This window comes from Vipera berus (assembly GCF_964194415.1).
Source record: "Vipera berus genome assembly, chromosome: 1".
Taxonomy (NCBI): domain Eukaryota; kingdom Metazoa; phylum Chordata; class Lepidosauria; order Squamata; family Viperidae; genus Vipera; species Vipera berus.
Genome location: NC_138202.1, coordinates 276878752 through 276950840, shown reverse-complemented (window position 1 = coordinate 276950840; position 72089 = coordinate 276878752). Strand labels below are relative to the sequence as shown.

Genomic DNA, 72089 nt, shown 5'->3' with positions numbered 1-72089 from the left:
CATTATTTGAAGGGATTAAAGATCAAGATTGTAAAAAATAAAAGGAAGGAGTATAAAGTTAATTTATTTGATCAAAGGTAAAGGTGATATGTCAGGGACGCGGTGGCTCAGTGGGTTAGGACGCTGAGCTTGTCGATCAGAAGGTCGGCAGTTTGGCGGGTCAAATCCCGAGTGCCGCGTAACAGAGTGAGCGCCTGTTACTCGTCCCAGCTTCTGCCAACCTAGCAGTTCGAAAGCACGTAAAAAATGCAAGTAGAAAAATAGGGACCACTACGGTGGGAAGGTAACAGCGTTCCGTGCGCCTTTGGAGTTTAGTCATGCTGGCCACATGACCACGGAAGACGTCCTCGGACAAGCGCTGGCTCTTCGGCTTTGAAACGGAGATGAGCACCGGCCCCTAGAGTCGGAAACGACTAGCACGCACGTGCGGGGGAACCTTTACCTTTACCTTTAAAGGTGATATGTTGTTATATCTGGTAACCCTTGAGATATATTTACATTACAGGATTGAAATAAGGATTCACTTATACAGTAGATAAGATATGGGATATATCATTTGTTGTATTTTAAGGGAAGGAAAAGTTATTAAAATAGTTTATACTTATAATGAAGGGAAAGTCATTCCTTTCTTTTCTTTTTCTTTGCTAGAAACACAATATAAACTAGTTACAATTCCCTAATTTATTAATTTTCATAATACGTACATTAAAAAATAAGCTATTTGATTGTCATCCAAGAATAATTTTATTAATTGTACAGAAAAAATTAAAGGATCTACTTTGTTAATTTTCTGAGCAGTTGAACAAAAAAGCCACCTGCATGCTTTACTTCGATGACAATAAGTTTAAAAAATAAAAAACCAAAAAAGAGGAAAAAAATGCCTTTAGTGTGTTTGATCTATGATTTATTTAATTAGCCTGATATATTTAAGTGTACTGTCCTTCAAGAGTTCTGCAATTTAAAAAGAACAGATTAAGGATCATAAAGTATAATATTTAGCTAAAACTTCCAAATATACTATAATGTTGTCAAAGCACCATGGAAGACAAAATGAGTCATGCCCCTGAAATAAATCATTAGACAAATGCTTCTTTCAAGGCAGAAGATATAAATAACATTGCCCTGCTAAGCCTGGAGTTTTAATTCTCTCACACACCCAGATTTCTGTTAAAAAAAAACCATGCTGGCTGGGGAATTCTGGGAGTTGAAGTCCACAAGTTTAAAGTTGTCAAAATTAGAAATAATTTTGTTCTAGAGTGATTATTCAAAAATCCTAACACCCCCACTCCCATTTTTGAAATATAAGATCTTAAAAGTCAAGTTATCACATGACTAAAAGTGTTGGTGAAGGTACACCTCCTCTTCAAACTTCAGACATTTTAAAATCTTGAAAAAAATAAAAACCTTTCTCAGCTTTGTTGTAACTTCAAAATAGTAAGTACAACCTCCAGCCACCTCCAGTGTACTCTGATGAGCTTTTTGATGTATTTCTGTTAAAATTACATCAAATTTGCCCCCACAAGAGATCCACTCATCCTTAAAAAGAGTGTAAAATGTAAAATCTTGAAGATGGAATAAAATTGGTTGGATTTAACAGTGATCTTGAAATTACTGGCTAGAAGCTAGAAATATCTAAATACATAGAGCAGTCAAAGATTTCCAGTATAAGGCAGAGCACAGATGTGTTCAGAACAAGGGTAGGCAAAGGATGATGGTGCAGCCGAGCTTATTAAAATTGTAAAAGATTTCTCCATGGCTGTAGTGCATTTAAATGTATTGTTCCTGTGCATTTAGATTAAGGAATCCTAAATGAATCCTCACTTTGTATCAAATGAGCTCTGGTCTTCTACTGACACTGACAAAAATCTGCCCAATCTTGGGGAGGGGGGGAGGGGGGAGGAAAAGAAAGCAAACATTTTTAAGCCTGCAATGTACTATAATTTTTCACCAGCTGGTTTGTTGGCTAGCTATTTATTCCATGCTTATACCAGCTGAATGGACATCTGTTTCACATGCCCACTGTTGCTTTAGAAAAGAAAATTGGGACTTGACAATTCTGGGTCTTAAGGCCTCTTCTCTGTTAAAGGAACATTACAGTGTTGAGCTTGATTGATACTCCCAGTTACTTTAGGTTTGTTGAGGTCGTGTCCTTACTTTAAGGATTCTTTCTAACAAATTTCCATGGAAGCATTTTTTACAACAGTTATGGTCAACATTGTGTGCATAAATATGCATCCAACTGGATGGTAAATTCTTTCTCTTAAAATATGATTAATGCTGAGGATGGTTTTAGAAAGTCGTATGTAAGATGCTGGGTGCTTCTTTTAAGGATCTTATATCAGTGGGTGATCTATCTCTTGTTCTGTCCTACACCATTGGGTTATTCAGGGAATGACATTGGGAAGAACAAATATATGTTGCTCTAAGCCCTTCAAAGCAGGCATTTTAAACTCACGACGTCATGTGACATTGCGCAAGGTATTGTGACTTTTTCCACATTGCCGGCAATGGGGTGGGCACGGTTTTGGCGTGATGTATCCAGTACATGGGCCAGCAGTTTGACATGCCTGCCCTAAAGGATGAGTATCAGATTAAACAAAACAAAACAGTAAATTCAGCATAAATGGTGCTTTGATCCCTTAATTTTTATACATACGTTTCACATATGTCTCTGTGTTAATTAATTATTAAGGCTTACAGAAGGAAGGAAGGAAGGAAGGAAGGAAGGAAGGAAGGAAGGAAGGAAGGAAGGAAGGAAGGAAGGAAGGAAGGAAGGAAGGAAGGAAGGAAGGAAGGAAGGAAGGAAGGAAGGAAGATTGATCTAGAGTAGAGAACAGAGGAGGAAAATGAATAGAATAGAATAGAATAGAATAGAATAGAATAGAATAGAATAGAATAGAATAGAATAGAATAGAATAGAATGGAATAGAATGGAATGGAATGGAATGGAATGGAATGGAATGGAATGGAATGGAATGGAATGGAATGGAACGGAACGGAACGGAACAGAATAGAATAGAATAGAATTCTTTATTGGCCAAGTCGGTTGAACACACAAGGAATTTGTCTCCAGTGCATAGCTCTCAATGTACATACAAGTAATAGTGAAAATCATGATCATAAACAACATAAAAATACATACATCATAAATCATAAAATACAACACTTCATAAATCATAAGATGCAACGCTTATAGTCATAGGATACTAGCTAAGCAACAACATAAATCATACTAGGATACTAAATAAAACAATATAAATTGTAAGATACAAGCAACAAAGTTATAGTCATAAGAAGATAAAGGTAGATAATAGGAAAGATGAGGAGAATAATAGTAATACAGTTTTACTAAGTAGTTTGACGGTGTTGTAGAAATTAGTTGTTTAGCAGAGTGACAGCCAGGGGAAAAACTGTCCTTGTGTCTAGTTGTTTTGGCATGCAACTAGACACAATGATAGTTTTTTCCCCCATGCCATCACTCTGCTAAACAGCTAATTCCTACAACACCATCAAACTACTTACTAAAGTTGTATTACTATTATTCTCCTCATCTTTCCTATTACCTATCCTTATCCTTTTAAATGTAAAAATTGCAGAATCACTAGGGTAAACAAAAGGGCTGGAACTGTTAGCTCCTTTGAAGTTGATTATATATTTAAAATAAACAAAGTCTTCCTGTGAATTTGTGGTCAGCCATCTGGAAGCAAAAAAGACAGCATGATACACTTTTATTCATATATCATTTTGTTCTTAACTGTCAACATCTTTCATGCCAGTGCAATGCTTTCTGCCTGACTTCTGTATGAATTATTTTAATATACCAATTTTTTCAATAGAATAGAATAGAATAGAATAGAATAGAATAGAATAGAATAGAATAGAATAGAATAGAATAGAATAGAATAGAATAGAATAGAATAGAATAGAATAGAATAGAATAGAATAGAATAGAATAAACAGAGTTGAAAGGTATCTTGGAGGTCATCTAGTCCAACCCCCTGCTGAGGCAGGAAACCCTATACCATTTCAGACAAATGGCTGTACAGTCTTTTCTTAAAAACTTCCAGTGTTAGAGCATTCACAGCTTCTGGAGGCAGGTTGTTCCCCTGATTAATTGTTCTAACTGTCAGGAAGTTTCTCCTTAGTTCTAGGTTGCTTCTCTCTTTGGTTAGCTTCTATCCATTGCTTCTTGTCCTGCCCTCAGGTGCTTTGGAGAATAGCTTGACTCCCTCTTCTTTGTGGCAACCCCTGAGATACTGGACCACTGCTATCATGTCACCCCTAGTCCTTATCTTCATTAAACGAGATATACCCAAATCCAGCAATGGTTATTTATATGTGTGGAAATGATGAGAGTTTGGAGTTGCCCTGAGTACATTGACCAGATAGGAAATATGAGTAAAGAAGAAGTGAAGGAAAGTGGTGGTTTGAGTTCATGAAGTGAGCTATAGCTCATGAAAACGTATACCTTTTCATAACATTTGTTAGTGGGAGAAGGTACAAAAGTACTGTAAGTAGGAGATATGTTGCTGTCCAAGGTAGCTGCAATGGAAGCAACTCTTCTTATTTCCCGAGTTTATTCGTGGGGAAGGAGGACATATTGGGATGAAAGAGCCTTCCAAGCCAGGAATGCTTGACAAGATAGAAGTATGGAGGAACAGCCCTCCTCAGAGGGACATGATAATGATGACAATATAGGACAGATAAAGACACTGCTGTTCTTTTTAGCATTTGTGCTGTTTAGCTTCAGAATGTTTTGTACTGAGGTTGCTTACTTCTTACTTCTCGCAAAGCAAGGCTATTGTGCATGTTAGTCTCATTATTAAAATTTTCAGGTATTTCATTTACATTTAGTTAGCAGTGCATATATCTAGGAAAAAGATTTCGTTCCAGTTGTGGTGAAACTATAGATAGTTTGGAGAATATGTATAGAAGACAACTCATTAAGACACTGATTATATCAAACTAAAAAAACATGTCTTGTTTTCTGTGGGTCATTTGCAGAAACAAAATCCACTGAAAAAGCTCAAAGATGAATAATCGACATCTGCATCTATCAGTTGTCATTTGGTCAATATTCCAAGACTAAGCAACCATTTTCCTCCAAGGACTATACACAGCCTTAGGCAATGTTTCTAGAGTCACACACTAACAATGAGTGCTGTCTGTCCAAAACACACATACAGTATACACTGACATGCACAATTTTTCCAGCTGCTCCCTCACTCTTAAGAGATACCACACAAATAAAAATGCATCCTTCTCTTCCTGCTTTCACTTGGCACTAGTGCTGCCATAATGCAATCATTCATTCTGGCTTACGGGGCATGTCTGAACTTATCAGTTTTGGTGTAGCATTAAATGTGAACCAGCCAGACTTTGTAATCTTTGAATGGAATTTGGAGGAGGTGCTTTCAAATACACAAGAATATGAACGTAACACCTGTTTGTGTCTCATTAAAGCAGCTACTTTGACTTCCAGGGTAACAGCTGCACGAGGCACTTATTTTCAATTGAATCTAAGTCTTTGCATCACAGATGTCAAACTCGTTCACGTCACATGACGTATCATGATGTATCACGATGGGTTTTTTGCCTTTGCGGAGCCGGGGTGGGAGTGACCTGCATGTGATGCATCCGGACGGTGGGCTGCCAGTTTAACAACCCTGCTTTACACAGTCCTACAAACAGTCCACTAAGACTTTCCAACAATCAAGTTATGATACAGAAGACTATGTAAACCCAGTTCCATGCTTAAACATAACTTTTTCCATAGTCAAACAAGCACACTTTTTTTTCATGCAAGATCTGGTAAACACTGGATGGCAAAAATAAAAAATAAAATAAAAAGTAAATTCTGGAAACTCTCTTTGTTGCCATCCATCTGGATTTTAGCAGTCCAGATCTGGTTGCCCTAATTTAAGAGAGACTTTGATTGTTTCAAACTGGAATACTCAGAAAAGCTCTTCTCTCTTTTTGTTGGAATTTCTAAAGAGAGGCCTGGATTATACAAAGTTATCATAAAAATATCATTCAATATCTTTTCAACTGCCATAAAACAATGTGAAATCCCCTTCAATTATTTTTTCTATCACATTTGCATTCCACACATCTTCTAGTATGTAAAACATGGTATCTGCAATATTGTCCTGTTGTATATTTATAAGTCCCAAATGAACTAGACTGGAAAAGGACACATGGATAACTATAATACATTTATGTATATTGTTGTACATGACTGTGTCTGAATGAGATGTCTTACTTTCTAAGGAATCACATATCACATTTCAGTTTGTCAATATGTTTATTAAGAAGTATAAGGATTTCTGTTTAGATCTTCTATTAATTTGGGAACTGTTGTTGTGGGAACATGTTTACTATAGTTTCATGGAATCAAAATCTGCACATATCGGTTCTAATGGCTGCTCATGAGATTAGTATTTCTAGACAAATAAGATTGTTCCTCTACTGATGTAATTAATTCTGATGTGTCTGGACAATATTTCATTTTGGTGCTATTTTAGTTCTTATATTTAATTGAAAATGTGTTTTATGTTTACAGAGCACTGGAGACAAGGACAAGCTTTGTAGATGTTAAAGCACTTTGAGCCACAAGATGGCAATATTGATTACATGTTCTTTTTATCTCTTCTTTTTTTCACTGTAATCACTATTTCCCCTATTTTCTTGGTTTTCAAAAAGGAAAAAAAATCAATTTCTAAGAATCATTTTCTGACTAGTAGGGTCACTATGCAATTATGCAATTTTAGAAAAATGGTCAGGAGCATGCTGTAGAATCTTTCCCCTAATAGAGTTTTTCAAGCAAAGCCAGAACCCGAATTAAGAGCGAAGCATTCAGGAGCAAGTCATATTTTCAAATGATTTATATAGGATTACAGCTGTTCATTTTAAGGACACTCTAGTGGAGGAGAAAGTTATGTTAGACAGAGTTAATGTTTTAGGGTAGGGAGCAAGTATGTACAAGTGAAAAAAATATTTATTTCAGAATAAAGATTATAGTGTTGGTTTAATGAAATTAATTTAAAATGGAGCTGAAGTACAATAATTGTGTTTGGTCTTTTTTGTATAGTCTCTGGAATACCTGCTTTTGGATGTGTGTGCTTGGAAGTAGTAACTTGATACAAAGCAATGTCTGTAGAGATTTGTATTAAAGATATTCCGATGTTGTCCCTGATAAGGATATCCCAATTTTGTTTTAAATAAGTCATACAGCTCCATACAAGACTTTCCTCTAACCTATAAGCCTAATTATTGAAGATGAAGCACAGTTTCTTGCCCTTTTGAGTTGGGAAATATTTAAAAGTTATAGCATCAATATTAACATTGGCTTAGCCTAATTTACAAATGATCCTTCAACTCCTTCCAAAACAGGACCACTTAGAAAATATTGACCTTCTTTTCTCTTCACTGTGTACTCACTTAGTGTGGCTTTTGGCAACCTCCAAAACCTGAAGTATATTCCTGCATCGTTAGAAAGCTGCCCATCACTTTAGACAAAAATTCAATGGCATTTCTAATAGCTTAGAGAAATGGTTACTAATACAGTAGTACATGGTTACAAGAGGTGGCAAGAGCATGTATATTTAATGACTCAAAATGTTATATGAATGAAATATACTTAGAAATACTTAGATTTATAATATTAAAAGAATACTAGACAACCCTGTGACTTATTGGGTCATCCTTTTAATGAAAAGAAGTGCATGATGTGACTGGAATAAGCATTAAATTTTCCTGAATGGTATTGATATTACACTGCTTTGAAAATTAAAGAAGAAAAATCAGTCACATGATTCTGATTTTTCTACTACCTGCTGGCTTCCTGCCAAATTTGCTTGTAGGAAGCTGGCAAGGAACCATTGGAAATCATGATCACATGACTGTGGGGGGTGCTTCAATGGCTACAACTTTGTGAATAAAGCTAGTCTGAACATCCTGCAAAATTCAATTCCACAGGAGCAATGGGTCCTATATATTTGTTAAGTTAAAGGATTTTAGGTGCCTTGATCCAAAAATTGTTGCAATATAATGTACCATTTGGGCTAACATGAGGTACAAACAGACAAGCAGATAAACACAATGAGAATTTTAGCAGTATATAGGCTACTTACCTGTGAATTTAAAACATTTCTATAGTTGCATTATATGAAGTGCACACTAAAGAGAGAGATAACATTTTTCTACTAAAGAGATTTTCATACTGCCATTTGTTTAGCTGGGTGATTCAAGGGGTGCCCTGGGGCTGGTAAAAAATAATGGCAATGCTGCAGTCCTGATCAGGAGATTGAAATCCCTCTCTTTATATTTGTGTATGCCATTAAGACACATATAAAAGGGGCAGGGTTTCAGTGGCATAGTTGTTACTGCTATCTTACTCTGATCCCCCATCCTGCCTTGTTTCCTGGGGAATGCTGCTATGTGCTCTAGGGCCAGCATCAACTGGAGATCCTGTCAATGGGTGGAAACAGCCAGAAGTTTTAGAAATGCTGCCTGTAGGTTGCCAGGGAGCAACTTTTGTCTGGAGTTGGAGGTGAGTGGGAAGAGAGGGCAAATTAAGGCTCCTTTTCATTATAAGAAAAAGGGCTTTTATAATATACTGGAATGCAGAGTTTTATATTCCAATATTGTGGATGCCGTTCTAGTTCAAAGCAAGAAGTAAAAACAAAATTCTCCTTCATACCAAATTTGACTCCTGGTGTACTTAAGGAGGGATTCGAATTCACGATCTCCTGATTTCCAGTCTGGTGCCTTTAACAACTACACAAAACTGGTTGCATTACATATAAGTACAGTATGCAAACATCTATTCCCAGACAATAGCATTTTCTTCAAGCGAATTACCATTTTCTCAATTAATATAGAAATCCCTTAGTTTATAAGTAATTGTTTCAAGAAGAGGTAGAGCAGGGGTGTCAAACTCAATTTCATTGAGGGCTGCATCAGCATTGCAGTTGCCCTCAGGGGGCCGGGTGGGCGTGGCCAGGGTGGGCATGGCCTGCTGGGTGGGCGTGGCTAGAGTGTGTATGGCCTACTGGGTGGGCGTGGCCAGCTCTACATCATTCGCATCAATGGTGCCTATGGGGGCCTGGGCAGGAGTGGGACAGATCTGAGGGTCTCTGGCAGGAGGAGGGTCTCTGGGCCAGGGCCAAGGCAGTGGGGGCCATTCCCTCACTGTTTCCAGGATGGCTTCGCGGGCCACATGAAACCACTTCGCGGGCCAGATCCGGCCCCCGGGCCTTGTGTTTGACATGTCTGAGGTAGAGGATGGAATACATAAATGAAGGTATCAATGCACATTTTGTGTACAGTGCTAGGCATAAAACAAGTTTCATAGTGATAGGTTTGATCTATTCTAGGTGTTATTTTCTAAAATTGCTAGAATTCCTGAAATCAACTGTATTTCATTCGATGGCCATGTTGACTTCTTCAGCATCCAGGAAGTTTTAAGATGAAAATTAAGATGAAATTCTCCAAGTCTTTAAAATGTCAATGCTGGAGGGAAAATAGTATGAGTTTCTAGCATGAAAATCTCTTCATTTCAGCTCTGCTCCCTGTTTTCTCTTCTTATTTCAGAAACAAACTTCTTCTTCTTCTTCCTTTGGCATATTGTTTAAATCCCACTGTATTCTGGACTGCTTGTTCTTAGGTTAAAACTTACTGTCATATTCGTTATTCTTTTTATCAGACTTATTCCTATTCATTGGTGTGTTTTTTTTCTATGACACAAATTCCTACTCATATGGTCTTGGATTTAAACTTACTGCATTCTACACCACATTCATTATTTAGTCATCTCCTACTCCACGTCATTTGTTCAAGATTTTCACAACAAATGTGGTAAAGTTACTGTAAAACTAATTAATAAAAATATTGGTTGATAAGCTAGTGCCCTGTATCTTAAAGAAGTTTGTAGGGTTGCTTTTACCAGTTTGCCATGTCCAGCATGGCTTGGAGAAAAGCAGTCATGATGGCAGAAATGATGGGGCAGCAGGCTGTGCTAGACAACATCTTCACTTTTGACCTTTCCAACATTCTGAAAGAATCCAACCCATCGAATTCTTTAATTCTTGCGAAACAGAGGGGGAATCACCTGGTGTCCTACATTCCATCTCTATTCTGCCATTCCTATGTACAAAAAAAAGTTTAAAGATGGACTGACCAAAGATCACCTCCATTAGGAGGTGCAAATTACTCAAAATTACTCATAGTAATTTTCCGACAGAAGTTGTGAAAATGGGATTGGGACTCTGTTTGTCTTCCCTATCGTTAACAAAGTAACTTCCCCAAATAGGACAAATGAAATATGGTGGGGAAAACCAGCAAAAAAAACCCCAAAGTTTGAGTTCAAAAGAGGGATAGTTCTAATCAGGATTGCAAAGGAAAAAAAATCTCCATGAATTGTGGTGCGGCAATTTCTTGGATTGTGGCCCTTCTTTCCCTCGTGGTCACATGCCCCAAAGTAGAGAAAAAGTACACACAAACATACTGATAGACAAATCACTTTGTTACACAGAAGAAAATACATATACCTCTCTGTTGTAGATGATAGGATTGAAAAGAATTCCCTATCCTCTTTTCTCTAGGAACAACTATACATTTGTATATAGAACATAAAAAATACATCATGCCAAATTTATAATGCTCTTTGGCAGCCAACGTGTTTTCTTGTTTTGTAAATAGTTGTACAAACTCCAACAGGAAGACGAATAAATATTACGAAATTGTCTATTGTCTCTCTACTTGTGCCTTTCAAATGAATGAATTTTAATTTGCCCCCTAAGAGTCAGGCTAGCCAAATAATAACAATGAAAAATGCATGATAACAGAAATTTCAGAGTGGTAATTTCATAGACAAGCCTATTTTCTGCATCAGAAGCAAATTAATTGAAATGACTTTTTCTTTCCTTAGGTAAGTCCTTTTAGGTATTGTAACCAATAGTTCTGAAGTGTGCTAGCAAAGAAAGGATTAGTGATGGATTGGTTTCTGTTCAGGATACGATTTTGGAGGGGGGGTTTCGGGGGGGGGGTTTACAAGGAGATTTGCAGAAAAGTTGGGCATTCTTTTTTTGTGTGAGCCATCAGTTATCGGAGCTCAGCATTTATGGAACCCGTATAGTAAATGGGAACAGCCTCAGGAGGAGTGCAGTTCCCTCAGTAATGTCTAAATTCAAGGAAGTGTCATGACCCAAGAAATGACAATTGACTAGGGGCAAGATAAAAATCTGAGAACTTTATTACACAGTTTAGCTGTATAGGTGAAATTTACAAGTATTCCTAGAAAAAAAATAAAAGAGAAGAAATCATTTAAAATGGTCCTTATTGAGAAATGAGATATATTTGAAACATTAAAATGTACATGGATATAGGTGATGTTAATTACCTTGTTAACATCACCTATGGAGAAAGCTAGGGAGTTCCAGAAAAACATCTAATTCTGCTTCATTGACTATGCTAAAGCTTTGATTGTGTGGATCACAACAAACTGTGGCAAGTTCTTAAAGAGATGGGAGTAACAGACCATCTTATTTGTCTCTTCAGAAACCTATATGCGGGTCAAGAAGCAACAGTGAGAACTGGACACAGAACCACTGATTGGTTCAAAATTGGGAAAGGAGTCTGGCAAGGCTGTATACTGTCAACCTGCCTATTTAACTTATATGCAGAGCACATCATGAGAAAGGCAGGGCTACATGAATCAAAAGTTGGAATTAAGATTGCCGGGAGAAATATCAACAACCTACAATATGCTGATGATAGCACTCTAATGGCAGAAAGTGAAGAGGAACTAAAGAGCCTCTTGTTGCTGGTGAAGAAGGAGAGTGCAAAAGTTGGGTTGAAACTTAACATTAAGAAAACCAAGATCATGGCATCCGGTCCTCTCAATTCCTGGCAAATAGGTGGGGAAGAAATGGAGGTAGTGACAGATTTAATTTTCCTGGGCTCCAAGATCACTGCAGATGGGGACTGTAGCCAAGAAATTAAAAGACGCTTGCTCCTGGGGAGGAAAGCTATGACAAATCTAGACAGCACACTAAAAAGCAGAGACATCACCCTGCCAACAAAAGTGCATATAGTCAAGGCCATGATTTTTCCAGTTGCAGTGTATGGCTATGAAAGCTGGACCATAAGAAAGGCTGAGCGCCAAAGAATTGAGGGCTTTGAACTATGGTACTGGAGAAGATTCCTGTGAGTCCCTTGGACTACAAGGTGATAGTAGCCTTGAGCCTTGGTGGAGCAGTGGGCTAATGCCTCCTTAAGTAACACCAGCTGCCTGCAATTAGTGCAGGTTCGCATCCCACCAGGCTCAAGGTTGACTCAGCCTTCCATCCTTCCGAGGTAGGTAAAATGAGGACCCAGATTGTTGGGGGCAATTAAGCTGACTTTGTAATAATGCCGCTTGGGGTGTGTGTGAAAGCCCTAATAAGCAGGCATATACATAGAATGAAGGCTACTGCTAAGCTTGTAAGCTGCCCTGAGTCTTCGGAGAAGGGCGGTATATAAATGGAATTAAAATTAAATAAATAAATAAATAACACCAGTCAGTCCTAGAGGAGATCAACCCTGACTGCTCTTTAGAAGGCCAGATCCTGAAGTTGAAACTCAAATACTTTGGCCACTTAATGAGAAGGAAGGACTCACTGGAGAAGAGCCTAATGCTGGGAAAGATTGAGGGCAAGAGAAGAAGGGGACGACAGAGAATGAGGTGGTTGGATGGAGTCACTGAAGTAGGTGTGAGCTTAAATGGACTCCAGAAGATGGTAGAGGACAGGAAGGCCTGGAGGAACATTGTCCATGGGGTTGTGATGGGTTGGACACGACTTCGCAGCTAACAACAATTACCTTGTTATTGTTTGTGGCCTTTGTCCTCATAATACTTTGACAAAATTCCTGATTTCTCATTATGATTTGCTACTAGCAACAGAGAAATCTAAGTTGAGGAAATAGATATTTGGCTTGAATGAATTTAAATCCTTGGATGAATTCCATCTTAGGCTGTTGAAGGAATATGCTGTTAGTGGCCAAAATTTCATGACTGATCTTTGAGAAATCCTGGTGAAGTGCCAGATTATTAAAAGAAAATAAATACTGTGCATATCTTCAATGGTGGAAAGTAAAAAAGGAACAGTCATAGTGACACTGAAATCTAGAGCAGATCATAAAATTATGGATCATTAAAAAGAAAATAATAGGGTAATTATAAGAAGTAGATATAGATTTGTCAAGAAACTTTACCCATTTAATTTTATCAGATAATGTCTTAACTAATTGGCCTTAGTTATGTGCCCCTCTTTCCATTTTTGGTATTTGTCCTTTTTGTCTTTCAGTTTGTCAGAGAGATCTTTGTGCAGCCATGCTGGTTTCTTCTTGAATTTCTGTTTTTCTTTTTCAGTGGTAATGTGCTGGTCTGGGCTTTTATGATCGCATTTCTCAGAGTTTTTCCCATGCTTCTTGGGTTGTTTTCCCCTTTAAGATTTTCATCCATGGGATCTTTGCTAGGTTCTCTCTGAGTTTGTTAAAGTCAGCTCTTTTGAAGTTTAAGACTCTGGTTTGATTGTTTTCTATTGTTAGTGTTTGCATTATGTTAAATTCCAGTATGTTGTGGTCACTTTCAACCAAGGTTCCGGCAATTTCAATTCCCTCTATCACTTCTTCCCTGTATAGCTTTATGTCTAGTTCCCAGCTCCACCTTTTGGGTGACAAAGTTGTCAGCTAGGCTGGTTAGGAATCTGTTGGATCTCCCACTCACTGCAGAGTTTGTCTCCCAGTTGATATCTGGATAATTGAAGCCTCCCATTACTACTGTGGTATGCTTCCAACATATGTTTGTTAACTGGTTGGCAAAAAGTTCATCTATTTCTTCTGATTGGTTGGGTGGCCTGTAATATACACCTATGGCAATGTCATTTTTTTTTCTGTTTTATATTGACCCATATACATTCTGGAGAGATTTTATCTTTGATCATGTGCCTTTCTGTAGATATGTAATGTTCTCTTACATAGAGTGCAACTCCCCCTCCTCTTTTTGTAGACCTGCTTCTTTTGAACAATTTGTAACCATCCATCAATCCATTCCATTCATGGGTTTCGTCCCACCAGGTTTCTGTAATACCAACTATGTCATGTCCTCCTTCGTGTACTATTGCTTCTAGTCCGCCCTGTTTGTTCCCCAAGCTTTGAGCATTTGTATATAAGCATTTAAGACCTTTATGCTTGTCCATGGGTATGTTTCCTGCATCTCCTGATTGTTATTTGAGTTTTTTTCTTTTTTCTCATCACTGCCTACCTCATTGTTGGATTTGTTTTCTTGGGATTTGTGATTGGTTTTGGGTTCTAGAGATTCTAGAGATTGGTCACCCTTCCCCCTAGATTTTAGTTTAAAGCCCTCCTGATGATTTGGACCAGTCTTTTTCCAAGTACACTTTTCCCTGTTTTCATGAGGTGCAGCCCATCCCTTGCCAAGAGTCTTTCGCGAAGGAAATGCAGTCCATGATCCAGGAAACCAAAGTTTTCTTGGTGACACCAACTCTTTAGCTAATGGTTTATTTCTAAAATTCTTTTTCCCCTCAATGGAAACATACCTCCCTGGATTATATGTCTGATCTGCAGATGGATGGTTCTCCTATAGGTAATCTGCTATTACCAACACTCACCTTCCTTTGGGGGGGCTGTAGTTTCAGGTGCTTTTCTGTTTGTCTCAGGTGTGTTTGTTGATGTGACTTTTTAAGGAATATTTGAAGTTGTGTCTTTGCTAGGTGTCTGCATGTTTTCTTTGAGGGTGAAGTTGTGGGTCTGTGTGTTTCCATCTAAGGGGAGAAATCGATTGCTGAGTTATAATGGGGCTGCTTCTGGTTGGACTGGATTGGGCAGAAGGGGTTTGTTAGTTGTATGCTGCTTCTTTCTTTGAGTATTGTGTTTCTTTCTGTGTGTGACATACCTCCATTTTACTTCTGTTATGGGTTTCCAAATTATTGGACAATTAAAACAAAACAAATATTCCATTCCACAGGAAAACTCTTTAAGAAGGAATTCGTTGTTCATAATACTTAGAAACAAGGCATAAGTTCACAAATTGCAATAGGTTATCATGTGATTACTTTGTTTTCGGTTTAATGTACTGGCTGACATCCAGCACTATGGTTACTGAGCCAAGATTTATGGCTGATCACTGCTAAGAGCCTTTTATAGTGGTTGACAAGTCTCCACAGGAGCCAAGAAGACTAGCAAGGGATTTATAGGTGAACAGAATAGACTATAATTTTGAATTAGATGATAAGAAAAGTAGAGAAAATGAACTGACTTTAAGCTCCTTAGATGTTTCGTTCTTTCCTATTAGAGCAATAAACTACATCAATTAAGCATTTAACCTGGCCCTTCATATCCATGTGTAATCTATACATCTGAAATTCTGAAATACATCAGATTTTAATTGGAGAGTAGTAGAAGGGCCTTAGTTTCCAAGAGGAGCTTCCTCTTGTAAGGTCCATGTTTTCTTAGCTTTCTTCTATGTGGCTCAGAAAAAAACAAGCTGCAAATTTTACAAGTAAACGGTAATTGTATGTTTTGTCCAGGAAAGCCATAAGTGAACCTTCTTCTTGTCAATAATTCTTTGCACGTGAAATCTAAACTCTGCTCAGCAAAATTAATGGTTATCAGTGTATATAACATTTATTAAACCTCTGTTTGTGACATCTGGCAATCTGTGTTGCTATCAAACATATTGAAATAATTGACATTTAGTATTTCAACTTCTTTTGACTGTGAACCATGACATTCATGTCAATAATGAGCATTTGGCAATTGCTGTAAATGTCTCCAAATTTAACATCATGACCTTTTCTCAGGTAAATGTTTTGGGATAAAATGTAAATAGTCATTCACTAGATGTCAAATACTTTGCAATGTGAAATTTACTGTCTTGTTAATTTTGGAGAGATTGGCAATTTGGTTTAGAAGATCTCTATTGGTATTATTTTAAATTCTTTAAATAAAATTGTAGAGGGAAAGTATGTGTATCACATTTTTCAGCCCTACATTCCTTATCTGTAGTAGTCCTCTTTTTGATTGATAGGAGTTCATGACAGTTCCTTTAAAGCTGCAATTAAATAGTGCATCATGCTTAAATTGAAACTGAATGCACTTTTCATTGCTGTAATGCTGAACAGGGATATTTTATAATCTGGGTCAAATATCTGTATATACATAAGAAAAAGAATATTCTAATGTTTACTTTCATACTGAAATTGGAAAGATTTCTAATTTGGATTTGGGCATCCAGTAAATTTGAATAAATAATAAAAAAGATGGAGAACAGAGCATCTGAGGGTAAGCTACACCCATTTTGAACATTTCTGCTATGTCAATATGTTTCAAAAAGGCAAGGCTTGCATCCTGAGCCTTCGGCTGCCATTTTGCCAGTGACCCTCTACTATGGAACTGATTTCAATGCTGCCTTGATTTCTAACAGAAGATGGCATTGAAATCTAATAATAAGCAGTGTGCTGAATATGAATAGAGCCAAAGGGATATGCTCCATATGATTTAAAGTTCCTGCATCAAAATAACAGCTACCTGCTTCTGTCATAACTATTTTTGACAGTGACAGACATGTGGGGTTTGTTTGCAGCATTGTCCACTCTCATCTTATATTTGAGAACTCCTTCCCATGATGTGTTTTGAATAACTGCTAACTCTTTCTCTAGGTCTTTTCTGTGTGTTGAATGTTGTATGTAAATAATGTTTTATTTATTCCCCCTCCAATTTTTAAAAGCCTTTAAAGTAAATGTTATAATTATTATATTTTATATGCCTCATATCTGAACAGATAAAAGGGTTAAGGTTTTTTTTAAATACTGTATGTGCACTGTTTTCAGATCTTTTGGATAGAGAAAGTTACATAAATATGAATAAGAGTATTCACCATTAATCAATTGCAAAAGAGAGCTGTATTAGGAACAGCTTATCTGTCTATCCCAGGTTTTTGGGAAGAACTTAAAGATGCCAAATCCAGTCTAAACATCTGGCTGACTGTGCAACCAACCATAATAATGATACACCTTCAGCATTGACAAAATCACCATTAGTCAATTGCAAAAGGCATCTCTACTTGGAACAGCTTACATCCTGCGATAATACTTTCAAAACAATAAAAAATAACATCTGCCTAATACCAGGTCAATAAATAAATGTGCCAAATCTAATCTAAACATGTGGCTGATTGTGGACCAACCATAATAATAACCTTCCAAAAGAATAGTATCTTTTCATAGGAGAGGGACAACATGATCTACAGTAGTGATGCTAAGGGCTATGTTGAATGGCTGTAACCATATCAGACAGGTCTTAACTGAAGAGTCAATAACATTCAATATGGTGAGAATACATAATTCAGATTTCATGCCAGATTGGCTGTCACTCAGATTAATGAGAGTTGTGTTGGATGCTATGGCTCCTCTCTCTTACCAAAAAAATGTACTACAGGGCTCAGTTCTCTATGTTAAGCAATGGGACATGGAACTGACTGCAATCTTGAATTTGTCAGACCCAAATACCCTAATTGTGTAAAAAAAAAACCAAAAAACTGCCTTACCCTACTTGGAACTATTCTTAGATATTTACCTTAATCATTCTTAGACCCTCGGTTAGGATTCAAATTATTATGTTAACACCAGTCTTAGACTGTTAATTTAACTGTACATTACCCAACATAATAATAATAGCAAAATTAAGATATGAATCAAGGATGAAAGTTCTAACTTTTTTTCCTTGACATTCTAATATTTTGCATACAATAAATTTAATCTTTTTTTAATGTTTTGCATATACATATAAGAAAGTATAACAGAATACTCCAAAATTAGTTATGGCTACTGCTCAGTATTACTGATCACAATGCAAAGAAATGTGCTGCAAAGAGTTTCATATATAAAAAGAAAAATACAGAGACATGAATACATCTAGAACTTGCTGCGGATATTTTTCCAAAGTTACTCATATGAGGCAGATGTGCATCCAGGGACATAATGGCCCAAAATTACAGATTACTTGAAGCAATCAGTGAACAGGCTGGAAGTTCTAACCATTTAGCAGATTTGCAAACGGACCACTAAGTTTTAAGCTACTTCATTACAGCCAATAATGGCTGTGAAATCAATAACTATGTCTAAAAGATATCAAAATATTATGTGGGCCTAATTGTCTTAGATTGGTATTAGATGCTTTTTTGTATGATTTTAACCACAGTTTTGACCTTCCCTATTGATTAAGTGGCAATTTTGTCTGGCCAGCAATTCAGTGATTTAATCGCAGCTGAAAAAAGTGATCAAGAGAGTATGAAATAAAGGGCAGACCTCATGTGTTTTACAACCCAAATTACTTGCTTGCTATAGTTTTGATTAAATAATAGAAAATAAAAATTAAATTAAGTAGCAACCAAATTAAAGGTGAGGAACTTTAACAATTTCATTTCCCCCCCCCCAATTCATTTAGTTTCAAGTTAAATTTGAATATCTCAGCATTTTGTGCGATCCTTTCTTTCATAAAAGCTGTGACTGTAATTCAAACTATTTTTTATATTTTATTAGTCTTTGTGGGTTGGAAGCCTAAACTTAAAATTTAAAAACATTTAAGTTATCCTTTGGGGAGTTTTGTAAATTGTTTTATCACTGTATTAGTATTTGTGTAGTGTCCATGCATATAGAAAACATGTTTGCCTTCACAGATTGTTGTATATATATTAATGCACAACCTGCTTTTATTTCATGACTATGTCCATCAATTATAAATAGGATCTCTACTGTTGAATAAATAAGTAGTTCACATCATTAATACATAGAGGCCTTACAGTAACAAGGGTGGAATTTGGCAATGATGAAGAACTATTGGGGACAACCTGTATAAAACAGTTTGTTTCTTCTCAGAGATCTCAGTCCACCCTGAGTCTTCGGAGAAGGGCAGGATATAAATGGAATTAAAATAAAAAATAAAAAAATAAAATAAATGTATCAACCTGCAATGTTTGGAAATTATCTGTCAATTCCTGGAAGTGGTATAACTATATATGTAAACAGAGTGTACAAACAATCTAAAGTCCAGATTGTGGCTGGGGCACTATAAAACAGAGAAAATTCCATATCATACATTTCTAGTGTTACACAACCAGCCCTTCATCTCCCAGTCTGACAATTCCCCTAGGCCAGAGGTGGGAACTATGGGCCCTTAATGACTTGTGGACTTCAACTCCTAGAATTCCTGAGCCAGCATGGTTTGTACTTCCAGTTCCAGTCTTATACAGTACAGTGTCTCCGTGAATCAAGGAGGTATTTGCCTGATCTACTTCTGAATTTTATTTATTTATTTGCTTATTTATTATATATTTTTTGTTTCCCATCTCACTTCGAAGTGACTCTAAGAAGCTTACAACATTAAAAGCAATAAAAAGATAAAAGATAAATATTTCTAAAAACAGTAAACATTACTTTGGGCTTAAAAATATTTCAGTCCCCTTTGCCTGGATAATGGTTCGATCAAGATCATCTACCTTGCTCTTTACACAGTCTTTCTATGGAGCCATTTACTTGGTCAGTAATAGAGTTGGCTCCTTTATACAATAGAGACAACAATTTGCCAGCACCTTTAGGAGCGAGATTGAGCCTACGCATGTGCATATAAAACCCTATGTGTCATAACAGTTCAACCACAAGGTTTGCCTTTGGCCAACAAAAAAAAAAGAGCATCACATATCAACAGGAGAAAAGTTTTCTGACTGATTTTTTTTCAAGGTGTTTCACAACAGGCTAAAATAAAATTTAAAAATGGGTTTTTACTGTAAACTAAACACTAAAAAGCCTTGGTGGAGCAGTGGGCTAATGCCTCCTTAAGTAACACCAGCTGCCTGCAATTAGTGCAGGTTCGCATCCCACCAGGCTCAAGGTTGACTCAGCCTTCCATCCTTCCGAGGTAGGTAAAATGAGGACCCAGATTGTTGGGGGCAATTAAGCTGACTTTGTAATAATGCCGCTTTGGTGTGTGTGTGTGTGTGAAAGCCCTAATAAGCAGGCATATACATAGAATGAAGGCTATTGCTAAGCACATTGGCTTGTGCTTAGATTGTAAGCCGCCCTGAGTCTTCGGAGAAGGGCGGGATATAAATGGGAATTTAAAAAAAAAACAGAGTTGGGCTGATCATGAGAAAAAAGCCAAAATCCATCCTTAGGCATCAGTTTTATTAGGCTAATGGAAAAGGATCCTGATAATGTGTAGATTTTCAGATCTAGCTCATAAAATCAAAACTGCTGTATCCTTAGCAAAATTGTTTTTCCTTTGTTTCAATTCTGTTTCCCGCTACAGTCACTTGTTGGGAGCATATAAAGAGAACATATAAAGTTAAACAAAGAAACAAACAAATAAAACTAATTCCTGATAAATGAGAAACTACTAGGGATTGGATTCTCTTTTCCACTTCCATAGGTAAAATCAGGGCTTTTTTTCTCATAGAACGCTCAGAACGGAGTTCCGGCACCTTTTTTGGATGGAACCTTGTAGGGTAGGCAAGGCGGGTTGTATGACACGTGTGGGTTCCGGCACCTTTTTCTTTTACAAAAAAAGGACTGGATAAAATATTAGTTTTCTTTTCTTCCTTTTCCTCTTCCTTTTCCTTTCTCCCTTTCTCTCTCTCTCTTTTTCTTGCTTTCTTTTTCTTTCTTTCTGAAATCAACAGTATTAATTAGCATTCAGTCTCTCAGTACTTTTAAAAATCTGAGGCACATCGGTATGATGACAAGAAAGAGCGATGAGAGCTTGGAAGCAGAGACTCCCCTCATAAATTTAAGAAATTGCAAATTGGTTATGATGAAATTCATTTCTAATGCAAGCTCATTATGCAATATGAAAGATTAATATAATTAATGTACTGTATTTGTTTTTTAAAAGATCAGCGTTGCTGTTTCATTGCACCTAAGCAGCCATGAGCAAAGTTCATAAAAATTAACAGAAACATGTATACATGTTAGTGGCTACAATGTACCTTAACCAAAAGTGTTCATTTACAAGTGATAATAAGGTACAATTGTGTTCTACTTAGTAGCAGAATCACCATACTCTGAATTTGACAATACAAGTGCAAATTTTCAAAATAAATCTAAAATATCCTAATCTTTATAATACAAATATTTGCATTAAATTATGCAGTGCTGGATATAATCATATTCCAATAGCATGAGCTGAAAGGTGTTCTCTGAGTTCCAGCTTTGGGGTAGTCTGTTCCTGTATTTGCCATCCATTTTCTCACAGTTGCAATCTCTATTCATTTGCACTGGAAAGTGGATAATTCTTTCTGTAAAGGACTGTTGGGTGTCAGAATTCTGTTTCAAGGCCCCATCCACCTCTTCCACATACTATACCATGTTTCTCAACCTTGGTAACTTTAAGATTCGCAGACTTCATCTCCCAGAATTCTCCAGCCTGCATGCTGAATGAAGGAATTCTGGGAGTTGAAGTCCACAAATCTTAAAGTTGCCAAGGTTGAGAAATATTACACTCCCTCCAAATTGATTTGAATCAAATCTAATGTTCATTACTCTTGCCAACTTCAGAATGTCAAGAACATGCTTATAACCTCATGAGTCAATCAGTGCTTTCTCTTTCGTTGACCAACAAGTACTTGTAGGAAGACCAACCACCAATATTTCATCCTATGTATGTTGTGCAGCAGCCAGAAACATTCCTTCGCCTCCATTCCGCACAAACAGCAAATGAACTAAAATGTCTCCATATTTTCCATACAGGCCTATATATAAAGGCCTATATATAAACACTCTTTATATAAACACTCTATATATAAACACTCTTTTCCAACAACCCAAGAGACGGCTCTACACATGGACATCACCAGATGGTCAACACAGAAATCAGATTGACTATATGCTCTGCAGCCAAAGATGGAGAAGCTCTATACAGTCAGTAAAAACAAGACCAGGAGCTGACTGTGGCTCAGACCATGAGCTTCTCCTTGCAAAGTTTAGGCTTAAACTGAAGAAAGTAGGGAAAAGCACTAGGCCAGTCAGGTATGAATTAAATCATATCCCTGTTGAATATACAGTAGAGGTGACAAATAGATTTAAGGAATTAGATCTGATAGACAGAGTGCCTGAAGAACTATGGACAGAGGTTCGCGACATTGTACAAGAGGTAGCAACCAAAACCATCTCAAAGAAAAAGAAATGCAAGAAAGCAAAATGGCTGTCTGAGGAAGCTTTGCAAATAGCTGAGGAAAGGAGGGAAGCGAAAGGCAAGGGAGAAAAAGAAAGATACGCCCAATTGAATGCAGAATTCCAGAGAATAGCTAGAAGAGATAAGAATGCCTTCTTAAATGAACAGTGCAAAGAAATAGAAGAAAACAATAGAATAGGGAGGACCAGAGATCTTTTCAAGAAAATTGGAGAAATGAAGGGAACGTTTAATGCAAAAATGGGCATGATAAAGGACCAAAATGGCAGGGACCTAACAGAGGCAGAAGAGATTAAGAAGAGGTGGCAAAATTACACAGAAGAACTATACAAGAATGAGCTTAACGTCCCTGATAATCACAATGAGGTGGTCACTGACCTCGAGCCAGACATCCTAGAATGTGAAGTGAAGTGGGCCTTAGAAAAACTGAGCAACAACAAAGCTAGTGGAAGTGACAGTATTCCAGCTGAGCTATTCAAAATCTTAAAAGACAATGCAGTAAAAGTGCTACACTCAATTTGCCAGCAAATTTGGAAAACTCAACAGTGGCCACAGGATTGGAAAAGATCAGTTTACATTCCAATTCCAAAGAAAGGCAGTGCCAAAGAATGTTCAAACTATCGCACCATTGCACTCATTTCTCATGCTAGTAAAGTCATGCTTAAAATCCTACAAGCTAGACTTCAGCAGTATGTGGATCGAGAACTACCAGAAGTACAGGCAGGATTTCGAAGAGGCAGAGGAACTAGAGATCAAATTGCCAACATACGCTGGATCATGGAGAAAGCTAGGGAGTTCCAGAAAAACATCTACTTCTGCTTCATTGACTATGCTAAAGCCTTTGATTGTGTGGATCACAACAAACTGTGGCAAGTTCTTAAAGAGATGGGAGTACCAGACCATCTTATTTGTCTCTTGAGAAACCTATATGCGGGTCAAGAAGCAACAGTGAGAACTGGACACAGAACCACTGATTGGTTCAAAATTGGGAAAGGAGTCCGGCAAGGCTGTATACTGTCGCCCTGCCTATTTAACTTATATGCAGAGCACATCATGAGAAAGGCAGGGCTAGATGAATCAAAAGTTGGAATTAAGATTGCCGGAAGAAATATCAACAACCTAAGATACGCAGATGATACCACTCTAATGGCAGAAAGTGAAGAAGAACTAAAGAGCCTCTTGTTGCAGGTGAAGAAGGAGAGTGCAAAACTTGGGTTGAAACTTAACATTAAGAAAACCAAGATCATGGCATCTGGCCCTCTCAATTCCTGGCAAATAGATGGGGAAGAAATGGAGGTAGTGACAGATTTTATTTTCCTGGGCTCCAAGATCACTGCAGACGGGGACTGTAGCCAAGAAATTAAAAGACGCTTGCTCCTGGGGAGCAAAGCCATGGCAAATCTAGACAGCACACTAAAAAGCAGAGACATCACCCTGTCAACAAAAGTGCGTATAGTCAAGGCTATGGTCTTCCCAGTTGCAATGTATGGCAGTGAAAGTTGGACCATAAGAAAGGCTGAGCGCCAAAGAATTGAGGCCTTTGAACTGTGGTGCTGGAGAAGACTCCTGCGAGTCCCTTGGACTGCAAGGCGATCAAACCGGTCAGTCCTAGAGGAGATCAATCCTGACTGCTCTTTAGAAGGCCAGATTCTGAAGCTAAAACTCAAGTACTTTGGCCACCTAATGAGAAGGAAGGACTCACTGGAGAAGAGCCTAATGCTGGGAAAGATCGAGGGCAATAGAAGAAGGGGACGACAGAGAATGCGGTGGCTGGATGGAGTCACTGAAGCAGTAGGCGCGAGCTTAAATGGACTCCAGAAGATGGTAGAGGACAGGAAGGCCTGGAGGAATGTTGTCCATAGGGTCGCGATGGGTCGGACACGACTTCGCAGCTAACAACAACAACATATATATATATATATATATATATATATATATATATATATATATATATATATATATATATATATATATATATATATATATATATATATATATATATTGGTTATTTACCCAAATTTAAAAAAAAATCAGAATCTGGAATAGCTCTCTGGTTACCAAGTCATTATTCCTCTTCTATTAAAATTCTCATTAAGAGCATAAGATCAGGCCATCAGTTTTGCCAAACAGGAGGGGGATGAGGCAAGACAGAGTGAACCATCCTCAAGTTCTTCAGGACTTCTTTGTTGTTACTGCAACTGCAAAAAGAGATGAATTTTAATATGTTTTAGTTGTAATTTTTATTGTATCATACTAAGCTAGAAACAAATGTCTGCTGACTTTGAGGAATCACAGAGGAGCTCCTTTTGAATTGTCCAGCCTTCTCATGTGCTTTGCAAGCTGAGTAGGTCCCTATCATTAAATTAGTGTCTGGACAGGAGATTGAACAAGTATACAAATCTCCAGGTTATACAATAGTTCCTTTCCACTACACTGCCATGCATTCCACAGCTATTTTGATTATTCTTTTCATATGGCTATGTAAACATTTAAATTAGTATACGATTGTATTTAACAGAAATTTGTATCTCTCTTTGCAGTTACTTTGATAGTGCATTTGATATTTCTGTGCAATAACAAGTGATTGTCCCAGCTAGGTTTTTTTTCTTTGTCTGTGTGTGTGTGTATACAGCAGATATTTGTTTATTCTTAGCTAATTGAAGACAATACCTTTTTCTAAACATTGAAAGGGGAAGGGTGGAATTTCACTGCTGCTCAGTGCTTCTGATTTCCTTTCACTCTTATCTTGCTTCATGCAGCTTCCATGTCTTTTTAATCACTGTATAGTCCTGCTGTTTAAGTTGACACAATGATAGGACAAAACGGAAAGAAATGAAAAAATGTAGAGATTAGAGATGACAGTGACCACTCGGAAAAAGCTATTGTCTCCAAACTGGTAGGATGAGCTTTAGTGGGGCATTGACAAGTATTACAGAGCTCTGATTTGTTTCAATCCCAGGAGTGAAAGTGAACACTTCATCCAGATTAGCTAAATAGAATTGTACATGTAGATGTTATGACAGTTAATTCTCAGATTGATAAACACTAATATTTATCAAAACAGTAAGCAGATGTCCACCTGTTGTCCACCTTTAAAAAAATAGTAGGATTCATTCCCATTTTTCAGGCCCCATCAGCATTAAAGCATGAGAACAAGATGAAGGCAATGAGATATGGGCATAGTAGAAAAGATTAAGTTGCCAGAGTTTAACTGCTGTTCAGACTTAACCTATCCATAGCTTATGAAGGCTAAAACAATTTTTTTCACCCTTAACCTATCAATATCTACATACAGTCACAAGCTGAGTTAGATTCTTTCATCCAGGTAGAAAAGAAAAAAAAGAAAAGAAAAGCAAAAGATAACACAATTAAATCCTTAATTCTCCATCTACATCTTACTGCTGAAGAATCAAAGCCATTGGACTTGGTCCTGCATCATAAACTAATTGGCTGATCTAACCAAAGACCGTATCCTAAAAATGTATGGTAATATTTTAAAAGTAAAATGTAAGCCACTAATCAGAGGTATTCCCCCAATCTCCAGACAGATCTTTCACAATACCCATCTTAAACAAAAGGTACCAAATAATATCATGCACTGAAAGGGACCAACACAGTAGTATTAGTTTCCCCACAACGGCAACAAATAAAGATAAGCCTATAATAGTTGTTTGCTTACTTTCAATAAAAGTAGAATTTTGAGGAGAAAGGAGTTTTACTCCTAAACTGCAAATCTGTACGTTAATGTGGGTTTAAATTCAACTGAATTCAGTGACACATTTCTCAGAAGATATGTGTAAGATCACATCACACTACTATTTAGAAATCTTCTGATTTTTAAGTCAGAGGTAAATTTCATTGCATTAAATAAATGGAGCATCCAAGTGCACATAGATTTACAGTTTTCATTAATAAAGAGACTTGAAATCTAATATCCTTTATTTTTGACCATGATCCAAAAATCAAAGCTTTCTATAAACTAAACTGAGAATGCTTGGTAATTCTCCATCATGCTCTCTTTCTGCAATATCTAGCATCACAAAAGTGAAACTTACCTTATATATATAGTGTCTACATCTGTTGCCCACTGACCTTAACTGAAAAGATATTAAAGCTACAGAGAGGCTTTTATCTTGATTCATCTGAAGTGTAATGCATTGCAATTGTATTTTGTCCCTTAAGAAAAGATGAAGGAAATGAAGGATACTCTAATCATTTCATCTAATTGCAAATTGTAATTGCAAATTATAATTGCGAACTCTAAATCAAAATCTTATGTTGTGTGGGTTTGTGTGTGAGAGTCTGTGAGTGTATGCTAGCAATGGAATACACACACTTCACAAAACAACATACAGAACAAATTAATGTGATAACAGTATAAAAGAGTACCTTTAGAGGTAAATGGGAAAAGTGAATATACTGTACATCCCAAACTGGACAGTTTGCATTCCACACTGCTTGTGAGTAATCTCAGAGAAAGAGAATAAGAGAGTTGCTGATTTTGCAAGACACACTGCTGACCTGCTAATAAAGATAGGGTACTTGTTTATGTTCTGTGTTTTCAATGATGATCATAATCAGACAAACAGCCTGGCTTATTTTTTTTCCTGCCGGTCCTAGTGCTGGTCATTCAGGTGTTCCACTCTTTCCACCTGCTTGCTTCTTTCCTCTTCCTCATTCTCTGCCAAGCAACGTTGTGCTAGAAGTTGCAGGCCCTATGAGGGGAAGAAAGAGGGCAGAAAAACAGGCAATTCCATTTTGAAGGTGCTTTGGTTTCCTTCTGATTGCAGCTCTGGCTTTGCCTATTAAAGACAAGCTTTGCTGTCATCCACGTTCACGTTGTGGCTGGGTTTGCTGTTCAGACTTAGTTCTTCCTTACTTGCCTTATGGAGCTTACTTGTTTATACATGCAATTACTCATCCAGTGTATCATCCTGCTGCTAACACCCTGCTCTCCAAATGCGTTGGACTGCTATCCTCTCATCCTAGTGGAAGAAAAGAGGTATAGCACAAAACCTCTAGAAGGGAGCAACTAAGGGACGTTTGCTCTAAGACATGTCAAACTCGCGACGTCATGTCACGTCGTGCAACGTATCATGACAGTTTTGCCATTACCGGCAATGGGGTGGGTGAGGCTTCTGCATGATGCATCCGGCCCGTGGGCCGGCAGTTTGACACCCCAACACATTTCAGACTGGGTGTCCATACATTAGGAGCCATCACGGCACAAGAAGATAAGAAGCTCAAATCTTCTCACTATGTTGAAATACATCTGGCACTCAGTAGCTCCAAACAGATTAAGGAAGATAGATATAGGGAATTTGGGCAAGCCCTCTGCCTGAAATCAAGGATCAGAATAGCTATTAATGTTCCACTCCTTTTTTCTAAAAGGTCACACAATAGTTCTCTGAAAAGGTATTTTCCCTATTACCAACAGGAGGTCGCTGCAAAAAGAAAACTACAACTGGCGCAAGGAGAGTACATTGTAAATGCAGACAGGTAGGGAATGAATCACACAAGTTGTTTTGCAAAGAGGTGACATTTTTGTAACCTGACAAGATTGCTTCATGCTACAAAGTTCAAAATAAAGTGCATTGTCTTACATGATTTCAAAGCAATGAACAAACAGTTTGATATACATTAAAGCTGGAAGCACCTATGTATGAGGTTATCAGAGGGAAATAATGGTTCCATTTTGTGTTCAGCGCATGTGCATAAAAGCTCCATAAAAATGCATTTAAGAATGAATGAAGAATGTCTTAAGAAACCTCAAGCCTGCCTAAGCAATAATTCTCATTGTTATGGCTTAATTCATTAGCGAGCTCTGGGATTTTAATCTACTGCTTTTATTTTGTTCACTGCTGTAATAAATATTTCCCTGTTTGGAATATACCTTTGAACTCCTTCTTAATATAGGGTTGTGGATTCATTATACCTTATTGATAACTTTGACAGGGCACTTAAACTTATATACCACTTCATAGTGCTTTACAGCCCTCTCCAAGCGGTTTACAGAGTCAGCATATTGCCCCCAACAATCTGCAGACAATCACTTGTTTGAGATGATATAGGTCCTCATGCTTGAGCAGGGGGCTGGACTAGAAGACCTCCAAGGTCCCTTCCAGCTCTATTCTATTCTATTCTATTCTATTCTATTCTATTCTATTCTATTCTATTCTATTCTATTCTATTCTATTCTATTCTATTCTATTCTATTCTATTCTATTCCAGTAAAAGTATCTCACATAATGAAAATATGTTCATATTATATATGTGATAGTGAGAAATAATTCAGTTTACTATCTCTGTAAATCCATTGTGGGTAGATCACTTACAATATGCAAATGATGCTTCTACATTGTAAAACACCCAGAGAGTGCTGTAAAGCACTATGGGGTGGTATATAAGCCTAAATGTTATTGCTACTTCAAGTTGTTGGGATTCCAGTAATAATATATTGACTTGTAAATAGTACGGTATTTTGCATAGAATAATGTGAGCATATGGTAAAACTGAGCTTTTCTTGTACAAATAGCATGTTGGTCAAAATATGCCAAGCTGATCATCACTGTCATTATTATCAGGGTATTCTCATGCGGCATGGGTGAATAATGCTGGTCAACTCATTCTCTATCTACCGGTAACTGAAAAGTGTTACACAGAAATCTCCATGGACCAAAGCCATGCCTTTTATCAGATAATAACTATGGCTTATGGAAGATAAGCTATAGTGTCTTGGAATGTCAGAGGGGTAAACTGGAAAATAACCAGTGTTACACAGTGTAGCATCTGCGGATTAAAATATTCTCAGAACAAATATATGGGAAATTAGGGCAATAAGTGAAGTATAATACAGTCAATGGTATTGAAGGCCGCTGAGAAATCAAGGAGAGCAAAGATGGATGTACAACCCTCATCCTGCTCCCTCCAGGGGTCATCCACAAGTGTAACCATTATGTTTCAGTCCCATACTCTGACCCTGTGGGAGACCAAATTCTGGCCGTTCCCACAGACCCGAAATCTGAAAATAAGAGATCCAGATAAGTCAATTCACCCAAGGCTCTCTGAAGGTACAAGGTAACCATCTTTTCAACCACTGAAAAGGTAGGGTTGGACACAAGACAAAAGTTGTCCAAAGTGGCACAGTCTTGGGATGGATACTTAAAGAGAGACAGACTACCTCCTCCTTAAGATATAGCAGAAATGCCTCCTCTCTCAAGTATACATTCATCACCACTCAGGCCCAAACATTATCCATATTAGTTGACAGGTTTACAACAAGTTGCAAAGATATTGTGAGAAGTGGAATAAAGATATAAAGATTTCATAGCACTCCAGTGTTGGCTTCTTTATTGGAACTGGTATTTGAAATGGAGTTCAATAATGATGTGTCTCTGAACACAGCAACCTCCAATAACTAACACTTTAATCTAGATTTGGAGCCCTAAAACATGCCTAAAAAAATATTTGCAATCTTGCAGATGTAAGCTGTCTCCAATCTATTGACCGTGATGTATAACAGCAATAAAATTGGCTCACAAGAATTTTGTCTAAACTTCTGCACTTCCTGTTCAGCTCTTCACATCACCCTAATCAGTTATATTCAGAGAGAATATATGGGAAATTAGGGCAATAACTGAAGGAGGAAAAAAGCTCTAAATATCCCACTGCAAATATAATGCAACTATTTGAAAATATGTCATCAACCTGTTTGAATTGGAGCCAGAAATCAGATCATCTTAATCCAATAATCTATGCCTTTAATAAACTAGGCCAAATTGATTTTCTAAAATTAAGTGTTAGACTAGGGAAGTTAACATATTAATACTACATAATTCCCAGAACTTAGTAAAATCAACACAAATTGAGGGTTATCATAGTGTAGGAACTGAACAATTTATATAAAGGCATTTTGCTTTGTAGCTAAAGAAAAATACATACTATTATAATTTGCTGCTATCTCATGCAATTTCATGATCTATTTAACTGAATTGCTTTGCATTCTTATGAGGAAAATACTGATAATTCAGGAGGACACACTGAGCCTAATATCCACTACTATATTAGAAACCTATAATTTTCATCTGAAAAATGAGCATACAGGCTAGATAGAATAGTACACAATAATATATATTTATTGAGATTATCTTAAATGCCAGCATAAAAAGAAAGCCATTTAAGAGAGTTTTGACCATGATAGTGCTAAGCAAATCTAATATTTCTGCCTTGCCTGTTTATTATGTATACATTTATGCCGATGTATATGTTTCAAAATATAGTTCACTTCTGAAGATATGCAATTTTTAGTTCCTTGGTGACCTCAACATTAGCAAATCTAATTTTTCTCAATGGTTGCTCATGTGTTACTTAATGAACAAAGACGAATATGCCGTAATAGGTACATAGTTAATTTATTAATTAGCTAGTCCCTATTCAGGTACAACAACTGTGTTATAAGCACAAGTTGATTTCTCTACCTTCTCTTTTCCCCTCTTTTGGAGGACATTGAAAGTTCCTATATGAAGTCTTCTGTAAATTGCATTTTCCTTTTATCTGAGTATGAGAATTGGTGATTTGTCCAACTATTATCTACTTACAAATCAGGATATAGAAACAATAGCAATAGTACTTAGATTTATATACCGCTTCATTGTGCTTTACAGCCCTTACAGAGTCGCCTATTGCCCCAGCTGATCTAGGTTCTCATTTTACTGACCTCAGAAGGATGGAAGGCTGAGTCAACCTTGAGCCCATCAGGATTGAACTCCTAGCTGCAGGCAGAGTTAACCTGTAATACTGCATTCTAACCAATGCACCACTACAGCTCTTGGTCAACAAGACCAACTGCTAACCTTTTGAATATAAGTTGCAGTGCTGCTTAAACTAATATTATTTCCCTGAAACATATTGTATCATTACTTACTCATATAGTATGCACACATTTATCTAGTCCAACCCCACTTCTTGCAAGTATTAATTTTAAGAGGCTAGAACACAAACCAGTGGGCAATAATGCCACATGAGAATATAGAAAGAAAATTACTAAGATCCATTTGCCAATCACAGCTGAATCATAGCTGAATCTTAGTTTCTTCACATGAAAATGGTTTCTTGGAGATGAATCACAAACCTTCTTGATCTATTCATTGCAGAGACAAGAATCATACTGTTCCATCTTTGAGAAACTTGAAAATAAGACAATATTTCTTTAAAAAACAATATTTCATATCCTTTTCACAAGCTACAACACACAAGCATCTCAATTTATGGAAGCAAAATGCATCTCTTTTATTGAAACAGTTAAGTCTTTTGAAAGGTATGCACAGCTAGTTCAAAAGCTGTTGCAGGCTTTTAAGCTGTGGATGCATACATGGCTTTTAAAGCAGCTGCATGACAGAGTTACTTTAACAAGTTAGTGAGTTGTTTATTATGGGTTATCATCAGGTTAAATTGCATATGCAATTTTGTTTATTACCTAGGAGCTTAAAAAGCTAGCTTAAAATGCCTTGGTTAATCTAGCTCTATACTATTAACCAGATGGGTAAAATCCTTCTAAACTTTCATGTAGGAGTCTTTCAGAGACTAATCAGATCTTCAGCATGCAACATATATGTTGAATGACTAAAATATATCTATTACCAAATATCCTATTTGCTTATCTTAGGAAACATAGACACAAGCAATGCAAGCATAGTATATAAATATAATGGTGGGGCCGAGAAGTATTTGACAGTGTTGAGCCTAGTGAATCACCCTAACAGATGACACAATCTAAAATAATATCCTCCCCATCAAAGGAATTCAGCACAGTTATTGATAAATATCTGCTCCCTGGACTTCTGCCTGAAAAAACTGGTAAATAAGATACTTCCAAATAAGCAGAAATGATGATGAGATGAATGATGGACTGGTGGCAGGCTTATTCCAAGAGAGTCCTTCTAGACAAGGAGAGGATGAGAGGTTATCACTTGTGCTCCATATGGCTGCTCCTCACAAGTAGAACACAATCAACTTGTGAGTTTGAGTGCCAGGACATGAGCAAAGTTATCAAGCTCTCAATCCTGGTGGAGACTTTAAGGACACTAAATTTGTCTATCTTCACTTCTAATCACTTTTGGATTTAAAATTATTTTAAAGTTAAAATAGGTCTTACAAACAAGTCTGAAAATCTGTCTGGTGAGTAAAATGTCATCCAAAATAGAAGAAAAAAAACCTTATAGTTTAAAGAATTTAAGAAGATAAAATAAATGGCAAAAAGCTAAATGAGAATTTAACCCAAGAACATTTTAAATGGATTAAGGGACCAGATGAATTTGGAATATAACTTTTGTAAGAGCTTTGAAAAGTGGAGTAAAGAAACAATTTTCATGGAATTGTTTAGTCTACAAGAAAAGAGATTATTGGTGGAAAGTTAAAAAAAGTAACTTGAGATTTTGTGAATACAGAAATGGGACATTAGAGGGGACTAAAGTTTCTGGCATAAATTTGCAGAATGAGATAAAAATGTGACATTGGAGACATTTCAAAGGTTCTTTGAAGACCTGGAGGAAAACACTATAACTTAATTGACAGCAACAATTTCTATACCTGCCAATATATTTCTTGAACATTTTAAAGAAGAACTATATGTAAAAGATGTTGACGAAAAAATCCCAAACAATATAGAAATATTGGAAAATGGAGAAATTGTGAATTATAAAATAGAGATTATTGTTACAGTGGAAATACAAATTACAAATCAAGAGTTGGAAAATTATCTAGACAAGGACATATTGGATTTACAAAAAAAAAAAAAATTCTAAAGCCTTAAAGAAATCTCTGAATTGGGAGAACAAAAGTTTGAATGTAAATTTAACCCCATAACAGCAACTTGATAAATTAGAGATTAAGACTGGTAGAAGCCAAAGGAATGAATATTAAGTTGATCTATTTGTTCAGGTTTAAAATAAGTATTTTTTTAGAATTCTGGAAATCCTCTTTGGACTTCTGCTGATACCTGGATAGGTATGACAATTTTTGGATTTCTGATTGGAAAAATTGAATGGTGGAAGGAGGGAGGTTATGGGAAGAAGCGAGTTAAGTACTGTATGTAGCCACGTAGGAGGTGGTTTTTATTCTTTTTATTCTTTTCTTCATTTTTGACTTTAGTTTGCATTATCTTTGAATCAGTTCAATAAAAAAAATTCTTCAAAAATGTTTTTTTTAATTAGAAAGAGATAAACAGCTGCTTCTACTTCATGGACATAACCAGTGTTATGAACTGGTGCTTATCAAATGCCTTACAATACCTATAAGAGCAGATGGTCTCTGAGAAGACAGTATGGTAAAATAGGAAATAAGTGCTATTTGTGCTATTTATTTCTCCATGTCCGATTTAAGTGCAGAAGCCAACTGTGTTTTAAAAAGGGTGACAACTGCTAAGTGATGGACTCACAAAACATGCATCCTTCCGTGGGTTGTTTTCTCATTCTTTGACAAGTGGTCCAGGGACCTTGGTCTAGAACAGGGATCTCCAGCCTTGGCAACTTTACGACTTATGGACTTCAACTCCCAGAATTCCTCAGCCAGCATGGCAAGGAATTCTGGGAGTTGAAGTCCACAAGTCGTAAAGTTTCCAAGGTTGGAGACCCCAGGTCTAGAAGGTGCACCTGGCATCTTAGCCATAAAGTTTAGTGCTCTCCTCTTTACTGAGCAGTATTTGTCATTCTATCAGTCCATCTGAAATTTTAAAAATGAATTATTCATTATGGAGTACAATCAGCTCACTCTACTTCCTTATGTGCTCTTCGCTAGGGAATATTAAGACTCCTCTCTGCATGTTTTTATGGCTCCTTTCAATCTTGTAGGAACAGAAGTATTCATTTTTGAGGAGAATAAGAAACATTTGGTATCTACCTGCTACATCTGATACTTTTTTCTTGAAGCACTAAAAGCCTTCAGCTAGCCTAAAGCTTATATGGCTTTGGGGAGGGGGGAGGGGAATAATTGAAACAACAACCAATTCTCTCTCTTCCCCCCCCCCAATCTTTTCAGAGAACTCAGCCTGTAACCTGGCTAGGCATCTTGTAATTTAGTCCACTGAAAATCACTGGGACTTTAACAGAATCCTATTTGCTGTTGCAGCTTTTCACATTGCAGATGGAAGATTTCATGTTTTAGTGCTTCCCTGGGGGAAGGAGCTTGTGCACACAGAAAGCAAGAACATCCAGGGGAAGATTTGAAACTGCCTGAGCTCTGAAGCTTTCATTATCTGTCATTCTATTACTGAAGGTTTTCTGTGGACACTTCCTCATAGCAAACTAACCCACGGAATTGCCTTGCTAATCATTTTTAGAGGACATATCCTTGTGATTTCTTTCTCATTCATTCCCAGTCCACCGTGGAAGGTAGCAGAAATTCATCTTTTGCTGTTCCAGTTTTAGAATAGCGTTGTTTTCTTTTTTTTCTCAACACAAGCCTTTTCATGTGATGGATTGCAAAGGCACAGTAATAATGCTGGTTATGACATGGTCAAGGATCAGGATCTTGCACTTGCATTTTCTGCATCATATGAGAAAAGCACATCTTCCTTCCCCTGTCCTTACCACTTTTTATAGAGGGGCGATCAAGAACATCCTGTCATATTGCATTACTGTCTGGTTTGGAAGCATCACTGCTTCAGACAGGAAGGTGGTGCAGAGAGTGGGGAGGATGGCAGAAAAGATTATTGCTAGTTCACTCCCTTCTATCCAGGACATAGCATACTATAAATGATGGTTGAGCAGAGTCTGCAGGATTGTCTGGGACACTACACATCCTCTTCACAACCTGTTTTCCTTGTTACCTTTTAGGAGGAGGTTTTGTGGTATCTTGGGTGTAGGTATATATGTATGTATGTATACAGCATGTGTATATGTGTGTCATGTATATGTATGGGTAGTCATATACTTTTGCTTGAGAGCAGGTAACAGAATTTCATTTTTAAGGTGTGCCAGTGTGCTCACAGCAAAAAAATGACAATAAAGTTTATTTTATGATTGTATGATCTCTTATGATCTTATCTTCCCAATTCTTGTTGCCCATTGGAGGCTGCTATGGACAAACCCCCTTTCTCTGGGCACTGTTCTCCATGTCTTTTTGGCTTGAGCATCAGGCAAGACTGGAAACCTGGCTTGTCCCATTTTGCCTATTTTAAAGCAATTTTTCATGCTCTGTTAGCTACTTTGGGGTGCTAATGGCTATAGCCTCTCACTGCAGTACTGCCAAAGCCCTCACAGTATTTATTAATTCTGGATACAGAACCCTATGATGAGAAAGATAGAATTTCTGTCCATTTTACATTTTAGCCTGAGTAACTAATCAGATGGACCTGGGCTGAAGGGTGTTGCTGGCCATCCGCTCTCCTTATCAACATTGCCACTCGCTTGCAACATTTATAGATCACTCCTGTTGTGGGCTCCTTGGTGCTCTCTAAACTTGACTGTTTTCTTGCAGACATTTCATTACCAAACCTGGTAACATTATAAGTGCTAGAAGGGTGTGGAGTTTGGTCTCATTTTATAAACTAGTGCAGCGGTCCCCAACTTTTCTGGACCTAGATCCTATGCATGTGCAAATGAAGCTTCACTCGCTCACCCGTTGCTTGCACAGCCCAGTTCCTAACAGGCCAAGGACTGGTACCAGTCCATGGCCTGGAGGTTGGGGACCCCTGTACTATTGGCTTGCCAGTGTTGGTAGAGTGGATTTGGTGGTTACAGATCACTTCCTCACACATCACTCCATGTCTGACTGACAAATCACATGCATGATGAGGCTGAAACAAGAGGAGCCTTTTCTGATGCTCGCCTCCATCATACCTCATGCAGATTATGCTGGGGACTTTGGTTTAGCACACTGCCAGAAGTGCATTAGACATATGTTTAAAATAATAGATCCAGCACTTTTTGAGAAGAGTGCTAGAATTAAATTCAGAAATAGAGTTAATGGCAGGCCAGTGGAACAGGAAGCATCAACCACAGCAATCTGCTACTCAAGCAGCTTGAAAGGTGGACTGTCCCTCGTCTAGGTTATGCTTCGGGATTCAAAAGAATCAGAAGGTGCAATAAAACAATATCATCCCAAAATGACTTCAGATAAAGAACAGTCCCACCTAATATGAGCTAATATGCCCATCATGCATACAAAAGCATACAAAAGCAATATTCATAGGTGGGTAATAATAGCTTAAAAGGGACACGGTGGCTCAATGGGTTAGGACACTGAGCTTGTCGATCAGAAGGTCGGCAGTTTGGCGGGTCAAATCCTGAGTGCCGCGTAACAGAGTGAGCACATGTTACTCATCCCAGCTTCTGCCAACCTAGCAGTTTGAAAGCACGTAAAAATGCAAGTAGAAAAATAGGGACCACTACGGTGGGAAGGTAACAGCGTCCCATGTGCCACATGACCACGGAGACGTCCTCGGACAAACACTGGCTCTTTGGCTTTGAAACGGAGATGAGCACTGGCCCCTAGAGTTGGAAATGACTAGCACACATGTGCGGGGGAACCTTTACCTTTACCTAATAATAGCTTTATTACAAGTCAATCAAATGACATGAAAGAGTGCACAGAACTTTGAGGTTTTCGGGTAAGAAAAAGAGGTTAGGAAAAACAGGGACTTTATAGGCTAGAATAGGAAGCTAAAAAAGAAGAAAACAAAGGCAAATCACTTCTGTATTCAGTCAAGAAAACTACATGGACAGATATTGAGGGAAATGCTCAGCAGTAAATTTGACTTCTATGGATGAAAAGCAATGGGGAAAAAAAATTCATTGTTGGCCCAGATGCAATGAGAATAAAGTGGCAACGGAGCTCAAAGGAATATCTGCCTCAGGACTCTCAAAGTCCTTAAAAGCCTGTAATGTTGCATACAGATGACAATATTTTCTGTTTAGACTGTATGTTTATTAGATTTGAGCTGTCGCTTCTACAAATAAAACACTGATGAACTGGCACGATTCCTACATCTGGCACCCCTTGTTTCATCCATATTTCAAAATCTATTCTAAATCACTTTATGTTTGAGAGCGTACTTTACTTTTTGTTAAATAATATGTTAGAGAAGCGCTATTAATTCCTGTGGAAATACTGGATTCTTTCAGAAAGCTAGCATCTGGATCTGAATCAGATGAACTTCAAAGAGACGCTACATGAACAATTCTTCTTTGAAGTATACTTAGAAGCACTCTCATGGCTAGGAATCCAAAGCAGCCTCTGACTTTGCTGTTCTTGGAAAAATCCCAGTCAGATGCCTTTGAAAAAACAGAGAAGAGAGAGAGAGAGAGGAGAGAGAGAGAAAGAGAGACTTTCATTTTAGAAAACGGGTGTCTGGATCAGCTGTACTTCAAAAGAGAAATGTCTTGTGCAGGCTTTTTTTCTTTGGCTTTGAAGTATAGCTAATTCAGATGTTGACATTAGAAAGGGAAGGAGGGGAGGAGAAAAGAAGGTCACCCAATCATAGTCAACCTTATTTCGCTTTCTCATTTTCTATCTTATGGTTTTTCAAAAGTTGGGGGGGGGGAGTAGTAGTAGTTATATTGAAGTAGTTATGGATATTTGTTACAATTAAATAATAACTATTACTATATAATGATACATTCATGTTTTATCATTAATGAATGGTCATCATTTCATATGGTAACATCTAATACAGGGGTCTTCAAACTTGGCCCTTTTATGACTTGTGGACTTTAACTGGGAGTTGAAGTCCACAGGTCATAAAAGGGCCAGGTTTGAAGACCCCTGAGCTAAGCAGAATAGACTTGTTTAATACTTGAATGGGAGACCAAAAGGGCTGTGGACTAGCCTGGAAAGTTGAGGGGGTTGGAATGGAGAAAGGGAATGTCAAACCACTTCCCTATTGCTGCTAAGAAAACTACATGGTAGTTATGAAGTTACCAGGAGCCAGGCTCAGTCTGAATGTTTTATTTCATTATAATACATATACGTATATATATTAATGTTTGAAGTGGGTTTGCTGGGCTTCAGAACTGCTGATCTCTGCTATTATACAGTGATCCAATTCAAGGCAATTTCTTTACTAGGAAAATGGAGTCGCTTAGTTTCTACACCACATATCTCAACATCAAAGCAGGCCAGCTTGACTGAGCCATCTGCTGTAATGCAAGGGGAAAGAGCTTCTGAGCACATGCAGCCATGTATAGAAACCCCCCCCCAAGCAAGGGGGCTGCTTTGATCAGTGCATCGCTTTGATCAAAGCCTTGCTGAAGCAAAGTTCCCCCCTTCAAAACTCCACACAGCTCTCTCTGCACTCCCTTTGCTTGCAGCTGGAAGAAGAACTCCAGGGCATCTCTAAAGTTGTTATTTGCAGTTGTGTAGATGACTGGGGGAAAGGGGAAGCTTCATTGATTAGAATACATGTGATATATTGCCTGTTCATTTCACAAATCACAAAGTCACTTCCCCTTGGAGATTGACATCTGTAGAAAGCTCTTCATTTATTCCTAGGTTGCAGCTCCAGTGCTGAATATGCTGTGCAGGGAAGATCCAGAGGACTAAGTTGGCATTACAAGGAAAGACCAAATCTCTCTCTGCTAGCACAGAACAAAGAAAATCAAGATGGGGATTTGGATTTTGAATGAAAGTTTGTCAGTTCTGCTTGTTGTAAGTATTTCATAATCAAGCTACTGGTTCTGATAAATCGCTGGTGTTTGGAGGGGAGTTCTTGAATTTTTGCTACATTTTTCAGGTTCAGCATGGTTTTCTCTAGTGTAAAAGTTATGGTGGTAAATAAAGTGCAGTCCTGATATCTGTTATTCACCTCCTGGATTTGTAAAATGGAAAAGGGAGGCCATGGAGAAGATGAAGCTGGATTTTCTGTTTTGTTTTTTCACATAGCCATTTGTGAATTTCTCAAAGCACTAAGGGAGACATTTCTAAACCAATGAACGTAAATAAATATTTGAAATCAACTAGCGAAAACTTCTCTGTTCTAGTTATTGTGGTTGGGGATGAACGTCTACTTGTTCATTGTCACATTCTTCTGGTATGAATACGAGGATGCCTACCTCTACACACGTGTTATGTTGGGTGTGAGTAAAATTCTTCTGAAATACCTTCTGCATCTTTTACTTATCTCTCCATCTGTTTTGTTATGCCAACCCAATCCGCTCATTTGCCCAACTTTCCACCACATCTTTGCTTCTGTATACACCTATCTCTTTACTTAGACCAGTATTTCTCAAACCTGGTAACTTTGTTTGTCCAACTCCCAGCATGCTGGCTGAGGACTTTTGGGAGTTGAAATCCACACATACCTTAAAGTTGTCAAGAAATTTATTTTAAAATTATTTCCCTTTATGCACCTGTCACCCTTTAAAAATATGTAGTTTCTAATGGGTCATGCAATGCATGTTTTAAGGTATGGGGCGGGGAATAAAAAACACAGTCTATCCATTATCTACAAACTCTTCATTCCCCACCTCAATACTTCTTAAATGAACCTACTATTTTGTCTTCTTCCCTTGCTGCAGAGGCCACTTATCCTGCCTTAGTAACAGCAGAGATAGATTTTCTCCGTGGTGATCTGTCCCTAACGTGATACTTTTAGGTCTTCCAACAGTACTAGTAAATCTGAGCACCTAAAGCTTTCCACTTTGCTGCTGGCTTGTTCTCTTCCTTTCCTTTTTTTATACCTTAGACTTAAAAGGCTTAGAGCCTTCTCCAGAGAGCTAGGCCTTCACACAATGTTGCTAAAGTAGGATTATTTGTTTGACCATCATAAGCATAATTTATTACCTTATTTGATATCTCTGAACTTAGTTGCCGTGCAGTAGGCCTTAAGGTCAGAAACATGACTACAAGATATTTTGCTGATACCGAATAGTTGGCCAACCTTTAAAAAAAAAAGGTTGCTGTGCTATTTAAGACTGAATGTCTTTGTCTCTGTCTTTCACTTAGATCAGTGTTTTCCAACCTTAGGAACTTGAAGATGCGTGGACTTCAACTCCCAGAATTCCCCAGCCAGCATAGCTGGCTGGGGAATTCTGGGAGTTGAAGTCCACACATCTTCAAGTTCCTAAGGTTGGGAAACGCTGACTTAGATTATACCAATCATTTTACCCAAGGTCAGCTTAGGAATTATACCTTCAGAAATAAAGAAAAATAATAATAATGATTTGATTGCTTTAGCGTGTGAAATTCTTAGTTTCACCTAAGTAACAGTTTTGTTCTCCTGATACCTAGTCTGCACTTGCATGGGCAAGAGCTTCTGCTACTTGCCTCAACTTCAACTGCTTGCTGATCCTCCTGCCAGTCAGCAGGAACCTCATCTCCTTCCTACGGGGAAGTTTTGTAAGTAATGTTTAGTGATGGCGGTAGTCCATCCGTTGTCTTTTTAACTCTTACTGCCATGGTTCAACATTTTAGTATAATTTCAGATTGTGTACTAGAAATGCCCTTTCTTGTTCAAGAAGAAGATAATCTGTAAGATTTAATTGTAAATGGATTACGTTGGTAAGCAGATGCTGGTAAGTAAATATCTCTGGAGCAGGAGTGCAAAAGGTGGCTTTGGGCCAGTCCTCTCTCTGATCCCAACCAATCTCAGAGAGGGGTTACTGTGGGCACAACATCTGAAGACCTTCTAAGTGATCCACCTTTAGCCTCTTAGAGAAAAGGGGGGAATAAATGCAATAAATAAAAGTTTATTGAAACACACATTATAACGGAGTTGATGCATAATATTGGCTTAGTCGAGAGGTGTTCCCACCAGAGAGAAGATGTTTCAGCTGTCTCTTTTTTACCATGACAACTTCCTATGTTCACTAAAAAGTGCTTTGAATCATGAAGTACAGTAAAGTTCCAAGAACTGGCAAAAATTAGAACTGGCAAAAATTAGGTCTCCCTTCTTTCATGGGCAGTTTCCTTTGGATCTCAGTTTGTTCCATGGAATGAGGAAATTCCTGCATTGTTGGAAAGACAATTCTGGATAGACTTTGATTAACATAGTACATAATAAACTTAGTCAATGTTACTTGCTTGTTGATGGAATAAAACAAGGAGAAAAAGATGTATGAATGCATCTGTTAGATACTGTATACTATCACTTCTCCTTATGGAAAAGAGCCAATTCACCAGACAAGAGTCACAAAGAAATTATCTCATTGTGATTTATATCTTGTCTGAGTTTATTGTTTCATTGTGCCTTATAACATTCATAAATGTGATGCCTGAAATAGGGTGATCTTGCCTAAATGAATAATGACCATGTGGACTTGTTTGCACCATATCTTCAACCTAGTTAATTCTTGTGGTTCACAACAAAAGGCTGCGATGCTAGTATGTAAGGCAATTGTATAGCAGAGAATTCACAGCAACCTTTCATTATTATCATTCACATAATTCTTTGGAAAAAGCTGTGATCTCTTATTTCGAACTGGTTAAACAATGTAATGCAGAAACTGCATATTTGCCAGTATAAAGTAGGTGCTAATTATGAAACGGACGAATTTTGGAAAAAAAAATCTGCAGATAGGAAATCGTTTAAGACATTTAGAAATAAAATGGACTGTTAAAAAAGATAGCCTTTTGTAACACAACGGTACAATAAATATATTTTTCTGCCTTCTGATGCAGAAAAATATGTCTCTGTGCTTTTTAAAAAAAAGTTTTAAAGAAAAACAGCTGTAGCCTATATCAATTAAATACATGGAAAAATCTTTTTTCCATAATAGAAAGATTTATACTTTTTCCAATAAAATTTTAACCAACAAAACTGTTGCTTTTTCAGTATGCAAACAAGTTATATTTTGGTGCTGCAACTAAAGGATTAACTTAATATTTAACCTCTTGAGTTGTAGGCTACATTCATATGATACATATAAAATTTAGTAAGCTATGTATTATCATCATTTACCAAGGATGTGTGAGCCTTGTTAAGCTATGGACTTTCCTCTCTCTTTATTCTGTCTTTTTGAAGTGGTTGTATATTTTTGTTTCCATTTTTATCAGCTGAAGATTACAAAAAAAAAATGGATAAACTGATTTATCCACATTTACAGTTCCCGACCAAGTCAGCTTCATACTATGGATTATGCACCTTGCTTAAATAATTGTGTGGACAGAAACTCTATTTTAGATTGAAAAACCTCTAATCTCATTTTTGTCTCATGAATTATGGGAAGGAGGAGAGGAATGAACACCACAGTTACTAAATTCAAGCTCAGAGTCATGTAAATGAAATAAACATGATTTAAAATACATCTTTGTTTTCATCAAGTGTTGCAGAACAATATTGAGGAGACAACTGGATAAAAATATCACATTTCACAAGATGATTGCCTATGGAGTAGCTGTAAATGCAAGTAAGTTTGAAAACATGTTGCCTGCAATATTACTTGTTTCTATCCGGGATCATACAAATTCAGCATATTAGCCACATGCTTGAGTAATTCCATGTACCTCCCAATGCTCAATTATTATGGATCAGTGGAAGTTAACTGTGGGGAAAAAACTTAGATTTTAGAAATATAATCCTATACTTATTTTCAGTTGGACTTAGTGGTGGTCTTAATTTTTTTCCCCAAGTTCTGTACTAGAGCATCATTGAGATTCTCACAGAAATATTTTTATAACCTATTAAGCTGATGTAGCTGGTTTGATTCTAAATTTTGTCAGCCTGTGATCTAGCCATAAAGGTACCATTACTAAAATCTAAAGTAAACAACAAAAAGTTAAATTCTGATCATATAGTATATCTTTATGATGGAAATTTTATCTTCATATAAGGTTTTCTTTTTTCTTCACTGAGAGTATGACAACATTAGCTCCCTTCCTACAAATTGGGGCCCTGGTCAATTGCCATCCCTGGAGTTAGCATAAAGGATATCCTACTGCAATGACTTTTGTTGTGATTTCTTAAGCGTCTCCTAGCTTTAGTGGAGTTGGATTTAATTCAGTTGCTTTGAAAATGGGAACCTATACAATCCTTATTACCACCATTCTTTTACATTTCTATTTCTAGCTTTAACTGAAATAGGAATATTTGTTCCTTTTGTATAGTGCACATGTAGATTTTATTTGCTTTATTTTCCAGCAGAAATACAATACAACAAAGATACCATACCACAGAGACAATGCAACATTAGGCCGTTGATCCACTTTGTCTAACATTCTGGTATTATATCATGGCCAACCAGGTATATTCAGGAAATTCACAAATATAGATGGGAGGACATTAGTCTTCAATGATTGTTCTCTAGCAGCTGGTGTTTAAGATATATTTTAGCAACTATCTCGGTTAGCAACCATTTGCAAATATGATGGTAATAAATGGTAACTAAAAAAAATCATTTTCCAACCAATGCGTGCATTTACAACCAAATTTCATATCCCCGTGTACAATGCATGCCTGAGTGAGAGTAACACTGGTGTAATTGTACGAGAGAAATGTATCTGAAAGCGACAGCAGCAAATAGTCTTTGCTGTATCTCTCTCTGTGTCTCTCTCATGTTTACTTCATGAGCATCTTGCGTAATGACCTGGTTGATAGAACTAAATGGTGAGTCAGTGTATTATCTTTGTCTTAAAAAGGAGTAAATTGTATCAATGGCTAAAAGCCATTGATAAGCCAATCCTCCTTGGTTTTGTCCAGAACTTTTTAAAGCCATCTAAATTGGTGGTTATCTGCATCCGATGACACCACCATCTCGAACAAATCATGCAATATAAAAAATTTCAAATCTTTTGTTTGATCAGTTCTGGATCAGTTCTGCATTCACTTTCAGTTGATAATGCCTAATTCTAACATTATAGGAATCTTAGGAGAAAAATATTCTTTCTATTTCCCACCTTCTCTGCCTGATATGCTTTAATTTGTCTCCACTTTGCCTACCTTTACTATCTTTGTTCACAGATCATACGGAACATTTAAACAATAAGATGAATGGTTCAGTCATTTTACCAAACAGGTGCTGATGTTTCTTGAATCTAATATGGCATAATTCCTATCACAATCAATGAGCTGATTTTTTGTTCTTTGTTTTGCTGAAAACCTCAAAAGAGTATGGAATTCAGAATATGTCACAAAGCAATACAATGAGATGCTTCTTTATCATGGACAGCAATTTATCAATTTGCTTTCATCATATGAATACATTCCTGAAAAATGTGCACACATTTCTTTTTCTTAATTAAGAACTCATTCCAGGAATAGAAATCCATTAATTTGACTTATTTTAGTTTTCTCTTGTAACAAAGTAAAAGTCCACCAAACTGCGTTGACTGCGCTTTGCAATTTAAGTTTAAGAGGTTAGGCATGAAAGTTATTCATAAAGCGGGAATACATTTCAGTACGTATCACTTTTTTTTAATAAGGACTGATATGGAATAACCCATTTTTTATTTAAAAATCTTACCTGAGGTGTATCCCAGAGGAATGAAAGAAAGAGCCCATGATAGTTATAGGGTCTACACGCTTATTTACCCATAATTTTACATTAAGTCTTTTAGAACCCAAATAACCAGGGTTGACATGCTCTGGGACCCATCAGTAAAAGAATGTCATGGCACCCAGGAGACATGCTGGCTCTTTGCACAACTATCCCTCCTGATGCCACATGGCCATGATCCTAGCGTCCCTTAGGAGGGTCTTAAAAACCTGGCTCTATCTCCATGTTCATCCTTTCCATTTCAATCACCAGTAAAGCAGCACAAGTTGTAGCGTTTTGATCAGTCTAAAACACCATGGACAGCGAAAGGATGCCAAGTGGGAGAGGGGTGACAGCAGAGAGTGACATAAGGGTGAAACTAGAATGTGAAGCTCTAGAACGTTTCTGGGGAACAAGATTTGAATCTTCTACATCTGAGCTCCTCCTATTTACAACAATGTACAAGTATTCCTCAATGTACGACCATTGTTTTGCTTAATGACCATCACAAAAAAGATTGTAAAATCAGGTCAGAACTTGGGTGACCCATTTTATAACTGTCATGACTTACAACCTTGATGGTTAGGTTCCATAACAGTCATAAGTTGAGGTTTACCTGTAAATTGACAAGTGAGTGATAAAATGGGGAATAGTAAAGTGGTTAATTAGAAAGTGACAAGCCAGTCTAACTACTATCCAAGACCTTCATGTTGTAATTCCTATTTTTTCTCTCTCAAATGCTAATTCTATGACAGTTGTATGTGTTTTACCGAGGATAAACACAAAGTAATACCAAATAACAAAACTTAATTCTTGCTTCATTCTTTCTTTGCTTACTGATCAGATAGCTAATGACTTGTAATTGCAGCTTATATAAAATCTTTCCATTATAATAAAATATAAAGTAACTAGAAACAAAATAATAATAACAGTATTGGTGAATATTTTCCATGCTGGCAAATAATATGTTAAAGCTGTAAAGCAGCAAAGCCAAAGAAATAGCCAATGCCTTGCCTATCGTGACTATCATGTGTATGTATGTGTGTATACACACACACAGAGAAATACATGTAATAGAGGCAGGATAGAGGTTAGAATTAGGAACAGGAAAAATCATGGCAGCATTTTGCATTACAAGGATAAATGAATAATGCTTCCATTCGGCAATAACGAATAAACCTATGTGTTATCTCTTAGTCAAGGAAAGAAAACTTTATCAAATGTACTGATTGACTATGGCAGGAAGATAGTCCCTCCTAAATTGATGTCTGCCTTATTCCAGTAATAACACATCATAATGTTTACTTTCTAAAAACCTATTTTCATAGCTATTCACATCATTGCACATTTGGTCAATATAGAACAATTTCATCTCAGCCATTCAAAACAAGCAGGAGACTTGCGGAATAAACTATCTGGCATTGGTGGAAGCCCGAATGAAAGTTACTTGAACCCCATCAGAAGCTATGACACAGTAGGTTGGTTTTGATGTTAGTCTTGTGGTTGATTAGCTTTCATTCATCAGAAAGTTTCCTGTACTGTACTCACAAAATACAGTTCAATGCATATCCGAAATTAAAATAAAAATGTTGGGAGCAGAGAAATGAAAAAGAATACATAAAATGGGGAATCAAGTGAGGGTCATTTTGCAGGGATATACAGTAGTAATCAATTATGCATAAGAATACAAAAATAAAAGATTTTGAATTGCCCATTGATATTAGTTGTTGATAATTTCTATATCAGGGGTAGGCAACCTCGGCTCTTTTATGACTCATGGACTTCAACTCCCAGAATTCCTGAGTCAGCTGACTCAGGAGTTCTGGGAGTTGAAGTCCATGAGTCATAAAAGAGCCGAGGTTGCCTACCCCTGTTCTATACCATATTCTCTTGAAACCCATGGTGACATAACTTTGATGTGAGATGGGGAATGGGAGGGAGATGATGATACCATGGCAATCTTCATGTTCAATAATCATTTGTCATTGTTCTAAAACCAGTACAAATGTACAGTTATTATTGCCAGTAAAATAATTTAGGCTGTTATCCTAAATTACCAGTGAGTAAGTTCCAATGGGCAGCCACAAACTTTAAACAATTAAATATTCATTTATATTATCTACAAGATTTTTCCCTGATTGTAATTGCTGTAAAAATAGGGTTTAAGACAGTAGAATCCAATCACTATACAGCATAGCCAAAAAAAAAATTGATTAAATTCTATAGATGCTATAGAAGGACATGCTTCCTTCTAGCATATTCTATATTCCTCTTCTGGAAGAATATAGAACCATGCCTATTACCCTATATTGCTTTATTCTATAATGCTATGCTTTCCCCATCATTAATGCCTGCTTCATTAAATCTTGTTCGAATCATCTATTTCCTTCAGAATACCCAACTATAGTATAATAGGGACTGCTAAGACAGGCTTGCTTCCTCTTACTGTTTCACAAAAACACAGGAACTGCACCCCTTGTTACTGATAGGTTTTTAGTATTACATAGAAAATAGGTTTTAATATCAATGCCCTGGGTCAATTAAATTAAATTAATATTTTTATTACACTATTAATTCCTATAAACCACTTTCCATTTAGAATACATTAGCTGAAATCCTGAGAACCATAGCTGGAGTGACAGGATTCCTAATTACTGTGTCGCTAATTCTGATAATGACCTCGTCTACTGAAACCATTAGAAGGTCCTTCTATGAGGTGTTCTGGTATACCCATCACTTATTCGTTGTTTTCTTCGCTGGCCTGGTAGTTCATGGGATGGGGTAAGTATGTATACATATATATAATAGTTACACAGCAAAATATTATTTTGAATGTCCAAAATACAAGATCGCCAACTGGGACTTATAGACTAATTCTGAGACCAAAGCTCAAAGCTTAATTTAAAGGAAGCTAGGACAGCCACCCATCAGTCTCATCTCTCTTTTCTTCTGAACTAATCTACCTGAATACATTATATATGATGTCTGGTGTCTGCCAAGTCACCATCAAAGAACATGGTGGCTGAATACCATCAGAACTGACAGCAGCCAGATCATCGAAAAACTCAAGGAAGTACTGCAAGATTGGAAGAAGTGGAGAGATCTGCCCCATAGAATTGTATCATCATCTATGCATCATCATCTGTGCATCATCTATGCATCATCATCTACCATAGCAAAATATAATATTATTGGAGGGAAAAGCACTATTAGAAAGGCTAAGACTTTTATAGAGACCTGTCTCAAATGTTCCTGATGTTTTAAACTGTAGAAAGGCTTTTTTGACAACCACGAAAGTGAGATTTAACTATAAAATACTGTTTAACTTTGTTATTTTTTTCTAGTCATCTTATCCGTGGTCAAACCAATCAGAGTCTGCTGGTTCACAATGTGAGTTACTGTAAAGATCACTACTGGGAGTGGGAAAGGTCAGCCCAGTGTCCTCTGCCCCAGTTTTCGGGCAACAGCCCTTCGGTAAGAATTGCAATTATATTATGATTATCTCATCATTAATGCTGTTTACAGACTTGTATAGTTGCCCCTCACCATATGAAAAGGGCTACATAGTTCAGAGGTGTTAAGTGACTCCCCAGAACATAAAACATAGAAGAGGGTTGGAAGGGAACAACTTGTTCTCTGTGTGAATGCCTGGGCAACAAAAAAATTAGCTACTAGTTCTGCTGAAATGTGCGAACTGGCTGAATCTCACCACTGGAAGGGATCCTGTAGGTCTTCTTGTCCATGGCAGGAGATCATATGGCATTCCTAAAGATCTTTCCTTCTTCAGATCAGAACTGTATGCATCTAGCACCGTGGTGGCGAACCTATAGCACGTGTGCCACAAGTAGCACACACAGCCCTGTCTGTGGGCACACGTGCCGTCGTCCCAGTCCTAGGCCTTCAGCTGGGTTTTATAAGACCTTTTTGCTTTAGGCCTCCGTCGCCGTGTGCAAAAAAAAAAGGTTCAATCAATCAATCAATCAATTTCAACTTTTTGCAGGAAAAAAAAAGATCTCGCAAAGTTGGAATTGATTGAACTTTTTAGTCCCACCCAGTCTGCCATTACCACCACAGCCACACCCACCCAATGGGCCACACCCACCCAATGGGCCACACCCACCCAATAGGCCACACCCACCAAATGGGTCACACCCACCCAATGGGCCACACCCACCCGGCACCTGACAATACACAAGTGGGTTTGGGGTTGCGGTTTGGGCACTCGGTCTCTAAAAGGTTCGCCATCACTGATCTAGCACATACACACGTTACTATACACCTCAAGAAATCCTATTAGAACACTTTGAAGCATCTCATCTTCAAAAGATGAGGTAGCCCCACATGTAGAACAAGGGAGCCCCAGGTGAGCTAAAGAGAAAGAGGGTTATAATCCATACGGTGTTCCCACTCCCACAATTTATAACTTGAGCAGGAAAATCAGCAGCAGAATTTGGTATTCAAGGGCAGCTAGCAAAAAAATTAAATTTTGAATCCTAAAGATTATCTGCCAGCCTGATGTCTTTAAATAAGATATTGTGGCTCTGTCCTAGAAATGACTGCATTCATCTCATGCTTACAAATGTGATTCTGACTGCATACTGCCTATATCTCCCAATCCTTTATATGAAAGTAATGAACTGTGACTCTCTTTTATCAATGCCCATTAGGATGATTTGATATATGAAACAGCTGGTAAACTTATCAAACACAGAAAGCATAATGCTGACACAAGCAGTCTGAATTGGCATTTAAATAGTTTTCATCATCATCTGAGTCATTTTTTCCCCCAAGAGGTATGTGCTGCAGTTAAGATCCAAAGCTGAAAAGGTCCTTCAGTGTTGGTGGCCAAATATGCTGGTTCTGTTAGTGCCTCCCAGTAGTAGTTATGCTTTTTCCTGAGCTTGCACTGAAAAAAATAAATGAATTAAAGTATCAATAGGGTGCATCAATATGTTTCAGAGAATAGCAATTGCCCACTGTTGGTACTACCAGCTTGAAAAAAAGGGTGAGTTAGGATTTCCTTTAAATAGGAAAATGTGTTACCCAACATCTCTGCCATTTTGTTGTTACAAAAAGAAACATAGCTTTTTCTCCTCCACTTTTATTTATTTATTTATTTATTATTTAAATTTATATACCGCCCTATTCCCGTACGACTCAGGGCGGTTTACAGGGGAAATTAAAATACATAGTATACAAAATTAAAATCAATTAAAAGTATTAATTAAATTACAGTCCCTGAAGTTAAACTAAAACCCAATTAAATTAAATTAAATTAAAACCCCTCAGTCTGGGCCAAACAGCTCGAAGAACCAGGTTTTCAAGTCCCGGCGAAATGAGCGAAGGTCGGGGGCAGTCCTGAGTTCCGTGGGAAGTTGGTTCCATAGGGCCGGCGCGCCCACAGAGAACGCCCTTTCCCTGGGAGTAACCCGCCGGCATTCCTTAACCGGCGGTACCCTGAGAAGGCCCTCCCTGCAGCTACTGAAATAATCAGATTAGCTTCCATATTCTGCAGGTTTCTGGGACCCTAAAGATCTGGAATTACAATCAAACTACTGCAAACATTCCTTTAGCTTAACTGGACAACACAAATAGGAATGTATAAAGATACATATTAAAAGTAAAACAATAACATGATTTAAGTTTTACCAAATTACAATTGCCTATTTCCAGGAGAATAGGTAGCATGAAACCTAAGGTAAATAACCATACACTTAAAAGATCCTAGGTTCACTGTAATAAATTGGGAAATTCAGTATTAGCAAAAGAATGGAATCAAATGTCTCTATTTGGAATTGTAAGTTGTTGCTTCCCCACTGTCACATAAAAGGTAGATGAAATGGGGTCATTCCATAACAAACGTTTTGCTAATGATGCTAAGAATAGCAAAGCTGTCTCTTCCTTAGTCTTCATCAGAACCTACCCAGGATCATTTAATGCCGTTATCGATGACTTGTCACACTGGCAAAAGGCACGTGTCCTAAATATAATGAATATAACTTTGAACATTCAACAGGGCATTAAAGGCTAATCATTTCCTACAAAAAGACACATTAAAGCAGCTCACTAAGGATCAAAAGAACCAATCTGAAAGCCATGGCTGAATGGTCAGGGAGGATGTACAATACTTTAAAATCCTTCACAGTGATTTTTATGTCCAGATACTATAAAGAAAAAGAAAAAAATAAGCTTATTATTCCCCCTTTTTCTTTATCAAGTCATTAGGTCAAAAAAATGTTCTATCAGTGACATCTTCCACCAGTGGACAATTTCTCCATCGTGGTAGGACCCATGGTGATTGATGGTCCTCCTATATAGAAGAAATTCAAAAAAGGACCATTCTTGAGACTTCAAAGGAGCGAATGTGATTTTGCATCCTCCCAAGTCTGCATTCGCTCAGTAGAATGTGTTGGAGAACACATTTCTACAGCAGGTGTGGTCAGAGTCACAAACCTGTGGTACTGAAAGTAAGCCATTACTCTGTGACTCATGCAATAAGGAGAAGGATAGTTAAGTTTGCCTTTCAAGACTTCTTAAATTTTCTTTCTTTCTTTTTTTCTTGTGCCTATACTGCTGGCTGCCAGCCAACAAGATAGCAAGCTGGATGCCTGCCCAGTGATAAGCAAAGGTCATGCAGAACCTTTTACCGATATCTTAAGATGGCAATTTGTAAACATAATCAAAAGACCTGGCACAGGTCAAGATCAGAAATCCAAACAAGTGACAAAACCAAAGGACGAGACAAGAGAAATGGTGGGGTTGGCATTTAGAATACTAACAACCATAAAAACACAACAGAGCTAAGGATTGAAAAGTTGTTCTTGGAGTTTTCTCCCCAGGAGTGAGATCGATAAATCAGCCATGCCAAGCCTCCACCTAGTACACAGCTGTGGGAGTTTACTCAGCATTAGCTTTTCTGCAGCATTGTTTCTTAGCAGGTCTCATCAATCTATACAGCTTTACTCTTGGGTGTTGAATCTTTATTACACATCTCTGCTTATGACTGGGTGACTGGACTTCAGGATCCGAGAGACTGTCAATGAGTATAGACAAGACATCCTGGGGACTTTCTGGAACTACCTCAAGAGTAGAATTGGGTTCACCACTACAACTAATCCCTAGATGCTTCTAACTCTACTTCATTCCCATCTTCCACCTGATAGGATATATTTAACAGGGCATTTTACAACATGAGCATGATTTCAAACTAATGAAGGGCCCTGCTCTGGGAAGAGTCTGAAGATCCCAGCTGAAAGGAGAGGAGATCTTCATTTGGATCATCAGTCAAAGGTTCTGCCCTCCTGCTATTGTGGGATTCAAATTTAGAATCTGTGGTGCCACTTTAAATAGTCTAGTTCAGGGACAAGCAACTTACAGCACTCCAGATACTGCCGAACAATGCTTTCCAACATCACTCACTATGTTTCCAAGAACACTGAGAGTAATCTTTTAGCAGGCACTTAGTTTTGCATCAACTTACCTTCTTTTTCTCCATCCAGAGAATCATCAAATCAATGAAATCCAACATCTGTGCCCAGTATGGCCAAGTGTTTGTTTAACTCAATTGTTTCTGGTTTTTCCATGAATTGCGCTCACATACCCAGAGAGCAGAGTCTGAGATTAGAGTTAGCAGAAATGAAGTCACCAAATGAAGGGTTTGCATTGCTTCCCTTGAGGGAAGTGGGCTTGAGTTGCATAGGGGAACATGCTTCCAGGTAGTTCACACAAACTTGGATTTCCTATTGGGTGTCCCCAATCTAGTACCACTAAGTCGGGTAAGAAAAAGTTAACAGTTAATGTGAAGCAGACCCAACTGTATAACCTTTTTCTGCAAAACCTGCATGGTGACCCCTGGAAATTGTTTGGGCTAGCCTCTAGAGCAAAGCTATATTAGAATGCAACCATTTTCATTGTCATCTCAGTATCATTAATGAAAATTTTCATCAAAAATTATTATTAACTAATTATGTGTCAGTGCTATAGTTTGGAAAGCCAATATTAATATTGGGAAAAGGAAAATGAAAAATACTGAAAAAGATATATGACTTTTTGATAATATGTAAAAGATGCAATCAATTTTATTTTATATAATTATTTTGATTAATTAAACAAGTCACCCTGTTAAGCTTAGAACTAGTAGCTTTCTATTAATTGAACAGACTATTAAGGGATATTAATATTCTGTAATTTATTAATACTATTAATATTCATAATAAAAATATAGATGTGAAAAGTAATCCCTTAATTTTTTTAATCTGAGTAGAAAAATCTGAATTATAAAGGAATAGAAAAATGAGTAAATAATGGCAGTTTATAAATGATTAATCTAGTTTTGTTTCATTTTTAATACATACTAGAATAATTCTGTTTAGGGTTCAGATGTATTGTACAGTATTATATTTATTTCTGTTCATATATACATTAAAAGGAAATTTAAATCTATTTTCTTTGGTGTAATTGGATTGCAATTTGGAGAAATTAGATTTTCTATATTCTTTGCAATCTAAAAATGCTACCATAAGCCTTTTTCCAAATATTAATAGGAAATGCTTAAAATGAATAGGCATGCTTGCACATCTAAAAAAATCTTTTAAAAAAATCCTGCACATTCTATTATATTTAATTATCTAAAGCTGTTGTACTTTGAACTGAACAGAATTACCAGCTGATATATATACTCAGCTAAGTAGCTTTGATCAATAGGATGATCAGTATATGTAACCATGAAGCTGCCATATCTGGAGATCTAAGCAACTTAATGTCATAGATCAGCTGAATGTAATCGCTGACAATAAAACAGTCTAATCAATTAAATAAAAATAGATTATTTCAGCATAACAGTACTTTCTTGGGTCAATTTCTGACCGATGATGAATTATACCAGAAAACTCTGCTGATTTTTCAGTAGAAGCAGAGAGAGGGGAAAAAGCAGTTTTCCTTTCTTAAACTGGTTATGCCAATTTCAGAAATGCATATGTAGGTTGAATAGAACTCATGGAGAATATAGGTTTTAAATAACCAAACAAAAAGGAATATATTATAATAGCTGTTAAGGCTCTTTGCTAAAGCAGAGCCCATTTCCTATTGCTATTAGGACCAAGAATCCTTTTCCCATCTGCCTCCTAATCCCTCACTTATCTGTGAATAAGATCAGAGTTTTAACTTCTGGTTAAAAAAACAACTGTATTTTGCATTGATTCACAGGTAGAGACAGAGATAGCAATAGCAATAGCACATAGACTTATCTACCACTTCACAGTGCTTTACAGCCCTCTCTAATTGGTTCACAGAGTCAGCATATTGCCCCTAACAATCCAGGTCCTCATTTTACCAACCTCGGAAGGATGGAAGGCTGAGTCAACCTTGAGCCAATGAGACTCAAAACTATTGAATTGCTGGCAGTCGGCAGTCAGCAGAATTAGCCTGCAATGTTGCATTCTAACCATTGCACCACCACAGCTCTTAAAGATAAAGTGTAACTGGGTATGGCAAAAAGAGAAAAGGGGTTATGTGAACAGGTATACCTGCATGTATGGGATCCCAATCTGGCAATGCATTGAAGCAAAAAAAGTAAACTATTTATGAAATAGTACATTGTGACATACACTTAGTATCCTGACCCCCTTACCTCCATGGAGATGCATATAGTTTTACATAGATCTCTTAGATCAGTGTTTCTCAAACTTTGCAACTTTAAGATGTTTGGACATGCTGGCTGGGAAATTCTGGGAGTTGGTCCATGTTTTCTGAAGTTGCCAAGTTTGAGAAACACCACACTAGATAAAGATAGCTTGGAATAATGTTTCTACCTTTTTAACCACAGCATTCTTATAATACAATTCCCAACAGGCTTGGAAGTGGGCCCTGGGTCCTGTAATACTGCACATCTGTGAAAGAACGATTAGATTATGGAGATCTCAGCAAGAGGTTGTCGTTACAAAGGTGTGTGTTCATGCTATATTTTGTTATACATTTTGGTGTGGACATTCTATATCTTATTCACATATTTATGTTATTTTACTATATTCATGAATATTTTGTTATTCTCTTCATAATATTATTGTGTTTAATTGGTGGTTTTTGCAGCTGACTATAAAGAACTATGGACCCTGAAATATGATATAGCTAGATGTTTTCACATTTAAGGTCAAATAAGTCTTCTTACTTTGTAAAATGCAACTCACTGGTATTCATAACTGACTAGAGTTAACTCCAGCAGTTGATCAGAACAAGGAATATTCCAAAATATTGAAAATGTGCAAACAGGCACAGGAATCAGTCATATTCCCTTATGTAGGAGGTTATTTTTATTTTTTATTTTTATTTTAATTCCATTTATATCCCGCCCTTCTCCGAAGACTCAGGGCGGCTTACAAGCTTAGCAGTAGCCTTCATTCTATGTATATGCCTGCTTATTAGGGCTTTCACACACACACCCAAGCGGCATTATTACAAAGTCAGCTTAATTGCCCCCAACAATCTGGGTCCTCATTTTACCTACCTCGGAAGGATGGAAGGCTGAGTCAACCTTATGAGATTCACAAAGACATATATTTTATTTCAGATGAATTGCTCCATTCTTACAATCATGCTTGCAGATCATTAATAGTATTCCTCCCATTGATAGGTGTCAATCAAATTATAGCTAAGCTAAATGTTCCCTGTGATTAAAATCCTAGATCAGAGGCCTTCAGACTTGGCAACTTTAAGACTTGTGGACTTCAACTCACAGAATTCCTCACTGGGAGTTGAAGTCCACAAGTCTTAAAGTTGCCAAGTTTGAAGACCCCTGTCCTAGATGAAATCTGCTAGATCAGTGTTTCTCAACCTTTAAGAGAAGAGGTGTTGACTTCAGCTCCCAGAATTCCCCAACCAGTCCACACCTCTTAAAGTTACCAAGGTTGAGAAACGTTGTACTAGAAAAAATCTACTGGTTCTGGCAATAATGCTTTCAGTGATAAAAGGGCTGGGTTATCAAATCTGGGTTGGAGAATTCCAAATGCCCACTATTACACCCGCCAATGAACAGAATAACTAAAATGTGGGAAATGTTTAGAATACTCTGAATGTCTTTGTTACTCTTTAATAAATGTCTGAATTACGGTGACTCCAATCTGGTGGCCCCATCAAATGAAGATAAAGGCAGGAATACTTTTGCAGGGCAACTTCTACTTTTTTCACTCAATAATCTGATTCATGAGTGCTTTTCCATGTCATGATTATTGTTTATAAAGTACAATGCAAAATGTGAATAAATGTTCTTGTCAGACAAGGTTGAAGGAAAAAAAAATAGCCTAATGACTGTCCTTCAAGTCTTATGACCCTTCACCAGTTTATCTGCCTCTTCCTGTAATCCCTGCTGACAAATGGAATAATTAAAATTATGATGGTTGCCATTTTGCTTAGGTGGTGTCTCACTCTTCTGGGGTCTTAGAGCTTCAGCTGAAGAAGCGTGCCTTTAAAATGGAGCCTGGGCAGTACATCTTCCTCCAGTGCCCTGCAATCTCCCAGCTAGAGTGGCATCCTTTCACCCTCACTTCAGCTCCTGAAGATGACTTCTTTAGCGTGCACATACGATCAGTTGGGAACTGGACAGAAGCCATTTTCAAGGCCTTTGGAGCCTACAAAGAAACATATAAGGAACCCTGGAAACTGCCAAGGTCTGGAACTTCTTTGCAGTGTTACTGGCTTGGCTGTTCATCTTTGATTATCTGAAGATGCCGAGATCAAATGTTAACTGCAAATGTTGACCAATCTACTATGTTACTAGTAGGAAAAATAGATAATAGAAGACTATTTAAATGGCACTACTTAAAAAAGACTTCACGTGTAATTTGACATAAGTCTGATTCAGCCCAAAGTAAGCATCTTGAAGTATCACATTTTTTAAGGGGAAGCATTAAGAATTTGCTTAAGGCTGCATGTCCAAAATCTTTGGGTCAGATTTTATTAAACTCTAAATTTCTTCTTCTGACCCTTCTACTTCATTTTCCTATTGAATCAGGCACTTCCACAACACTCTGAAAGAGGAAATAAGTCTGATAAAAAAAAAAGCTATCAGTTTCAGAAACCACAAATTCTCTTAAGATTTACTCCAAAGCTTGTTATTATGTTGAGTGGGGAGGGAGAGATTTTATCTGAAAAGAATATTTATCTCAATATGCAATGCCCTAATATTAAAACAACACTGTTCTGCATAGTCTATTATTCTATGGCAATTGTTGTTGTTAGATGCGAAGTCATGTCCGACCCATCGCGACCCTATGGACAACGTTCCTCCAGGCCTTCCTGTCCTCTACCATCTGCTGGAGTCCATTTAGCTCACACCTACTGCTTCAGTGACTCCATCCAGCCACCTCATTCTCTGTCGTCCCCTTCTTCTCTTGCCCTCAATCTTTCCCAGCATGAGGCTCTTCTCCAGTGAGTCCTTCCTTCTCATTAGGTGGCCAAAGTATTTGAGTTTTAGCTTCAGGATCTGGCCTTCTAAAGAGCAGTCAGGGTTGATCTCCTCTAGGACTGACCGGTTTGATCGCCTTGCAGTCCAAGGGACTCGCAGGAGTCTTCTCCAGCACCATAGTTCAAAGGCCTCAATTCTTTGGCGCTGAGCGCCAAAGAATTCTATGGCAATAGATTTTCCAATTTTGCCACAGCACAGTTTCTCTTTCCTAACTCTTATGAATTAGCAGAGAACTTGGGGGGGGGAGAATCTTTGTGGGTTGTGGATTAATAGGTCTCCTTTGGATCCTGATTCAGCATTATCTGGAAATGTTTCCATACAATTGCTTTTAGCTTGCATGAAAAGGATGCCTGTTTGCATGAAAAAGCCCCAAGTCCCAGCCCGCATATCCCCTTTTCAAAGCTTTGGTAGGAAAAGTTGTAGAGATGCTGGACTAAATTCCTAGAGAAATACAAGTCAGGTTAGCTAATATTACCCTAATTGATGAATCTGCCTTTTAATCCAAGATTTGCTTCAGGTAGGATCCAAAGGAATTAAGCCCAAATCCGGTTAATTCATGTCACATTAGTGATATTATTTTTAATCCACTGAGTAAGTAAGAGATTCAGTCTCCAAAATATAGGAAGTCTCATTTAATGACTGCCTTGTTTACAATTACAATAGTGATGAAAAAGTAACTTTATGACCAATCCCCACATTTACAACCTTCACAGGTCAGTAAAGAAAAGGAAAGCTGCAGTAAGATCTTAAGCATAGTGACAATTTCACTGAGCAGTCACTTTGCTTAACAACCGAGTTGCTAGTCCCAATACTGGTTGCTCTACAAGGACTATATTACCTGTCCCAGTACTGGTTGCTATACAAGGACTATATGACCTGTAACTTGTGAAAGAGCCATATAGCTGATGATTAAAATGAGGCTTAGTGAAGAAACAATGGATTGTGTTTACTGCAGCCCTCTTTTTAGCATTTCTTTTCTCTTACTTCCATGTTTTCAGATGTGAGGTCTGAAGAAAAGCTACAGTCATGTTCTCTTGATGACAAATACATTTCTCCATGTGAGCACAATTTTAATTCCTTTTTGGACATCTGGAAGAGATCAACAGAGTAGAGGCAGAGCTATTGTGTTTCCCTAATCCTGGATCCTAAAGCCTAGTGCCATTGTCACATCAGATGGCCTTAACATTAGAGACAGAGTGGGACAGCCATCTCAGGGGGCAGATATAACAACAGTCCACTGCACCTACAACATAAAAACCAAAGTGATTGTACAAGTAGTCCTAAACATACAAACACAACTGAGCCCAAAATCTCCGTTGTTAAGCAAGACAGTTAAGGGAATTTTGCCCCATTTTTTGGACCTTTCTTGCCACAGTTCTTAAGTGAGTCACCACAGTTGTTAAGTTAGTAACATTGTTAAGTGAATCTGGCTTTCCTCCTTGATTTTACTTGACAGAAGATGACAAAAGGTGATTTACATGATTTTGGGACACCGCAAACATCATAAATACATGACCGTTCGCCAAGTGTCCAAATTTTGACCATTGTAACTTCAAACAGTTACTAAACGAATGGTTGTACATTTAGTTGTAACTACCTGTAGTCTCTAATACCAACTCAGAGAAAATGTTGAAAGTTACCACATTTTGTAAGTATTAGATGGGATGTCATTGCAGACTTGCTGTGGATGGGCCTTTGGGAGCTGCAGTCACTGATGTCTTTCAGTATCCAGTTAGTGTGTGCATTGCGGCGGGAATTGGAGTCACTCCTTTCGCTTCCATTCTGAAGTCTATTTGGTATAAGAACTGTAATCCAAATACAGAACTCAGTGTGGAAAAGGTAAGTCACATTGTGGTGATGAATTCCATCTATAACTGTAAACTTTTTGCAGGTGAGGTAATTTAGTCAAAAACCTGCTCCACTTAGGCTTTACCTAGTTACACGTCCTGTTAAAAGTCTCTTTCCAGTTGAGCTTAACTACTGGTGATGAATCAATGTGTCTTACTGTTTTATTAATAACAGTACAGAAGTTATCCACCCATACTTTCTTTGAAAAGTTTTAAAATACAGTTTTCCCTTAAGAAACCCCCCTTCCCCCTCCCTGCTCCCCCCCTACCTCCCCCCAACCTCCCTCCCCCTCTCCCTCCACCCCCCCCTCCCCCCCCGACTTCCCAGAGCTAAATACAAGGTATATATATATAAAAAGACAACCATAAGCAACCATATACTAACAACTATAAATTCTAAAATCCATCACTCTCTAGCTTATATAGGATAAGACACACCTTAACAATATTAAATATATATAAAAAACTAGAATAAAAAAAAACAAAAAAAAACGAAAGAAGACTTATTCGAATGCTACATAAAACTTCTTAACCCTATACTTGTTCTGGATAAACTCAATCCATTTACTCCATTCCCTAATATAGCGTTCTTGCGAATGATCTTTCAAATAAGCCGAAATCTTCGCCATCTCTGCCAGGTCGGAAACCTTTAAAGTCCACTCTTCTATGGTCGGCAGTTCCTCTTTCTTCCAATATTGGCCTATCAAAAGTCTTGCCGCCGTAATTAAGTTCAACATCAGCTTGGTGTCCACAACTGTAGCGTCTGCAATTATTCCCAACAAAAAAAGTTGCGGACAAAACTTTATCCTCTGTTTAAAAATCTTCTGCATATTCCACCAGACTTTTATCCAAAAAGCCTTAACCTTCTTACATGTCCACCATATGTGAAAATACGTTGCATCTTCATCACCACACCTCCAACACTTAGGCTGGTAATTCGGATACATACTTGCAAGCTTTTTAGGATCTAGATGCCATCTATAAAACATTTTGTAAAAGTTCTCTCTTAAATTTTGAGCTTGAGTAAATTTTACGTTCCTCACCCAAATCTTTTCCCACGTGTCCATTGTAATAACTTCCTGGATATTTTGGGCCCATTTTATCATACAATCCTTAACAAGCTCTGTTTCCGAGTCAATCTCTATCAATGCAAGATATATCCGTTTAATATGTGCTGACCCCTGATTTCTAATCTGCTTTATCAAATTTCCATCAGTCATTGTAAATCCATTTTTCTGGTCTTCTTTCCACCTGGCCTGTAATTGAATATATTGAAACCAAGATTGAACAACCTTCTCTTCTCGCAAGAGGCTATATGATTTCAAACACCAAACATTCCTTTCCAGGCTTAAAATTTCCTTGTACGTAGTCACATCATGTTTGAAACCAGCATGTATATTTTCTATTGCGTGTTTTGGAATTGCCCACAATGGTATCTTGCTGCTTAGCTTATGTCTATACTTCTTCCAAACTCTCAGCAATGCCTGTCTTAAAATATGCATCCTAAACACAGTATCTACCTTCTTATCATACAACAAATATGCATGCCAGCCAAACAACAAATCATGGCCCTCAAGATTTAATAACCTCAATTGCGTCAAATTAATCCAATCGCTTATTCCTACTAATGCAGCAGCTTCATAATATAATTTAAGATTAGGCAATTTAAGGCCACCTCTCTCACGAGTATCCTGCATAATCTTAAGTTTAACTCGTGGCTTTTTCCCTGCCCACACAAATTTATTGATACCTCGCTGCCATTCCTCCAGATTAGAATCTTTCTTAAGAATCGGTATCATTTGAAACAAAAATAAAAATTTGGGCAGTACATTCATTTTCACTGCTGCAATCCGTCCCAGCAAAGACAATTGCAATTTTTGCCAACTCTCCAATTCCTTTTGAATTTTCCCCCATAGTTTTTCATAATTATTTTTATATAGCTTTGTATTAGAGGGCGACAAAATCACCCCCAGATATTTAACCCTTTTAACAATCTCAAATCCAGTTAATCCTTCTAAGAGAGCCTTCTGTGAAACTGTCATATTTCTAGCCAAAATTTTAGTTTTCTGTGTATTTACTTTAAATCCAGAAACCTTCCCATATTGTGTTATTATCTCCATCAGGTCCACAACAGAGTTCTCTGGCTGGGTCACTGTAACAACCAGATCATCTGCAAATGCTCTCAATCTATAGTCCTGATCTCCAACTTTTATCCCTTTAATTTTTTCTGAGTTCCGAATCTTAACCAATAGTATATCTAATGTTAACACAAATAACAAGGGCGATAACGGACACCCTTGCCTTGTGCCCTTCTCAATATTACATGCTACTGTCAGGCTATTGTTAACTATGATTCGGGCAGTTTGTTTTTGATATAATGCCCTAATCGGCTGTAAAAAATTTTCCCCCAAATCCATTTTATCTAAAACTTTCAACAAAAATTGCCAATTCAATTGATCAAAGGCCTTTTCAGCATCTAAAAAAATTAGCGCTGCAGAGATCTGGTTGTGCCTCTCCAAAAACTCTAACACATCAACTATATGTCTCACATTATTTTTCATTTGCCTGCCACTAATAAACCCCGTTTGATCCCCATGAATCACCTGTTGCAGAACCCTCATCAGTCTATTAGCCAAAACCTTAGCAAATATCTTATAATCTGTATTTAAAAGCGATATCGGTCTGTAGTTTTTAACTTGAGTAGCATCCTGGTCTTCCTTCGGAATCAAAGAGATAAAAGCTGTTCTCCAAGACGGTGGCACCTTTCCCCCCCTCTGAATTGTCTGAAACAGTTCCTTTAACGGCTTTATCATCTCAAATTGTAAATTTTTATAATAGGCCGCAGTCAAGCCATCCGTGCCTGGCGCTTTATCCACCTTCAGCTCCTTAATTGCTGTAAGAATTTCTTCTTCTGTAATCAGTTGATTAATCCCCTCTTTTTGTACTTGCGTAAGAACCGGGATGCTAGCATTCTCCAAGTATATATCAATATCTTTTACATTAATTTCCTCTTTAGTATATAATTTCGAATAAAAATCCACAAAAGCATCCTTAATAAGATTCTGTTGAAACACAACCCTTCCTTTATACTCAATCTTATCTATATTAGAGGCCCTTTGTTTTTTCCTCAGTCTATAAGCTAACCATCTGCCTGGTTTATTAGCGTTGCAAAAAGTATTGTGCCTAGCAAACCGCAGATTGGTTGCCACTTGATCTGCCATTAATTTATCAAATTGTCCTCTTAGCAGTCTAATAGCCTCCTTGATCTTCACATCCTCTGGGTTCAAAATCAAAGCCTTTTCTTTTTCCTTTATTTCATTCTCCAGTTCTTTCCTTCTAGTTTCCACTGCACGTCTATATCTATTATTCATATATATCAACACCCCTCTCATATAGGCCTTGCTAGCATCCCAAACCATGTCCATAGAGGTACCCTTATTCATATTAATCTCAAAAAAATCCTTCATCCGCTGTTTGCATTCTTCCACATTTCTCTGATTTCTAAACAAATTCTCATTTACGCGCCACGAGCGCCTGTCTCTTTTCTCCTTATCAATCTCCAACCAAACTGGACTGTGGTCAGAAATAGTTCTTGCACAAATCTTCACCTTTTTAGTTCTCAAAAAAAAATCATTAGTCAACAAAATAAAATCAATCCTCGAAAAAGATTGGTGTCTGTCAGAATAAAAAGTATAATCCTTCTCCTGCAAGTGTCTCTCACGCCAAATATCTCGCAATTCCAGGTCATCCTTCATTTCAAAAAAAGATTTAGGCAGTCTAGCATGACTTGGAATGCGCTTAAAAGCTCCAGCCTTGTCCAACTGTACATCCAAAACACCATTCCAGTCTCCCATAAAAATAAAAGATTTATAATCCAACTGGGTAAGCTTTGTGTGGAGTAAGCTAAAAAAATCAGCTTGTTGTTGGTTAGGTGCATATAATCCAACTAGAAGCGTCTTTTTACCTTCTAACAACAGCTCAATCATAACATATCTTCCATGCTTATCTGCTTCAATTAAGTCTGCTGTTAAGGCACTTTTAACATAAACAACCACTCCATTTTTCTTATTCTCTGCAGAGGCAACAAATTGCGTACCCAGTCTCGAGTTCAATAAATGCTTTTGATCCAAAACTCTAATATGCGTTTCTTGCAAACATATAACATCTATCTTAAATTGTTTTAAATATTGAAAAACTTTCTTTCTCTTCTGCGGTGAATTTAGTCCATTAACATTCCAGGTTAGAAATTTAGTTGCCATGCATATCCTCCAAAAGCTCTTGGACCACAGCTTTGATAGGACTAACTTCTTTAGGCCGTGCTCCTCCCACAGCTTGACTATATGTACGTTGTGAAGAATCTGAAGACTTTTGCTGATCTTGTTCTTTTATTTTCTTTGCTCGTTTTAAAGCAGCACGCGTTACTCTTTGCTCTCTAGGATCATCCAAAGAAGTTGTAGCTTGATCTCCTCCAGCACCACTTTCCTCTGTTTCATCCTCTTGATGTTCTCCTTCTCCAGATCCCTTTCCAGCTTCCAGAAGTGTTAATGGGGTTGCTTTTAAGACATTATTGTAGAAATCACGCGCTTGCTTTACAGTAATCAGCCGATACCTTTTACCTTCATGCATCACCATCAGCCCATCTGGAATCTCCCATCTGAACCTTATATCTCTTTGCTTAAGCTCATGCACGAGAAATGTATAGTCCTTCCTTCCCCTTAAAATCCTTGGAGGAATTTCTTTTAAAACCAAGACTTCTTGTTCAGCAATCACCACTTTAGCATCATAGGCAGCTTGTATAACTTGATCTCTAATCTCTCTTTTTGCAAAATAAACCACCACATCTCTAGGCAACTTTCTCTGTCTGGCAATCCATGAATTCACCCGAAACACTTTATCCATAGCTGCTCTTATTTCAGATGCTGGCTGATTTAATGCCACTTCAAGAGCCTCAGAGATCAGCTGCTTTAAATCTTCTTTAATGTTCTCTTTTAAACCTCTGATTCTGACAGCAAACTGCATCTGGTAATATTGGGCTAGGCTTACCTCCCTTTCCACTTTGTCTCTTGCAATTTCATTCTCCCGTGCTTTTACTTCTAATATAGCATTCCTTTGAGCCAAATCATCCATTTTTTCATCTAATTCTTCCACACATTCCGCCACTTTATGCACTGAAGACAAAATGTCTACCTTCATCACGCTGAGCTTCTGTTCCATCCTCTCTTCCATTCTCTCCTCCAATTTCTCCAATTTCTCCTCCATCTGTGCAAATTTATCACTCATTGATTGATTGATTGATTCCAAAAGTTTATCCAGAGCATCTCGTAAGTCCTTCGATGTCAGCGCTTCAGAAGGGTGCAACGCCTGTAGTGATGACTGTTGCACCGGCGAGGATCCACCACTCCGAAGAGTTTTAGGGGGAGGTTTCGCCGCCATCTTTTAGTCCTCAATTATGACGCACTTTCACTTAAAGTTTAAAAAGTCCAACAAGCTAGAGAGTATAGTAAAATAATCCTCGTCACCTTTGCCACTTGTACCGCTCTGCCTGCTCCTTTAAATCATAGTCCTTTCTTCAGGCAGGGATGGTTCGCAGACGCCTGGCTCTGCTCCAAAAAGTTCAGAGCAGAGACGCCGGCCAGCTGGGAGCAACCCAGGCTTCGGGGGAGTTCAATCCTTCAGCCGCCCAAGCTCCATGCTCAGGCGGCCCCGGAGAACTCTACCCCTACCAGGGGCCTCACCCCCTCCTCTTCTCCCGAGGAGGGGGCTTCAATTTCGCCCGAACAGCTGATCGGCGCTGTTTCGGGCGAAAAAACAAACAGCTGAGCCGTGGGCAGCCGGGGGAGGCTGTCTTCGGCGCCGCGCCGCCACCGGAAGTCCCACCCATACTTTCTTTGAGGTGTGATTGTGTTGACTTCTTAGTGAGATTACCTGATAACATCCTATCCAAATTCTAACCAGAAATGACCTTTTCTTTTTTCTTTTCTTTTTCTTTTTTTCTTTTTCTTTTTTTGAGATCAACTAGATTCTGCTCACCTGCTATTCTTCTTCAGCTAATATTTGAGGTCATAACATCCTGGAACTAGTAAAAGAGGTAGACTTATTTCAGTGTTGCCTTTGCAAGCACTATCTATTGCAACTAATTTTTATCCTTTGTCATCAAGATTTCCATGAATTGTGCTGAGTCCCCAAATACCATATTGTCAGGTTTAATATGACAGAAGACAGAAAAATGTATTCCCTATGGATATTGGGAATAATTGTCTCAACTGTATGCACTGTTATACATAACAAATGTAGCTTTTGTCCTTACTCCATCCTTTAGTATACTTGTCTACTTTGACAACTGTGGCTCCGGACCAGAATCAGCTTTAGACTAAAAATAGTAAATGAGATCCAGGGAAGCCCTAATTTCTATGTTCTCTCAGGTTTGTTTTATTAGATAGCTTGAAGTGAGCCATTATCCTTCCTCAGCTTCAGTATGAGATGGGGCAGAAATGTTTAGCTTTACAGGATTTAAGAATTGCTATTGAGCCAGTTTTATCTAATGATTAAAGGTACTGGGCTAGAAACTGGGAGATTGAGAGTTCTAGACTTATTTTATATTTGAAACCATCTGGGTGACTTTGGGTTGTCATTTTTTCCATATTTAGGAATAAAGCAATGGTAAGCAAGAGAAATACTGCCAAGAAAATTGTATGGACTTATCCAGCCAATCACTAGGAATCATGACTGATTCAAAGGTCATCATCATATTATCATTATATCATCATCATCATTCATTCATTCATTCATTCTGAAATCATAGATGAAAAGGGCTCTGCATAATTTCAAAAATATATTTCTTATTTTATGATATACCCAAGATTTGGTAAACGCTTCACCACTTCTGCCTACTGTACATCCCCTTACACGGTCAAATTACCAATAGCCATTTAAGCTCAACTATTAAGAACATCCCCTTAAGCATGATGTTCAAAGTATCAATTGAAAACATACACAAATGACTGCTGGAGTACATTATTAAACAGCAGAGCTCTGCACTGTCAGGGCTGGCTAGAAAATCAAGTATAAATTTTAAACCTGAGCACAGTAGCAGGCTATAAGATTAGCCACTTATCTCCAAATAAATAATTTAAGAGCCATATAGGATGCCCAGTGAAAGCTTGCACTTGGTTGAATTGTTTTACTTTCCCTTGACAGGTTTATTTCTATTGGATTTGCCGAGATCCATCTGCCTTTGAGTGGTTTGCTGATCTCCTGTGCTTGCTGGAAGCACAAATGGCTAAGAAAGGGAAAGCCTATTTTCTGAGCTATCACATATTTCTTACCGACTGGGATGAAAGTCAGGTATAAATGAAATCTTCTGGGACTGAGTTACTGCATCTTATTTTCTAGGACTGCAGCCTAAGGAACAGTAATCAAATGAAGGCTTAATCGCATCAAGCATGGCTTTCTTAAAATGAATCATGCTTACATTTGTCTTTTGAAAGACTCTGTTCCCAGTGCAGTGTCACAGAGTCCCAGCTATGCCAAAGCAAATGTCAAAGCTAGGTTTAATGCCAAAGGTCTCAGTAACTGCAGGAGTACCCAAGATCTGTGATTGCTCTCCAAAGCCTTTTTCTTCCCATATCATCTATCATTCTCTTCTCCCTCCTCTCTGTCCTGAGGCTCAGCTTGCTACCAATTCACTCGATCTGCTGATATCACTGAACTTTTCTTTATGGTGCTAGAGTACCGGTGTCACAGCTTGTACTTCAGTTCCTACATGCTATTTTGGGGGACTGATAGATGAGACTACATGAAATAAATGTCAACCCCATTGCTGGAGAACAAGGAAACACTTGAAGTTGCCTTTAGAGAAACCTAAGCATGAGTTTGGACAGATTCCCATCAGATGCTGCTTCCACCAGTCAATGGCATTTTGACTAGGAGAACATTTGGGCCATCATACTCAATTATCTTAATATTGGATGATGTTTTAACATTTACATGGATTAAGCTGTGCCTCTAACAGAAAAGGATGGAAGCAGACGTCTCTGCTCTTTCTTTCCTCCAAGACCCTCCCATTCAAAGAATCCTCTAACAGTTGGAGGATCCAGCTGACTGGCAGGAAGTGAGAGATGGGAAACAGAATCACTGGAAAGTTGACAGAATGAGCCCGATTTTCAGAGACTCTCCTTCCCTATCATCTCTCTATAGCAGCATTTCCCAACCTTAGCCATTTTAAGATGTGTGGACTTCAACTCCCAGAATACTCCAGCCAGCCATGCTGGCTGGGGTATTCTGGGAATTGAAGTCCATATATCTTAAAATGGCTAAGGTTGGGAAACGCTGCTCTATAGCATTCAGTTGGTTCCTTCTGTTCTCTGAGCAGTCTTTGGGGACCCTCGGAGAAAAACTGGGCAGGAATTGAAGAGTGGGAAATACATGATATTTTCTCATTATATCTACATATTCATTTGTCCGGTAGTAATATTCTCTTTCTTCTTAATTCTAAAATAATGACTCTTTAATCCACTGCAATATAGGCTACTCATATTGCCTTGCATTACGAGAAAAAAGTGGATGTAATTACTGGCCTGAGACAGAAAACTTACTATGGAAGACCAAACTGGGACATTGAATTCAAACGAATAGCAGAGAACCATCCTGGGTAAGGCGTGTTAGCAACTACTGACGATATTACCATGCTATGTTCTTCCCGGCATAGAAAGCTAGGAAGGAAATTTGTTCTTTCATATATTTAAGTTGGATATTTATACTAAAAGCATATTTATGTGTTATAATGGTTTCAAGGAAGAAATCTTGGGTAGGCAATGCCACTCAAATCTAATTTTTGAACAAGAAAATCTAATGTTTAGAAGTATTTCAGCATCTTGGCATTTATCCAGCTATAATTGAAAACCCCAATCCAATTATTGTTCAACACAAAGGACAAAGTAACATTAATTTTCATTGAAAATGGTTATTAAAAAGATAAACAGTGAGGTCTTTTTTCTTAGAATGTACAAGGATGTGTTTGTTCCCCAATCTCATTGGCTGTGGATGTAAGGACAATGCTATTATGTTATTAGTTCACCTCAGCTTGAAAGGTCTAAGTTGAATACCAGAGGATGGGGGAGGGGGTTTTGTTGGTTGTTTGGGGCTAGGAAAGTCTTAGAAAAGCTTCTTTGTTCCCAGAGAGTTCTGAAGCAATCACTACAACTGCTATCTTCATCAACCAGAAAAGAGGAAGAAAAATAGTTCTGATTACTTATCAGACCCCCAATATTCAATTATCTGTTGTTCAAGAACTAAAATCAGTGCCATGGAAAGGAAGAAAGAACCAGACTATTTTTACGATATGAAAACGAAGAAAAAAATTAGTGCAAATCTTGTGTGATTGCTCAAAAGTAAAACCCATTAATTTCGGCAGACCACATTACATAATTCAGCAATCATTCCATGTTATGATGGCATTGGAAAAGGCCTTACGAAAGGTCATCAAAGCTGCAGTTGTCGTGGCATCCCTAGGGTAATGTGATCACAATTTGAGAGCTGCGCAGAAAGAATATATTTATGATAGTCACAGTGTCAGCTGGCCACATAAACACCATCACAACCTTTCCAGCCAGCTTCCAATGAGCATCTCAAAGCTGGTAGGAAGTTGTAAGTCACAGTCAAGTGATGTCACACTTAATGACCAATGGTGATTCGCTTTGTGACTGCAGCTGGAATTGATGTGATAAGTCGGTGTAGTCATGTGGTGTCTCACTTAATGCCCCACTGTTTAATGATTGAGTTGCTGGTTCCAAATTGCAGGGAGGATTGTCTGTACTTATGTTTATAATTAGCCTAACAATCAGGGATTGACTCTAGGACTGGGGTCCCCAATCTATGGGCTGCAGATTACTACCGGGTCATGGCCTCTTGGCCAGCGGGCTGCAGAAATGGCTGGCTGGTGCGTGCATGTACGCGTGCACACTCCCCCCCCACTCATGCTAGCACCCGCGGCCCTGTTTATGCATGCGTGCAAACGTGAATGGGGCCACTAGCGCCAGGTGGGTATACAGGGCCTGTTTGCATGCACCAATTTGGAAGCTGCTCTCCTTCCCTCCAGGCCGTGAGCCCAGAAAGGTTGGAGACCTCTGCTCTGGGATAAAACTGACATCACATATTTTGTGTTCTTGTAACTTCCAAAGCTTAGCTTAGATACCCATTTCAAAGCTTGATCAATAAATGTGGATACCTTTACCATAGGTGTCGCCAATGACAACATTGTGAAATCAACTAAATACCATTAGAATTTTTTTAAAAAAAATAGAATTAAAAACAATCATTCTAACACAAGAAAAAAACATTCTAAAACAAGAAAAAAGTGAAGGAAATGATTGGTCCATTAGTGGGTGAAAGTGGCAAGAAGGTGACAAGCAACGGGGAGAAAGCAGAACTATTTAACTCATTTTTTGCATCTGTCTTTACACAAAGGGAAAAAACAAACCAACCTATCAAAAATAGTGCCATAAAAAACAGAATAGAAACACAAGTTAAGATAGGCAAGAAAATAGAAAGTGAGCACCTGTCCAGTATAGACGAGTTCAAATCACCAGGACCAGATGGATTACACCCCACGGTTCTCAAGGAACTGGAAAATGTGAACTATATTTTTCAAAGATCCTGGAGCACTGGGGAACTACCAGAGGACTGGAAGAGAGCTGATGTAGTTCCCATCTTCAAAAAAGGAAAAAAAATGGAACCAGGAAATTACAGACCTATCAGCCTGACCTCAATACCTGGGAAGATTCTGGAAAAGATAATCAAACAATGCATCAGCGAGCACCTAGAGGCAAACAAAGTCATTACTAAAAGCCAACATGGGTTTGTCAAAAACAGATCATGCCAGACAAATCTTATTGCATTCTTTGACCAAGTGACAAAATTAGTGGATCAGAGGAATGCTGTGGATCTAATTTACTTGGATTTCAGTAAGGCATTTGATAAAGTAGATCACAATCTTCTACTTGATAAGATAGAAAAATGTGGGTTAGACAGAATCACCACCAGATGGATTCATAGTTGGCTGACTGGGCGTATTCAGCGTGTGGTCCTCAATGGAACCGCATCTACATGGAGGGAAGTATGTAGTGGGGTGCCCCAGGGCTCTGTTCTGGGCCCAGTGCTCTTCAACATCTTCATCAACGATTTGGACGAAGGGGTAAATGGGGAACTCATCAAATTTGCAGACGACACCAAGCTGGCAGGAATAGCCAACACTCCAGAAGACATGCTTAGGATCTGGACAGACTTGAACACTGGGCGCTATCTAACAAAATGAAATTCAATGGTGAAAAAGTAAGGTTCTACATTTAGGCAAGAAAAACCAAATGTACAGGTATAGTATAGGGGGTACCTTGCTCAATAGTAGTAACTGTGAGAGGCATCTCGGAGTCCTAGTAGACAATCAATTAAATATGAGCCAGCAGTGTGCTGCAGCTGCCAAAAAAAGCCAACACAGTGCTAGGCTGCATTAACAGAGGAATAGAATCAAGATCACGTGAAGTATTAATACCACTTTACAATGCCTTGTCCACACTTGGAATACTGCATCCAGTTTTGGTCATCACAAAGTAAAAAAGATGTCGAGACTCTAGAAAGAGTACAGAGAAGAGCAACAAAGATAATTAGGGGGCTGGTTGCTGGAATTGGGTATGTGTAGTTTAATGAAGAGAAGGGTGAGGGGTGACATGATAGCAGTGTTCCAATATCTCAGGGGCCGCCACAAAGAAGAGGGAGCCAAGCTATTCTCCAAAGCACCTGAAAGCAGGACAAGAAGCAATGGATGGAAACTAGTCAAGGAGAGAAGCAAACTAGAACTAAGGAGAAACTTCCTGACAGTTAGAACAATTAACCAGTGGAACAACCTGCCTCCAGAAGCTGTGAATGCTCCAACACTGGAAGTTTTTAAGAAGAGACTGGACAGCCATTTGTCCGAAATGGTATAGGATTTCCTGCCTGAGCAGAGGATTGGACTAGATGACCTCCAGGGTCCCTTCCAACTTTTTATTATTATTATTATTATTATTATTATTATTATTATTATTATTATTATTATTATTATTATTATTATTATTATTATTATTATTATTATTATTATTATTATTATTATTATTATTATTTCAGTCCTAACAACTGAGAAACTTAAAAACCTAGCTTGGAGCAAAAGAAATTAAACTGTGCAAATCCTTTAAACATTGATAAATATGTGATGTTTCTTCCCTGTCTTCCTTTTGGGAAGGATTTCTACAAATTTGGGATCACTGCAAAAAACGTCCTGTAATACATGTTGATGGTTGACTGATAGTCAAGACAGTGTAAAAGCCACAGTGTCACGTGTCATAACACCATCATGATTTCCATAATAACATCCTGATGTATTGTGTAGGCAATGATATTCTCCAGGGTCAGGAAGATGTGGAAGCTTTTTTTTTTACAAGAAACTCATTGCTTGTAGGTTTTTAAATGTTGCCTCTTTCATATTTTACTGACACAAAGATATTACTGTACCCTTTCAGCCATATTATTGTGATTTATTTTTCTGATAATGTTTGCATTCATTTCAGTATTATGTTCTCGTTAGCCGCATTACCCCTTATATAATGCATAACACATATTCACAGATCCCTCTCAAATCTCCTGCTTCAAAGACATATGTATAGTTTTTTCTAGTCAAGGAAAAAGTTCTTAACAATAATTTGTGAATTTTGATTTTTATTGCAGCAACCGTGTTGGTGTGTTCTTTTGTGGATCTAAAACTCTTTCTCGGACTCTTCGAAAAATGTGCAATCAGTATTCATCCACTGATCCAAGAGGCATTCAGTTTTATTATAACAAGGAAAGTTTCTAGAACTTCTTTTAAAAATGATAGCTGATAACTGCATGCTTGGAGCAATGGAATTGCATCGTTTTGAAGCTAGTATTTGCTATTTAGTAAATTTACAGTATTTCTCTATTGCTATGGATACATATGCTTTAAAATATCATAAATTCTTAAATATTATGCCCTATTAGATTATAGCCTGCATGCTTTATTATTTCCTGCAAATCATTAATAAGAGTCCTCTGGGAGTGAAGTATAATTTTTAAAAAATAAAATAATGCAGA

General features: G+C 37.7%; 1 protein-coding gene across 1 annotated transcript; it reads left to right on the top strand.

Annotated features, from left to right (window-relative positions):
* Positions 1-38841: 38841 nt before the first annotated feature.
* Positions 38842-71832, top strand: NOX3 (NADPH oxidase 3; the record flags this gene model as incomplete). The annotated part of the gene is made up of 13 exons (XM_081314278.1): positions 38842-38886; positions 39219-39314; positions 40468-40575; positions 42500-42584; positions 45977-46122; positions 47248-47429; positions 47993-48122; positions 54498-54590; positions 56055-56308; positions 58782-58944; positions 66150-66296; positions 67478-67602; positions 71706-71832. 13 exons carry the CDS (start codon positions 38842-38844, stop codon positions 71830-71832), a joined length of 1701 nt encoding a protein of 566 aa, XP_081170404.1.
* Positions 71833-72089: the final 257 nt, after the last annotated feature.